The sequence below is a fragment of the Salvia miltiorrhiza genome, chromosome 7, assembly GCF_028751815.1.
Source record: "Salvia miltiorrhiza cultivar Shanhuang (shh) chromosome 7, IMPLAD_Smil_shh, whole genome shotgun sequence".
NCBI lineage: Eukaryota > Viridiplantae > Streptophyta > Magnoliopsida > Lamiales > Lamiaceae > Salvia > Salvia miltiorrhiza.
Window position 1 is genome coordinate 36,690,537 of NC_080393.1, and position 72,089 is coordinate 36,762,625.

Genomic DNA, 72,089 nt, shown 5'->3' on the forward strand with positions numbered 1-72,089 from the left:
CAGATGCAAGTAAACACCAACACACTTCAAAAAACACAAGGAACACCGAGTACACCAACAGAGAACAACAGCAACACCAGAACTCACAAGGAATAGTAGGAACTCTAAATTACCCTTTCTCTTTTGCTATCCAGAGTACTCGCACGAGGAGACCCTTTAAAGGGAATCCAGACGAACTGGACCGTCACAAAAGGGACCTTTCTTGGCTTTGAATACCAAGGGTTAACAAGAAAGGCCACACACAAATTAGGAAGAACACACGGAAGCAACAACAGACCATAATCGCAAGATACCAGAAAAGAAACAGAAAACCAGCACTATAAACCAATCCTAAACTAGGAGCTAGGGTTTCAGCCAATTTACCAGAGCCGAATTTCCCAAGTAGGGGAGAATCCAGACTTACCGAGCTCCTTGCTCGTCGGGAGCGAATAGGCACAACCCAGAGGGCGGTGGGATGGAGGAGGTGCGGTCGGAGGGTGCCCCCGGCTAGGTCATCGTGGCTTCTGATACCACTGTTGGTATCTTCACCTAGCCGGTGGTTCACCACTTATTTCACGAACCGTCCTACCGCCTCCACAAGTGCTCAAGCACTTTAGATCCTCTGAACTTGTTCTTCTTCCCCTTCCTTCTTCTTCTTCCTGTATCTGCAAATCCAAAAGAAAAGAACAAGTAAAAGTGTAAAAGAAAAGGAAACAGAAAAGAGGAATAAAAGAGATTAGAGGTGGGAAAAATGTGTCCTCGGGACACAGGTGGCTCAGATTTTTTCCCACGGTGGCAACACACTCCCGGTAGCTCAAAGACCAAGGCACAAAGGGAAGAGAAAGGGCAGATCAGGGCTCAGATCTGACGAACACAGCCACCAAATTTTAGGAATCCGGTGGTCAGGATTCCGGCGGCTTAGAGATCCTCCGCTTTATCACCAAATAGGAAACCTAAGGTTAGGAATCCAGCGACAATGCTATCAACGGGAGGAAGCTCTCACTTTACGGCCACAACTCCGGCGACCAGAACGGAAACCAGAGAACAGAAGGAATAGCAGAGCCTTCAAAGTTGTGATCGTTCTACCAGAACTTTCCCCAATTGATTGCTTTATAACCAAGACAAGAAGGGTTGGGAAGGTGTAAGGAAACATTGAGAAGGAGGGAGAAGCCATTAATGGTGGTGGAGCTCGAGGGAGAAGAAGATCAGAGGTCGGGAGGACTTAGGGTTTGGAAAGGAATCAAAGATGGAGCGGCGGAGTGAGAAAGGGGATTAGGGTTTGGCTGAAGGGGTTGGGGTATTTAAGGGGAAGGATTGGGCTTCGGGTTTTTTGGGGTTAATGGGCTTAAGAGGTCTGGGCCCGAAAAGAAATAAAGAACATTGGGCCAACATTCCACAATGTCCCCAAGGGGACATCAAAAAGTGGGAACTCCTATTTATGAACAGTGGAATTTAGGGATCAAGCTCCACCGCTCCCCCTCCCTCCCTAAAGTCAAAAAACCAAAAAAACACAACACGTTATTGAAAGGGGTTATTGCCGAAAAATACATGTAGTTTGTCAATTTTTTGGTTTATAACATGACCTTATAATTTGACCAGAAAATACACCAATTTTCAATTTCATCCCAATTATAACATGACTTTATAGTCTGACCAGAAAATACACCAAATTTCAATTTAATCTCAATTATAACATGATCTTATTTAGATTATGTACATCATAGATGTATTAATATTTGTTGTAACTTCATATTAAATTGTTGTGTATAAAATATTGTTAATTGATTGATTTATTTTTATAAAAATTAAGTTTGATGATTAATTATTTTATATTAATTGTTTCACACACACACACACACACACACATATATATATATATATACATATATATATATATATATATATATATGGGAGGGCTACAGTAAAAACACTTTTTAAAATATAAATATAAACGTTTTTTAATGTACGAATTTTATCCAACAGGGTTACGAATTCATCCAACATGGTTACGAATTGTGAAAAATAAATTTTTGCTACCTTGGGGATTCGAACCCAGGACCACGAATTCATCCAAAAGGGTTACGAATCAACCGTAGATCTTGATGATCTAAGGGCTGAAAATCATTTATATTTTATACACTTAAGAGTGTTTTTATTCTAACCCTCCCCTATATATATATATATATATATATTATATATATATATATATATATATATAATATAGTATATTGTGAGATGAAAAGAAAATTAAAAATATTTAATGTTAAATTTTGATATTATTATACTAAATTAATTATAAGGTCATGTTATAATTACAATTAAATTGAAAATTGGTGTATTTTTAGGTCAAGCTACAAAGTCATTTTATAATTGCAATTAAATTGAAAATTTGTGTATTTTTGATCAAATTATAAGGTCATGTTATAAACCAGAAAACTGACAAACTACGTATATTTTTCGGCAATAACCCTGAAACTCCAAAACTTATTGATTTTTTTCTTTTTTTATAAGCAGACGGAACTTATAGAATCGTTTTGTAGTTATTCGAAAATTTTATGATATAAGACGATAAAAGTCAAAGTCAAAGATGATGAAACATGGCGTAATATTCCACTTGTCCAACTATTTTGTTAACTTCCATTTGTAATTGTATTGTGCAAAATTTGTAACACACGTAGACTTAGACTATTAATTAGGACATATGTATGCAAGACTTATTCATAAACAAACTGCCACACGTGAACTTATTGAACAAACCCCTATCCGACATTTGTCACACAACCCCCTAATCACTGTCTCTTTCTTTCTCTAATTTCACCAACTTATTCTTGCTGTCTCTCCTAACCCTATAAATACATCTTTTAATTTCTTTAAATTTCCACACTTACTATTTCGACTTCCCAAATGGTAGCACTCGAGTCCACTCCACCTCTATCCCAACACTATACCAAAGTTGCTCACGGTCGGTCGCACGACCGAAGTTCGCAAAGCGAGGTCGCATGCCATCATGACCTGCCGGTCATAGACCTGGCCGGTCTAATGGACGGCGACGAGGGTGCGAGGGCCAAATGCGCGTCGAAAATCGCGGCGGCTTCTTCGGAATGGGGTTTCTTTCAAGTAGTCAACCATGGGATCAACCCCAAACTCCTAAACCGGATGAGGAGAGAGCAAATCGAGCTCTTCAATGCTCCTTTCTCAAGAAAGTCGAGTTGCGGGATTCTCAACAACTCGTACCGGTGGGGCTCCCCCACGGCCATCGCCCCCGACAACTTCTCGTGGTCGGAGGCGTTCCACATCTCCCTCACCAAGATCTCTGATCAATCTTGCTACGCCGAGTTCTCCTCTCTAAGGTATATATATAGGCTAGGGTTAGTCCAAAGTCGCATTTCACCGAGGGGGTGTTTACTCTGCATGATGGATAAGATGAATAATTGAGTATTTTGTTGGTTATCCTTGACATCATCTAATGATACGCAGCGGAATATACATTCAAGGATTAGATCTAGATTTACAAATGCATCATGTGTAGAGATAGGCACACAACGAAAGGAATAACTTACTCGTTGTGTGGTAAGCGTGCGTCTCGATTCTTGCCGTGAATCCACTACTAAGGTATCCACGTGTATGTCGATTCGATGCAGGAACAATTCCAAGTGCACGATTCAATCTTCGACAGCTAGGAAATCTCCGATTGAAACTATAGTGCTCTCTTAGTGTTTGCAAGCAAAAGCTCTCTTAGTAAGACCAAGAACTCTTACTTATAGGCCAAAAGAATTGGCTTACCATGTAAGCCAAAGAGTTGGCTTCTCTTATAAGCCAAAGAGTTGTCTTACTAAGGAAGCCAATCCTACTCCAATTAATAGGTCCAATAGTCCAACTAATTCCCAATTAATTAAATGTTATTAGAATATATCAAATATATCCTAATCTAGTCCATAATATCTTTCAATCTCCCACTTGGACTAGCATTAGATTAAACACCAATCACTATCCTTGCACCCTTGAGCGAATCAACAATACACATAAAGTGTGACCCTTTAGGCCTCCATTATCGACGATAATCAAATTAAAGTCTACACAAAACTCCTAGACTGCGTTGTGTAGTGAACTCGATATATGAAGAACGTTTACGTAGATTCTGTAAACAAACCTTTATATGAAGTTTATGCAATATCCCTTCATTCACGAACCACTCGATTGAGCCTAGGATCTGCCATGTGTCTATCCCAATAGCTCGATCATTTTATCTCATCTTTATTAAATGACCCTTCCGATCATATTCAATTATTCTAATTGAATATATCTTTGCATTGGCCAATGACTAACGGTCAAATAATATAGAGAATTTGAATTGTTCTCTCGAAATTCAAATCGAGGAATGAATCCTATTCTTGGCTCAACTACCATTTCCATTTGCCTCATGATGTACCCAACACAAGCCGTATCTACCCCTTTAATGGAGTGAGTGCAAGCATTGTACTTGGTCAAAGCACACCACTCAACAAACAAAATGAGTATTGACCTCAAGTCAAAGGACTATTACATACTCCATACACTATTAAATCATAGACACTAGAACAAATGATTTAATAGCAGGGTATACCAATATTCTCCAAAATATCCATGTGTCCATCATGAGAATCAAATTACTCGTACTTGTGAGATCAACTACATTCTCTAAGAATATGATGTAGACCACATGCTAACCTATCGCATGTCATCAATATCCCATTCTTGATGACCATTGGTCAAGGCATTTTTAGAATTACACTCAAACCATTAATGTCTCACATCATTAATAGTAGTGATAATTCAAGTGAACAAATAAAAGAATAAAGTCAAACAATAAAACCAAATATTCTGATAAATGCACTAGCCCATGAAATCATCAAATAACATATATAAATGTGATCAGGTAAGGATGTCTCAATACCAATTGTTTCTAAGACATTCAAACCAAAACTCCCACTAAATCAAAGCCAACTTCCAACATGTCTAACACCCAAGCTCTTAAAATGCTTGTTGTGTTTTGCTATACACAACGGCTTGGTGAAATGATCGGCTAAGTTATCATCAGTGGGTACTCTTTCTAATTTCACATCGCCTCTTTCAATTATTTCTCTGATCAGATGATATCTCCGGGGAATGTGCTTGTTTCTATTCGTGGGTCTTGGTTCCTTTGCTTGCGCAACTGCACCAGTGTTGTCACAATACAACGGTATTTCACAATTGGTACTTGGAATGACACCCAGTTCTTTCACGAATTCTAACAGAGCCACAGCCTCCTTAGCAGCTTCAGATGCAGCAATATACTCGGCTTCGGTGGTGGAGTTGGCAGTAGTGCTTTGTTTGGAACTATTCCAACTAACTGCTCCACCATTGAGGATGAAGACATAGCCAGACTGTGACTTATAGTCATCATGGTCTGTTTGGAAGCTAGCATCAGTATACCCAGTAACTGATAACTCTGGCTGTCCACCATAGACTAAGAAGTATTCTTTAGTCCTTCTAAGGTACTTTAGAATAGTCTTGACAGTTCTCCAATGTACCTCACCGGGATTTTGCTGAAATCTGCCTGTCATGCTAAGCGCATATGCCACATCTGGCCTAGTAGATGTCATGGCATACATTATCGATCCTATAGCAGAAGCATATGGGATCCTTTTCATGTATTCAATCTCTTGGCCACTAGAAGGGCAACCCTTCTTAGACAAGATTATACCATGTCCCATAGGGAGAAATCCTTTCTTAGAATTTTCCATTGAGAAGCGCTTTAGCAATTTGTCTATGTAGGTGGATTGTGATAATCCCAACAATCTATTAGGTCTATCCTGATAGATCTTTATCCCAAGGATATAAGAAGCATCACCCAGGTCCTTCATCATGAAGGAGCTAGCCAACCAATCTTTCACGGATTGCATCATGGAACGATCACTACCCATAATCAAAATGTCATCAACATATATGATAAGGTAGACAATGTTCCCATCTTTGTGTTTACTATAAACACATGGATCCTCTTTTCTTCTGACAAAATCAGACGATTTGATAGCTCTGTCAAAGCAAATATTCCAACTCCTCGAAGCTTGCTTAAGTCCATAAATGGACTTCTTTAGCCTACATATATACCACCGCATTCAGGCCTTTCTTTGGATACAAAACCTTCAGGTTGAGTCATATAGACTTCCTCTTCAAGTTCTCCATTGAGAAACGCGGTTTTGACATCCATTTGCCAAATGTCAAAGTTATAGTATGCAGCTATAGCAAGTAAAATCCTAATGGACTTGATCTTTGCGACTGGTGAAAAGGTTTCATCATAATCAATGCCCTCGCATTGACTATAACCCTTTGCCACCAACCTAGCCTTGTAGGTTCGTACTATGCCATCTGCATCTCTCTTTTTTTTTTGAAGATCCATTTGCAGCCTATGGGATATTTCCCATCTGGCAAATCAACTAGTTCCCAGACTAGATTGAAGTACATTGAGTCCATTTCGAAAATTAAGGCTTCAAGCCACTTCTCCGAGTCGGTGCCCGACACCGCTTCGGTATAGGTCTTAGGTTCATCATCATCCGAATCAACTCCATCATCTTGGTTCTCAACCAATAGATTAAGTCTTTCAGGTGCTCGACGATTCCTACGAGGCCTATGGAGTTGTTCTTGCGTTTGTTCGGGTTGTATATTCTGAATGTGAGCAGGTTCCTCTGTGTTGAACGTTTCAACAGTTTCGGAATTTTCAGGGACATCCTCAAGATTTTCTTGAGGTGGTGGTGACACAACTATTGTATCATCGTATCTTTGATGCATCTCATTGTCTTGAGGTGTCTCTCTAAGAGATGTTCCCTTTCCCAATAGATCATCAAATACTCCCACTGAATTCTTGTCCACACCATTAGACAAGTTTTCATCCTCTATGTTATTTTGCGGTTCTTGAATTTCTTCAAGTTCTATCGTATTGTGACCTTGTTCCCTAGAGACAAAGGTGTCTTCAAGAAACGTCACATTCCGGAAAACAATCACCTTGTGATCACCGGGAACGTAGAAATAATATCCAATTGTTTCCTTAGGATATCCCACAAAATAACATTTCTCACTTTTAGATTCCAACTTATCAGTCATCATTTTCTTAACAAGAGCAGGACATCCCCAGGTCCGCATATGGTTAAGACTTGCCTTTTTGACACACCATAACTCATATGGTGTTTTCTCAACTGATTTAGAAGGAACTCTATTCAGAATATAAACAGCGGTCTGTAAGGCATGACCCAAAAGGAATAAAGGGAGACTTGCAAAACTCATCATGGATCGAACCATATCTAATAAAGTTCGATTCCTCCTTTCGGATACCCCATTCATTTGAGGTGTCCCCGGAGGAGTCCAGTCTGACCGAATTCCATGTGATTTTAAGTAATCAAGAAACTCATGGCTTAAGTATTCTCCTCCTCGATCTGATCGAAGAGCCTTAATACTTTTCCCAAGTTGTTTCTTGACTTCTAACTTAAACTCCTTAAATTTCTCAAAGGCCTCAGATTTGTGCTTCATGAGATACACATATCCATACCTCGAAAAATCATCAGTAAAAGTTATGAAGTACGAATATCCACCTCTTGCTTCTGTTGGGAACGGTCCACACACATCTGTGTGAATCAATTCTAGCAAGTCTTTGGCTCGTAACCCCTTCCCAGAAAAAGGTTTCTTAGTCATCTTACCTTTGAGACAGGATTCACAAGCACCATATGACTCAAGGTTAAATGATTTGAGATAGTCTAACTTTCTCAATCTTGCTATCCTGTTCTCATTGATATGACCAAGTCTACAATGCCAAAGATAGGTAGTATTATTCGCATTACTCAGCTTAGGTCGTTTGTTTTGTACATTGAGAATACTCTTTTCACATTCAAGATAATATAAACCATTCAAAAGAGAGGCACTTCCATAAAACAATCCATTAAAGGAAAACGAGCATCGACTGTTTCCAAAATGGAAGGAAAAACCTTCAATGTCCAACATCGGAATGGAAATAATATTCTTAGAAATAGAAGGAACGAAGTAACAATTACTTAAAACAAGTCTATTTCCCGAAGGAAGATCTAATCTATAAGTCCCCACGCGTTCAGCAGTAACTCTTGCTCCATTTCCCACGCGTAGATCGACTTCCCCGGGCATCACTTTCTTGGTTTCACTTAGGCCCTGCACATTATTGCAAATGTGTGAGCCACAAGCTGTATCTAATACCCAAGATTGTGAATTATCAATAGACATGTTTATCTCAATGACAAACATACCTGAGCTCAAACCCGATGCACCTTGTGCCTTGTATTTCGGGCATTCTCTCTTCCAGTGCCCCTTTTCATGACAGAATATATAAGCACTCATCCTTTGGCAACTTCGGCTTTTTCTGAGCCCCTCCACCTTTAGGCTTCAAACTAGCATCAAATGCCTTCTTCTGCTTTTTCTTCTGCTTGTACTTCCTTTTGGAAGACGTGGCAGTAGAGCTCACCATGAGCACAGATTTGCCTTTAGAGGTGGAAGACTCATAGGTCTTCAACATGTTATGAAGCTCAGGCAGGCTTGCCTTCGTGCCGTTCATATTGAAGTTCACAATGAAGTTTTCAAATGAGGCAGGCAAAGACTGCAGAATCAGATTGATAGAGACAGTAGCGGGTATCATCGTTCCAATCGATGCCAACCTCTCAATCAACTCGATCATCTTCAGTACATGATCAGAAACTTGACCCCCATCATGAAGCTTACATTTAAAGAGATCTCGGAGTATCTCATACTCCATAGTCTGAGCTTCTGAAGCATACAGACTCTTCAAGTGTTTCGGCATATCATAAGGGAACATGTGTTCGTGTTGCCTCTGTAACTCCGTAGTCATAGAGGACAACATCACACATTGTGCCGATGTTGCATCATCGACATGCTTCTTGTGAGCAGCTTCATCAAATGATGGATACTCAGCAGACTGCTTGTCAGGAATGACAGTGATTGGGTTGTCCAAGACATACTCAATCTTCTCTAGCCTTAAGACCAGACGCAAGCAACGGAGCCAATCCGTGAAGTTTGACCCAGTCAACTTGTTTGTTTCTATCAAACATTTTAGTGACAAATTCGACATATTATCTGATCAATAAATAAAGAAAAGCAAATTATGAAGAATAAACTATGATCACATTGTATCACTAATCAAACAATGGGCTATCGTATTGATTAGCTCCCACTAATTTTAACATATCTTACGCCTCCAAACGTAAAACACGAATTTATAATCCATATAAATTTTAGTGGTCCAAGATCCAAGTCAATATTATGCAGCCTCTGCTTTGCTGATGACTACAATAATATTACTTAGTAGGCCTCTAAGCCAATTGCAACAACAATTTTACAACTCTTGGTTGATTAATCCAATTAATCTGCGTCCTTAAATCATTTTGGTCGCTTTGCGTTCCAAAATAATTTAAGCAAGTCATCACCATCACACGGTGCCAACCTATGAATGAGTCTTGGCCTTGTCGATTTAGAGCATACAATTTTATGTAAATACCCTTGGACGAAAAGGTTAGGTACTCAAACAATTATGATGGACGACGCGTTTTGTGCTTTACACAAAGACTTATATTTAATGGGGATTTAGCATGTGATACTAATTGCTTATATTTAATATCCAATATTAAATAGCAAAACAATTACTGGGTGCCGCCTACCCAGGCATATAAAATGCGGACCACACATATTGGGCGCCGCCTGCCCATACATAGCAAAGCGGACTACATATACTCGGCGCCGCCTACCCAAGATAAAGGCGGTCTTTAACTACTATAGTTAAATAATAAGCATAAAATCAAATAACATGCTTATCACATAAAGACATAAAACTCTACGAATAAAAACATTAATCAAATTAATATTTTATTATCTAATTAAATATGGGTTAATCAATTTATATTAATTCTAAATTAATATAAATTTATTTCTATTATTATTAATTCAAAATTAATAACAATAAATTTAAATTTATTAATCCAATTAATAAATTAATTCTGAAATTGGGGTTCAATTATTAATTCTAAATTAATAAAAGATTTTTTTTTAATTATTAAACTTGTTTTAGCCCAACAGGGCCATCTATATATCATAATAAAACATCAATTTTTAACGGTAAAATTTTCGCGCTAATTTTTTTAAGGAATTTAAAAAAACGTGATCTACTTGCGCTTGAGATAATTATGGATCCATAATCCATTAGTCAGTTTTATTGATTAGTGGGTTAATTTATATAGTATTTATCTTCTTCAGAAAACATTACCCATTTTCCAATAAATTTAGTAACTGCAACTCTATGAAAAGTAACCCAGTCGCTTCTCACCACTTTTCCAACAAGCGTCAACCGCTACCATCTTCCCCCTCTCCTCTCGCCTCTATTACTCACTGTTTTTCCAACAAGCGACAACCGCTACCATCTTCTGCCTCGCCTTTCGCCTCCGTTACTCACTGCTTTTCCAACAAGCGACAACCGCTACCATCTTTTCGCCAATCCTTTCGCCTCTGTTACCTTTCATCCACAGTAGGAACGCCATCGTTGTGAGCTCCACTTTTCCATCTATAATTTACCGTTAAAAACTGATGTTTTATATAATATATAGATTTCATCAGGCCAAATCATTGAATCGCGACCTCGCCGGCAAAAAATCCACCACTCCCTCGCCAAGTCAATCGATAGATAAACTACTATCATCCTTTCTTTCTTATTTCTTTTATAATTTCTTTTTCTATTTCACTTTCTTTAAATTTTTAATTAATTTCTTAATTTTGTTAAATACAGGGTTTTGATGTGTTAAATATAGGTGAAGTTTGAAAGTTATACGAAAGTTCATGAATTTTGGTGGAATTTTGAGGTTTTCAATATTCCAATTTTCTTTACATTGTAGATTTTAGATAATTTCTTTGTACCTCAGGTTAATTGATGATTTTTTTAGTGTTAATAGGCAAAAATGCCCTTTTCTTATAAACACTTGTAAAAATGCCCTTTTTCATAAGTGAAAAAGGGCATTTTTACAAGTGTTTATAAGAAAAGGGCATTTTTGCAAATGCCTCATTTTTTTATCTCATGTTAGTTGATGATCTTGAATTTATTTTCAGGTTGAAAGTGTTGATAGAGAATGACAAAATTTTTTGAAGGCATGGACAATTATTGGTTGCTTGAATTGTAAATGTAATTAATATCTAACAAATAGAAATAAATTGTATCTGTATCTCGACATTCATGAAATTATATTGTTCTATCTAGCTTCTTCTGCACTTGGTGGCTATGGGATCCTCCAAGTCTTTGACTCTGTTGGGGAGATGATGATTGAATCTGAATATGGGAGATGGCGAGTGGATGCGTGACTCTTAAGTTTGGAAAAGTCACACTTGATTGCCCAACATTGTGGACTGGTGAAAAGTTTTCATAGGTGACAATGCTAAAGAGTTTCTGGAGCTTTTGCCCAGACATGTTCATCCAGGATCAAGTTGAGACTCATCTTTAGGTAATACGTGGTATGTTTCTTTGTTCTTATAATCTTATTTGATTGTGTAGATAAATGCAATGTGTTTTATTTTGTAGTTGTCTAATGTTAAGTACCTGATTCTCCACTCAATGTGATTAGTGCTCTGTTTTGTTATATTTCAAGTACATAATTTATGTTACAAAATCGAGACCGTGTTCCTTCAAGTATTACATAGTTGAAAATTTAATTCTTCCCATTCCCATGTATACTCGATAACAACACTTTTTGAAACATATACCAACACTCAAATTTCGTTGGCCATTTGGATATTGTTTTTTATTAATAGGGTATATGAATTATTATGTTTTGTTCTTGCTTGTGTCTAAACGAGAAGCAAACTATGAAAATCATGATCTAGAGAAACCTTTACATTTGTATTAGACTTGAAAATGCATGGTGTGATAGAAATAAATGGACAAGCTAAGAGCTTTTCAAAAACTAAAAATACTACTAATAATAAGAATTTTTTTCTTACACATGACAAATTAATTGATGATATCCTTTTCGTAGGAACAAACGGATGTTATTATTTTTGTATTTTCATATGGATTATAGTAATCTAATTGACTTGAGAACTGAAAGTTTTCTTGCTTCATTAATATTTGCATGAAAATATTTAATGTGAAAATTGACTTAAGAAATGATAGGTACATGAAAATATATAAAATAACAATAATTTAATATTTTTTGTTTTAAAGTAAATATTTTTTATGTAAATAATGATATTAAGGAAGTTTTACATAATTTAAAAATAAAAAATTATAAAACATATCGTGGCCCGTGCATCGCACGGGAGGGTGTACTAGTTTATTTTAAAAACACAGGCCCAGCCTCCCTAGGGTAATCAGGCCCAGTCCGGGCCCAAAAACCTTAACAGCTATTGTTTGAAAAGGAGGGATTTGCAGCAGCAGTCGCTGCCCCCTTCTCCTTCCCGTCGCCACGCCTGGAGCCTCGCTGCCGCCTTTTCCCCCGTCAGCCCGCCGCCGCCGCGCGCGAAGCAACGACGCCATCAGACGTCGTGCGTCGACGCCGGAGGTCTCCACGCCGGTCGCGGCTCGAAGCCGCGTCGAAGGGGACGCGTTTTCAGCGGAGGAAGAAGCGGCGCTCTCGCTGGACGGATCCCAGCCGGTCGCGGCTCGAAGGCGCGTTGGAGGTAAGCGGCGACGTCTCCAGACGCCTGCCCGCGTCCTCACCGTTCTTCAGCCATTCCGGCAGGGGCTCGAAGCTCCTTGTCGCCGTTCACCGCCTGGAGGCGTGCAAGACCTCCACCATCAGTCACCCTCCATTTCCGGACTCCAAGCCCGCGATATGAACGCGTTGCAGAGGGACAGCGGCGTCTCTGAATCGAGGCGCGACGCAGACGGCGGCGAGTGGTCGGGCGCGGCGCACCGGCGAGCCCCGACCCACCTGCGCCGCCTCGTCAATCACCCACGCCCTCTGCATCAGCGGTGGCCGATGGTAGCAGAAGTGATCCAGCAAAGAGGGTTCGAATATAGCCCAGCAATATTCACCCGATTTCAGAATATAGTTTCGAAATTCATTAATCCCAAATTTTCAGTTTCAGATTTCAAAAATCACATATTCTTAACCCATAAAAGTCAAAGTCAAAGATGATGAAACATGACGTAATATTCCACTTGTCCAACTATTTTGTTAACTTCCATTTGTAATTGTATTGTGCAAAATTTGTAACACACGTAGACTTAGACTATTAATTAGGACATATGTATGCAAGACTTATTCATAAACAAACTGCCACACGTGAACTTCTTGAACAAACCCCTATCCGACAATTGTCACACAACCCCCTAATCACTGTCTCTTTCTTTCTCTAATTTCACCAACTTATTCTTGCCGTCTCTCCTAACCCTATAAATACATCTTTTAATTTCTTTAAATTTCCACACTTACTATTTCGACTTCCCAAAATGGTAGCACTCGAGTCCACTCCACCTCTATCCCAACACTATACCAAAGTTGCTCACGGTCGGTCGCACGACCGAAGTTCGCAAAGCGAGGTCGCATGCCATCATGACCTGCCGGTCATAGACCTGGCCGGTCTGATGGACGGCGACGAGGGTGCGAGGGCCAAATGCGCGTCGGAAATCGCGGCGGCTTCTTCGGAATGGGGTTTCTTTCAAGTAGTCAACCATGGCATCAACCCCAAACTCCTAAACCGGATGAGGAGAGAGCAAATCGAGCTCTTCAATGCTCCTTTCTCAAGAAAGTCGAGTTGCGGGATTCTCAACAACTCGTACCGGTGGGGCTCCCCCACTGCCACCGCCCCCGACAACTTCTCGTGGTCGGAGGCGTTCCACATCTCCCTCACCAAGATCTCCGACGAATCTTGCTACGCCGAGTTCTCCTCTCTAAGGTATATATATAGGCTAGGGTTAGTCCAAAGTCGCATTTCACCGAGGGGGTGTTTACTCTGCATGATGGATAAGATGAATAATTGAGTATTTTTATTCTCAATGATGAGATTACTCTAAACCCACCTTTTTGATAGGAGAATCAAACAAAATTAACTTAAATGATAAAAATAATAAAGGGTCTTGGGATATCCCAAAGTTTCAATCCAACAAATAAACAAAAGATTAACCTTACTATTTTTATCTATCAAAGTTAATCCTTCAAAGTAAACGCCCCCACGTACGAGATATTAATCGGTCATGTGAATCTTGTGCAGGGAAGTGCTGGTCGGATACGCCGCAGAAATGCAGAAACTGGCCAAACTGCTAGCTGAGGTGCTGATCAAGAATCTAGGGCAAACAATGCAAGATTTTGAGGAGACTATCGAATGCGACGAGAGCACATGTTTTCTTCGATTAAACCGATATCCGGCATGCCCATTACCTGCAGAAATCTCCGGTTTGGTGCCACACACAGATAGTGATTTTCTCACAATATTACATCAAGATGAAGTTGGGGGGCTTCAACTCATCAAAGACTCCAAATGGGTTGCTGTCAAACCCAACAAAGATGCACTCATTGTCAACATTGGTGATCTTTTTCAGGTCATATTTTATTTCTATGTGTTTTTATGTCTCAACCCTAATCTCATATTTTAAAATTTGGGTGGTTTTCAGTTTGCTAATTAAAGAGGTGATCTTGTCGGATTTCATAAAAGTTATAATTAAGTTGTGCAAATGGAAATGAGGTTTCGATTCCCTAAATGATGACAGCGACGTAATTTATTTGATATGTGCATGATTCCATTCTATAATTAATTTCTCAAAGCTACTAAAAAGCAAAGATTTGTCCAAGAATCGTTTAAATATATTGATGATGACATTATATCAATCATATCTTTGTCGCCTACAAAATTATTTTATTAGCATTATTCAATGTCACAAGACAATAAATTGCAAATTGTATATACGCGGCATGGAAGATGCAACTAACATTCTGTCCCTCAATGATCTCATTCATTCCCCACCAATTAATCTTAAATTAAATAATAGTATATATAAGCCTATAAAGGAGTAGCTATAGGTTGCATATTTATTCCTATAGCCTTAAATGAACTGAATTTGTCACTTTGTATGTGTCGATTAGTGTAGTCAAACTCGTTTGTTGACAGTTAGAATCAATACTTAATTTGATTAATTAATTTAATACTCCATGTATTATTAATATTGTATATTAATGTTTGGAATCTTGATAATAAATTTATGGTGCAGGCTTGGAGTAACAATTTGTATAAGAGTGTGGAGCATAAAGTGATGGCTAATCCAAAGATAGAGAGATTCTCAGTGGCCTACTTTCTTTGCCCTTCTTATGACTCTTTGATCAAGACTTACAAACAGCCATCTCTTTATACTAATTTTACCTTTGCAGACTACAGAGCCAAAGTCCAAGAAGATTCTAGATTATTTGGTCGAAAAATTGGCCTATCTAGGTTTCTACGATCATAATTATTCATGTCTTCCAATATTAATTATATATATATATAAGCAAAAGTTTATAACAAATTGTTTAGAAATTAAGGGAATAAGACTAGATCCCCTTTACGCGTTAAGGAATAAATTCTTATTGCACTACATCATGTGACTGATAATTAAATGTAAGAATAGTAGTACTATTGTTTGCAGAGATAATATATATGTTACATATTATTATTATCACAAGTTTGGACATGCAGATATGAGTCATACATTAATGGAATATAAAACCGAGTCTAGCTAGTTTTCAAGAAAAAAAAAAAGAATTTCAAGAAAATTTTATATGTGAAAAAAGTTATGGGCATTTGACTTAAGACTGCCAAACTGCCTACGGGAATTGGCCATGTTCAATTTCGTCGCATTTTTCAAGTCTTTTTATTTTATCTTCTTAAAATATTCTTAGCATGTTAGTTCATACTCATACTATGAGAGAGAGAGAGCAATTATTTTGCGAGTGTTTTTACATTTGGGGCGAGTCAATATTCTTCTAATATAAAGCGATTGCCGTTATTTGGCTAAATTTATTTTAAAGAGTTTATAACTTTCAATAATTTATAAAATGTTTCAAGAATTTATAAGATCTAATTTTTTAAGACTTATAAATTGTTAAAATATTGGGATAATTGAGCTTAAAAGTTAGAGAGATAATTTTTTTAAGAGAAATTAAAGAGAAATATTTTTATAGAGATAAAAAATGGAAGATAAATATACTTAAATGATATATGATGAAAATAATAAATTATAGTTAAAAATATTTATAAAATGATTGTTGCATATAAGATTATAAAAAAAAAATAGGATAGATAAAATTATTTTTTGGGGAACTTATAAGCTCTTGAAGTTTATAAGTTGTTTAAGAACTTACAAACTTATAAATTGTTTTGAAGAGAGCTCAGTCAAACACATGATTTTGTGATTCCAGCTAGTAGCATCGAGTGAGTCAACTACCGTTAACTAAGTGATCCTTGATCACCTTGTAATACCATGTTCTCTTCTCACTGTGGATTCGGTCTGCATCAGACATTATCACGTTCACGCAACGTTTTGCTTAATTTTATTCATAACCTATATTTTATTTATTATAATCTGCTATTTAAAATAAAGTTGGTCTTGGATATAATCGATTGTACCGGATAATCGGGTTGCATTTTGACCCCATCCTAATCCGAACCGTGTAAATGACATTATTCAATTATACAAATAACATTGTTTGTAATTGACACTATTTGGTTATACAAATGACACTGCGTATAAATGACACTATAACATTGTAAATGTCACTGTGTATAATTGACATTATTCGATTATACAAATGACACTAACCGTGTAAATATCACTATTCGGTTATAAAAATGACACTGAGTATAATTGGCGTTATATAGTTATACAAATGACATTATAACATTTTAAAATGTCATAGTGTCATTTGTATAACCGATTAAAATGTCATTTACAATGTTATATCGTCATTTATACACAGTGTTATTTATATAACCGAATAATGTCAACTATACACAGTGTCATTTGTATAACTAAATATTATCAATTATATGCAGCGTCATTTGTATAACCAAATAGTGTCATTTATACGGTTTGGGTCAGGGTGCAACCCGGTTGTACGGTAAAACCGATTGTACCCAAGTTTTAATTTTGTGTTTAAAATAATACTCTATCTATTCATAAAAAATAGTTATTTTTTACCATTTTGAAATGTCCATAAAAATTACTTCATTTTCATTTTTAGAAACTATATACTCCCTCCGTCCACCAAAAATATGCCACATCCATTTTTAGTAGTAGGGTCCACACCATTTCACTCACATTTAAAGTGGGACCCTTACTCCACTACCAACTTCACTCACATTTTATTAAAACCCGTGCCAAAAGTAAAGTGACATATTTTTTGTGGACGGAGGGAGTATCACGTAGTGAGCCATATTCTCCACTCACAAAATAATCAATTATCATTAGAATAATTATATTCATAGCCACCATTTTACTCACCGTAGCCCCATATTTAAAATAATAATAATAATAATAATAATAATAATAATAATAATAATAATAATAATAATAATAATAATAATAATAACAATAATAAATTATTATAAATTTACTATTTTACCCTGTAACCAATAGCCCCAAATTAAATATCTTTATCCATAGCCTCAAACAATATAATTTTTATTTCTTCATAATTCATTTTTAGAATCGTGAAAATTCTGGTGCACGTTTACTTCACATTCGGTTTGCAGAAGAGTTAGACTTGATTCACTTCAAGGTGCCTTCACCATGAAAGTCAATTTACATTCAACTAGGGATGACAACGGGCCGGATCTGGACCGGATCTCATCAATACCAGATTCAGACCCATTTTTATCTATCAGATCCAGATCCGTGGATCTAAAAAATTTGGATTCAGATCCAGATCCATCAGATCCACGGATCCGCAGGTTCAGATCCATGGATCGACTATTTTTAAATTAAATTAAAAAAAATTCATAAAATCAACAACATCTAATTTTCATAATGAAAAATATTGCACAATTCATGCAATACAAAGTCTCCACATAGGAAATCAAGTCATCAAAAATTCAAAATAAACAAATTTCAATGCATGAGTTTACGAGAACAAGTATTTCAAAATCCAAATTACATTTCCTAAGAATAAAAGTCTATCATCCATAGCACAGCTACTTTCAACATCATCGACATTCTAAAAAAATAAAGAAAAAAAATATTTAGAGCAAAATAAACTCATTTCGATAATAGAAGTTTAAAAATTTGAGAAATTTATATATTTTCTCAAATGCACATTAACAGTCAAATTAATGTCTTGTATAGATATCGAATGAGATTCTAGGGAATACTAGGGCACATATGTATGACAGCTAGTTAGTGGATAAGAATTTTAGGGGGTGTATTCGTTCAGGATTTTTATAGATTTCTGCAGACTTTTAAAATCCGAGTGTATTAGTTCAAGACTTTTAAAAGTCTTTTAAAATCTGGGTGTATTAGTTCAAGACTTTTAAAAGTCTAGTGAAAATCTGGAGTGTATTCGTTAATCTACGGACTTTTAAGTTGGAATGACTTTCATAGATTTCGTTCAAAAAATAGGCATCAACAAATCCGAACAAACACCACGAGAATTCACAAATCTGCCAAAATCACGCGCTCGCTGGGTTCCAGTGCCCGCGGCAAAGAAGCCAGCGGCCGCTAGACCCAGCGCTGGAGCCTGACGAAGCCAGCGGTCGCTGGCATGCAGCGCGTGCCGCGATCGGACAAGCCAGCGGTCGCTGGCATGCAGCGCTCGCTGGGCTCCGCCCGCGGACAAGCCAGCACTCGCTGGTGTTGCGCGATCGCTGGGCTCCCTTGCCCCGGACAAGCCAACGCTCGCTGGGCCCTAGCGGTCGCTGGGCCCAGCTAATTCTTTATAAATAATAGTCTCAGCCGTCAGTTTTCTTCTTCACACAAAATTTGAACCAGACTCGAAAAAAATAGAATTTTAGGGTTCTGCATTAACTATTAGCAATGTATTCTCTCATAAATCTTGTATCTTTATATTATTTTGGTATTCAATTTTTCTATTGCATAAACCTTGTATCTTTATAATTTGTTAGCAGCTATATTTTGTTTTTCTATTGCATGTGAGTTGATTACAGTTTTTGTTATTTTTATTTATACTTTCTTTTATTCATTGTTATAGTACTATATACGTATATATATTTTGTGTCTAGTAATATTATCATGGGAGATTCTCAACAACAAGACACGAAAAAGAGGGCAATCTATGAACCGTGGACTAAGGAACAAAGCGATGTATTGTTAGAAATTTTGGTTGAGTCTGCAAAACGGGGATGGCGTGATAATAGTGGTATATTTAGCAAAGCTACTGTTGAAGAAAGAATACTACCTGTTCTTAATCAAAGACTTCAGTGTAATAAGACTTATAACCACTACCTAAGCCGTATCAAATGGTTTAAGACCCGTTGGACTGCTTATTCAACACTCATGAAGTTTAACTCTGGTTTTGGCTATGACAACAACGCTAAAAAGTTCACGGCCCCGGATGAAGTTTGGGATGCATACTATCAGGTAAACTTGTTAGGAATTATACTTTTAAAACAATGTTATTTAAATAATTTAGTTAATTAATAAATATATTCTTTATTATATTAGGCTCACCCAAAAGATGCATACTTGCGCCATGGGAATTGTCCGGATTATGAAGACTTGGAAATTGCTGTTGGAAACGGTGTGGCGGTAGGGAAAAACTCAATTGGATTGGGTAGTGCTACTAATGCTAGGACATTAGGAGCTGATGAAAATAGAGTTCCGCACATAGAGGAGTTGAATTATGATGCTGAAACTGAGGCGTTTGTAGGACTTACTCAAGACGATCCGCCATCATCTAGTTCCAAATCACCTTTGGTATTTCCTGAAGTGTCTGTGGAATCCACTCAGAGAGGAGCTCCCGCCAAAAGAAGTAGAGGCCAATTTGAGATAAATGCTGGTCACACTGAAAATAGTTCGCATCAGGAATTCATGGCAGAAATTAAAAAAAAAAAACACTACCACAATTGATGGAGTTCAAAGCCTCTTGGTGAAACGAGATACATATCTAGAGAAGAAAGAAAGGGAAAAAACTTATACAACTTGGGATGCTATCAAAGAAATCCTAGATTTGACTAAAGACGTTCGCAACAAAGCATTTGACTTGCTTGATACCAAGTCCAAAAAAGATGAATTTTTGAGAATGACTGTTGATGAACGTAAAAGTTGGATAACTTACAAGATTAGAGATTAGGGAATAGTGATGTTTTTTTTTATACCATCTTTATATGAGTATATTGTTTTGTTGGTTTTTTGTTTTAAGACTTTATTTTCTTCATTAATGAATAAGTATTTTTTTTTTTTGCATTTTTAGTCAATTGCTTTTATTATTATTTCAATTATTATTTCATTGTTTATATTGCAGCATGAATTATGAAGATAAAATTGAAGATGAAATTAAAGATGAAATGGAAGATGAACTTGATGATGAAATTGACACAGAAATGGAGCTTGAATTTTGTGATCAAGTTAGGCTTTTGATGGAGGCAACTAAGGCAATTATCATTTTATTGGGAAATATTATGGCGATGCCTCCGACCATTGACAACTCTTTGATGCGATGACCAAAAACTAGGGAAGGATTCCATTTTGTAAGTAATATGCTCGATGGAGATCCAAACAGTTTTCGTGTCACGATCGAGCCTAATTAAGGATAATTAAGTCGGGAAAATCGTGACTAAGGGAGGGAGATTAGAAGCGGGGTAGAAAGGGGAATAATCAAACAAGTAAGGATAGTATTTAATCGTTGTTAGCAAAAGAAATATTTATAATATAACGAAGGTTTAGTCATATTGACTCAAATAAACTAGTAAGTTCGGATAATTCCGACTTAGCCAAAATAACGTAATACTTCCGAGTACGCAGCGGAATAAGGTTCTGATTACATGTATGAAGACATGTATCCCCAGAGTTCATTAATACATAAGGATAAGACAAAAGACTCCGCTCGTCACTTCATCACCACCACCAGCTGCTCAACCTGCACATTTAGAAATATATGCAGGGCTGAGTACAAAAGTACTCAGTGGGCACGTATGCCTAAGTATAAAAATACATGCTTCAAAACTGTAAATTGTCATGCCATCATAAACAGTACAACAAGGGAGTTTTTCGCTAAAAAGGCCCAAGCTTACTAAATTCATTTGTGATTCTTAAAGTTCGACTGATCAGTCTAAGTTTCTCTTATAATCTATCATATCTGAAGCTGTGTGCCGGAGAGGTGGCCACCTCTCACGGACACTTGATCGGCCAACCCGCTCGATGACTCACGGTCACTGGTGTACACTAGCCCTGGCAGGATAGCTATCAATTGCTCAGGACCCGAGTTCGATTACATAACTTGGCAAAGCCACATCAGATAGATATCATACTGAAATTGAAACATTTTATGGCAAGACAATACTTGAAATAACTTTCAGTTCAAGGATTTTGCAATGAAATAACTGTTCAACTGTAATTTGAAACTCATTTGATATATATGAAAGTAATGCCCACCTGATAGCAACTCTTGCCGTGGTATAGCGGCTCTTAATCTAGTTATTGCTCTCGCTGCTTGACCTTTATTGCGAGAAATTAAATAAGATATTTGCTCGAGCAGAATTCTCAAATAATGAGAATGCGAAATTAAATATGCATGACTCTCTTATGCATGATTTATTAATCTGGGATAATAGTCGAAGAATTCTACTATAAACCCCAACTATCGAATTGATTAAGCAAAATAACTAACTGAAGTTGGTTTCGTACGATCGGATAAATAACTATGACTAACCTGTTCGTCTTAGGGTGTTCTCACTTACATGATGATTAAAAGATCTCGCTCTATTTAATCGATTAAAAGAAAAATAGCCCAATCGGCTCATTCGCTTAGTAATCTCGTAAGAGTTAATCGTAATTGGGCAGCTGCGTCTAATTAGCCGAGCTGAACAAGTATGAATTGAAGTGATAATATAAGTCAAATAATTAAAAGGCTCAACATAATACAGCCTAATAATTAGTTAGGAGTGCTCGGGTTAAAGTAATGCAATTGGGCTAAAATAATAATGAAGAGGTCCAAGTAATATGATAATTATCTTGGGCCCAAATGATTAAGCAAGTAAGTAGTTGGGCTCAATTAAATAAATAGTACAGGGTCCAACTACATAAAATTCCAGCTCATAGTTTTATATCTTAGCCCAAGAATAGAATGATTTATTTTAGGCTTGAAATTAAATAAAAATCAGCCCAACTGACATGATACAGCAGCCCAAATAAATGAATAATCAAAGGCCCAGATAAATAAAATCAGAGGCCCAATCAGTATTTAAAATCGGCCCAATTTGAATTAAAAAGGGGAACCCAATTCTCAACTCTCTCACTCTCGGTTATCTCTCTCCCTCTCAAACCAGTCGCGCCTCCCTCTCTCTTCCCTCCTCTCGCTCAGCCTCCAGCCGGCTCCGGCGCCTTCTCATCGCCGGCACGAGCTCCTGCTGCTGTCTCTGAGAGATTTAGGGGAGGCCATCCAAATATTATTATTAAATTAAATATAAAATAATAAATAATATATATTAAAATAAATAGGTCCCGGGTCGAATCTAGGTCGGATTCGGATCTAAAATTTTAAGATCCAGATCCAGATCCGTTTTAAAAATTGAGATCCAGATCCATAATCCACAGATCTGGACCGGGTTCAGAATCCATTGTTATCCCTACATTCAACCATTCACCAAGTAAGAATACAATTATTTTTTAATTACTTTGGGTATCACACAAATTATAAAGCTTTATTTCCATTAGTTTCAGAATGTCCTCGCCTTTTTCATCAACAATCAATACAGAGAAGACCCACTAATCAATCTATTGCAATCAGATAGATAGAAGGATGGATTCATGAAATATAAATTCGGCACAAAAAGCAAAGTTATTAAAAAAACCGCAAATTTTAGGTTGTGACGAAGTAATGCAAAGAAGAGGCTTCAACTCTGTGAAATTGGTTGAAAATCCATTGATATACGTGCAAATGGGCGACGACTTTTTTTCATGGTGAAAGCACCTTGAAGTGAATACCTTAATTATGTCGGCGTGGTAGTGCTTAATCACCATTTCTCTGCACCAGAATTTAAGTATTTAACACCGCGCTTAATCACGTTTCTCTGCACCAGAATTTTAAGTATTTAATTTGGGGTTATGGATTATAGGGTAAAACAGTAAATCTATAATTATTTATTGTTATTATTTTAAATAGGGGCTATATATACTGAGTAAAACGAGGCTATGAATATAATTACCCTTATTATTATGATCACTATTTTTTAAGTGAGACTTTTTCTCCACTCACAGTAAAATAACCATTTTTATTAAAACTTGTGCTGTCCCTTACTATGATTTGTTTTTTTTTTGTGGACCGAGGTATTAATAGAACGAATAGTAAATTAAATATTTTACCTTTATAACCTCCAAAATTAAATACCTCACAAATAATTTAAAATAATTTTATGAGGGATGCTATTTTGTCATAATATGGGTGGCCATAATAGCTTTAAACTCAATATATTTAAATATTTTGTTTAAAATATTAAAAAAAAAAACACAATGTTGCTAATTTTATTATTTAGTACACATTGTAATTTTATTTTATTTTTGCAATTTTTAAATTTTTATATTTTTTAAAAATAAAAAATTATAAAAAAAATAGCTACAACGTGTAAAAAATAAAAATAATTAAGCTATTTTATTTTTATTTTTTGAGCCGAAATACTATTTTTATTTTAAACGCAAAAAATTAAATACATTAGGTTTATAAGTTTTTGCCATACTATGGCTAGCAAATAACTTTTCCCTAATTTTATATATAATCAAATATTACTTACTATAACCTCTTATTTTAAAATGAAAATATCAATAAATGTATATATTATTTGGCCTATACATATTTCGCATTGCACTCTTGAGCTCAACTTGAAAACCTTGACATGAAGAAGATATTAATGAAAAAATATTTTGAATCGATAAATTGAAAAGTTATTAGAAGTGGAACAAATTAATCTCCATTAAGGGAAGAAATAAATTATGATTGTTCTTCACAGGGTTACAAATTGAAGTACATTGAAGTATTGAACAAATTAACAAGTCTGTAAAAGTGGGAAGCTGGACATTGAATGAGATCTTGTTTGTTCCAAGTCATCGAAACCCATGATTTAATTAGAATGGAAATCGAATTGATTACATGTAAATGCTATGAACACCAATCTATACTATATTAAAGGCAACTCCCAACTTGAAATCAATTTCAAAATTGAGTGGCAATTTTGTAGTTATAATAAAATTGAGTGGCAATTTTCTTTTTATTTCTTTTTTCTTTATTTTTTTTGTTTTATTTCTTACTGATATTTTAAAATTCAACTAATTATAAAATATTTAATATGCGTATGAAATTAAAGATCAATAAGAGCTTTAATTTGATATATTTATAAAAATATTTAATTTGAAATGTAAAAGTTATTTTTATTTAAAGATTAATTTTTTTAAAAATTCTATCTCCCCTCTCCTCTCTCCTCTCTCATCTTCGTTTGAATAAATCTAGTTTTTTTAGCTTATTACTTTCGCCTTTTCATATCTATTTTTAATGTTGTGAATTTTTCTAAATTTTTTTATGTTTTCAATATTCAGCTTAAATATATTCCATTAAAACAATTTTTTATTATATTTATGCATATGATAACTGAATTGATATCAATTTTATATTAGTATATAAATACAAAAATATTTTATGTGCATTGCACGAAATGCAAATGCTAGTTATCTCTCACACAAGAAAATGTGGAGGCCACATAAATGGAGGAGTAGGATCTCTATTCACACAATTTGTTGGCTTTCATTGTCGGAGAGTTGATTTGTAGAACCGGAGATACAAGTTTTACGATGCAAAATTGCTCAAATCAGCGTCGAGGCTGTGCATCTTTCAATTTTTAGGAGGCTCTATACATTTTCTTATAATTTTCTACACATGACCCCTTTTAAAATAAGGGTGAAATAATAAATTTATTAGTATTTTAATTCTTTTTTTTAATATAAAGACTATAATAAGTAAAATAGGGACTATAAATAGAATTACCCTTACAATAATTTCCTTTGTAATTATCAAAGGATTCATAAGGAAAACATGAGTTTCACTCAAAAGAAAAAGTTTAACAAATTTGCACGGACCCTCCTATGCCCAATATAAGACGACAAATTATACAGTCCAAGTCCGAGAAAGCTGGCCCATACCCCGGAAAACGCAAAATCTTGCATGCGACGGGTCAAACCCGTTTTGACCCGACCCGTGTCCAGGGGCGGAGCCAGGGGGGGGGGGGGCAGTGGGGTCACTAGACCCCCCTGGAATTTTGAAAATTTCGCAGGGGTATTTTGGTAATTTTACATATATTAATAAAAATTAAAATAAATATATATTTTATATTAATTTTTTAAAAAAAATCTCTGTTTCATTCCAGCCCTAGCGTGTTTCTTCTTCTTTTTTTTTGAGCGCACCCTACTGAAAAGCTCGGCTGCTCCCACCTTGGCTCCGCCCCTGTTCCGCTGGCTTCGATTTTCACCGGCAACCTGTCTCTCTACCGCCGTCGACATCGCCGCGCCGCGTCGCTCACTATCTTCCACAAAGGTAAGTTCGGTAACTAATTAATTTGGTTGAAGAAAAGCTCAAATGCATCTTTAATTTGGTTTAATCATATTCGACCTCCTCCTGAATTTGAATCATATTTGGAACTTGGTGACTTTGTTGTTTGATTAATTAAATGGGCCGAAGCCGCCGAATAGAATGAGAATGGCTGAATTTGAATGGTAGTTTGATTTGGGGGTAGTAGTGCAGTAGTGTTTATTATTAAGCTTTAATTTGAATAACCTCCTAATTTAGTAATGATAGTGCGCTAGTGCTTTGATTTGAATGGCGAATTTTGTTTAAGTTTCATATGTAGCAGACTAGCAGTAGTTGGGGACCTTGGGATTAAATGCTTGTTTTTCTTAGGATGTCAGATTGAATGTTTTTTAGTGTTAAGAATTCAGTTCCTATTTTCAATTATTTCTTTTAATTGATTGAAATATATGCTTTATATTGACAGGACGTAGTAAAAATGAAACGGTATTTTCATCACATACCTTCAACAAGTGTAGATGGTTCATCTTCAACGGTTAATGGTCCTACTACACATGTTGAGCCTGGAGCAACATCAGCACAAGTGAATATTGAAGTTGATCTTCAACCTGAACCATCTTCAAAAGTGGTTGATTTATTAAATCTGCCAAGTGATCCGGGACTACGACCTAACATAATGAGCTATCCTCCAAACATGATCGAGCAGGTGCGTAGAGCTTACTTATTAAAAGGTCCATGTCAACCGCGTAATCATGATTTTCCACAGAAGATAGAGGCCAATAGAAAGCGAAAATTTGTTTCAGCTTGGTTTGATGAATTCAAGATGTGGTTGGAATATAGTATTGCAAAAGATGCTGCTTTTTGCTTATATTGTTATTTGTTTTCATCGGGTAATAGCGAAAAAGGACATGATGCTTTTATATCTGGAGGGTTTAGTACTTGGCGCAAGAAAGATAGATTGAGAGATCATGTTGGAGAGGTTAATAGTGATCATAATAAATGTAGATTGGCATGTCAAGATTTGATGAATCAAGCCCAACATATTGAGGTGACACTTTCTAGAGTATCTAAACAGTCACAGATTGATTATCGCTCTAGATTAGATAGCATCAATAAAGTGTCTCCGCTATCTCCTTATGCAAGGAATGGCTTTTCGAGGACATGATGAGTCAGAAGAATCTTTGAACCAAGGCAATTTTATGGAGCTTTTGAAACTTTTGGCTTCTTGTAGCAAAGAGATATCTAATGTTGTATTGAAGAATGCTCCTGAAAATTTGAAACTTACATCACCTGACATTCAGAAAGATATCATAAATGCAATTGCAGTTGAGACTACTAGAGCTATCATTGATGATATTGGTAATGATTTTTTTGCCATATTAGTTGATGAATGTCGGGATGTGTCTGTCAAAGAGCAAATGGGTATTGTTCTACGCTATGTGAATAAAAAATGATGTGTCATTGAACGATTTATTGGTCTAGTGCATGTTAGTGACACAATTGCTACCTCACTTGAGAAGGGAATTGATTCCTTATTTTCTACTTATGGGTTGAGCATTTCTAGTTTGAGAGGTCAAGGATATGATGGTGCAAGCAACATGAGAGGTGAATTCAGTGGATTGAAAACTTTGATACTTAAGAGGAATCCTAATGCCTATTATGTTCATTGTTTTGCTCATCAGCTTCAACTAACAATTGTTGCTGTTGCCAAAAAGCATATCATTGTTGGGTCTTTCTTTAATACTATCTCGCCTTTATGCAATGTGGTTGGAGGTTCATGTAAGCGCAGGGATATGCTTCGAGAGAGCCAAAGAGAGAAGATTATGGAAGGCATTGCAAGTGATGAAATTAAGACCGAAAGAGGGTTGAATCAAGAAATGGGGATGAAACGACCCGGGGACACTCGTTGGAGTTCTCATTACGGTACTCTCATCAACTTGATTCACTTATTTACTTCAGTTGTTGATGTTCTTGAGTATGTTGGGGCAAATGGTACCGATGATTCACAAAAATCTGAAGCTATGGATTTGTTAGATGTTATTAGTCGATTTGAGTTTGTCTTTGTGTTACATCTGATGAAGAAAATTTTAGGAATTACACATGATCTATCTCAAGTGCTACAAAGGAAAGAACAAGATATTGTGAATGCAATGAGACTTGTTAATGTAGCAAAAACTCGCTTGCAAGCAATGAGAGATAAAGAATGGGAGATGATGTTAACTGACATTTCTAAGTTTTGTAGTAAAAATAAGATAGAAATGATTGATATGGAAGATGAATATGCACCTCGAGGAAGAGGAAGACGTAGAGTTGAGAAAATGACAAATCTCCACCATTATCGAGTTGAGCTTTTTTATACTGTGATTGACATGCAGGCTTTAGAGTTAAATCAACGTTTTGATGAAGTCAACACAGAATTGATTTTATGCATGTCATGTTTGGATCCTAGAGACTCATTTGCTGGATTTGATATTGAAAAGCTAGTTCGACTTGCAAAGTTTTATCCGTCTGAATTTTCTGAAGTTGCTTTGTATGAACTTGAAAGTCAGCTTGAGAACTTTATTGTCGATGTGCGCATGGATGAAAAGTTCTTAGAACTATCAGGGATTGGAGATCTTGCTGAGAAGATGGTTTCTACAAGGAAACATGACATTTTTCCATTGGTGTATTTGAAAAGTATCATTGACTCGTTGGTGTGCAGCTTGCGGGGGCTGTTCTGGATCTGGGAAGGGGATCGGTTAGATGCGGTGATCAGTGTCTTGAGCACGATATGCAGCCTGTTGGGTCGATGATAGGTAGGGCGTTGGCGTTAGTAACATTTACAAACACATGCTTTTCGATGTAAGGTACTAAGCAATCGTTCAAAAGATTGTCTCCCATACGATTGCGAAGAACACTCTTGATGATCTTCATTGCTGAAAAGGGTCTTTCAACTGTAGCAGTAGCAACTGGTAAAGTCAATGATTATTAAATAGCGATTTTATTAAAAAAGAACCTAAAAAGAAACCCTTGAAAGCACAGAAAGCATACTAAGGGCCGGGCCTCATTAAAACCTTGCTAAAGAAAACCCAATGGGAAAAACCTTAGCAAGGAAAAAGAGTACCCATCTACGAAGAAACAAGAAAAAAGAGACAGCCAAAAAGGCAACGAAAGGTGAAACAACTTCAGGAACTCCGGCCTAACCATTGCCCCTAAGAAGTTTCGGACCCTTTCGCCGCCCCACAAACAGCCAAACCCAACCCAAACACAAACTAACCAGCCGAGAAAAGACGGCAAACTAAGACGGGCTAAACAACCCATCACCAACGAGTTTCGCGGAGGCGTTGGCAGTTTTGGAGGTTGCTCTCTCGGGTGGTGCTGGTTGGGGCAGCTCACGGTCTGTTGTCAAGCTCTGGGTGCGCTCGGGCTTGGGGCCGTGGAATGCGTTCTCGTTTGGTTGCAAGGCGTTGGGTTTTGCTGGGTGTCGCCCTTCGGCCTTGAGTTTTTTTGTCACCAACTGGACCGTCATTGTGGAGTTGGTGATGGGTTGTTTAGCCCGTCTTAGTTTGCCGTCTTTTCTCGACTGGTTAGTTTGTGTTTGGGTTGGGTTTGGCTGTTTGTGGGGCGGCGAAAGGGTCCGAAACTTCTTAAGGGCAATGGTTAGGCCGGAGTTCCTGAAGTTGTTTCACCTTTCGTTGTCTTTTTGGCTGTCTCTTTTTTCTTGTTTCTTCGTAGACGGGTACTCTTTTTCCTTGCTAAGGTTTTTCCCATTGGGTTTTCTTTAGCAAGGTTTTAATGAGGCCCGACCCTTAGTCTGCTTTCTGTGCTTTCAAGGGTTTCTTTTTAGGTTCTTTTTTAATAAAATCGCTATTTAATAATAATTGACTTTACCAGTTGCTACTGCTACAGTTGAAAGAGCATTTTCAGCGATGAAGATCATCAAGAGTGTTCTTCGCAATCGTATGGGAGACAATCTTTTGAACGATTGCTTAGTACCTTACATCGAAAAGGATGTGTTTGTAAATGTTACTAATGAAGCTATTATGCAGAGGTTTCAGAACATGAAAAACAGGAGAGAAATGTTATGATTTCTGAAAACAATTGTTTATTTTGTTTATTTGACTTGTTATGTAATTTAAATGACATTATAGTTGTGTTAATGATTATTATTTATTTTTAATTTTTTTATTATTTATTTATTTATTTTATTTAAAAAATTTTGGACCCCCCTGAACTCAAAGTCTGGCTCCGCCCCTGCCCATGTCAATATGTTATATAAAATGTTTAAACAAATAAATACCAAAGTGAGCCTTTGGTGCAATGGCCATAGCATGCCATTTCTCCTTATTGGTGGGGTTTTCGAAACCCATTAGTAGCAATTGCCATTTTTTGGTTTTCTTTTCCTATTTTCATTATGTTCTTTTTGTATTTTGTTTCTTTTTGCGGTTTTGTTTACTTTTTTTTTTTTTATATGTTTTTTTTCATGTTTTCTTGATTATTTTTTTGTTTTTTCTTTGAATTTTTTTTATATATTTTTTGTTTTGCTTTTTAGCATTTCTTTTTACTGTTTTTCTTTTGCATATTTTTTATATATTTTTTTGGTTTTTTTTTTCTTTTCAGTATTTTCTTTATTTTTCGTTTGTTTTTTTATTTACTGTTTTTCTTTTGCGTTTTTATATATTCTCGTGAAAAATGTAATGCTTTTAAAATTATATATCTCCATAACATTAATTACTTTTTCTGACGACAATAATTACTTGAACAAATAACTAAAAGTATAGATTCTCGTGAGTAAAAATAGTAATTATCGTGAACAAATGTTTAAAAATTATTATATTTGTTTATTATATTTGTTACTTTTATTTATTGGAACTTGTACTTTTAATTATTTGGTTAAGTAATTATTTTAGTAAGAAAAAAAATATTGATTGATAAAAAAAACATTAATTATTATTATGAAGAAATGTAATGTTTTTGAAGCATTACATTTCTTCACGATAATGTTTATTTTTATTCATAAAAACTGTTACTTTTAGTTATAATGTATGAAAATAGTCATTTATCTGATATTCTAAACTCAGTCAATCAAGTGTTTAGGGTTTAAAGTTTAGTGTTTAGGGTTTAGAAAATATAATACTTTATATTAAATGAAATTAAGTCCTTATATTAATATGAATATACATTTGTGCTAACAAATGTATATCTTATACTGATTGAAAGTATATATTTGTATTATAAAATTGATTTTTTTTAATTAAATTTCAATTTTTTTAGTATTTTGCACTTTTTAATTAATAATATGAAAAGTAATACTTATTTTCAATGAAAGTAAACATTATGTCTAGAAAATGTAATATTTATAATGTATGAAAATAGTCATTTATTTGATATTCTAAACTCAATCAATCGAGTGTTTAGGGTTTAGTGTTTAATGTTTAGGATTTAGTAAATATCATACTTTATATTAAATGAAATTACTTAAATCCTTATATTAATATGAATATATATTTGTGCTAACAAATGTATATCTTATACTGATTGAAAGTAGATATTTGTATTATGAAAAGTAATTAAAATTTTGTTTTGTTAAATTAAATTTAAAAAGTATTTTGCACTTTTTAATTTATAATATGAAAAGTAATACTTATTTTCAATGAAAGTAAATATTATGACTAGAAAATGTAATTATTTAGAGAAAGAAATGTAATATTTCTAAAATATTATATTTCTTCATATGGATTATTACTTTTCATCATAATAAAAATTACTTTGAAATAACTTGAAATACATAACATTTTAAAAAACGTTGAACTAAATAAAATATATAGAAAAAATGTAAAAAAACATTATAATAAAACCTAAAAACAAAATTAAAATAAACAAAAAAAAATTGAAACAATAAAAAACTAATAAAATCCAGAAAGATAAAATTAATAACATTGTAGAGAAAAGAAGAAAAAAAATTGAAACATAAATAAAAGAGCAAAAAAAAAAAGCAGCTATTTAAAAAAAAATTGAAATGAGAAACCGAAAAAGCACAAAAAGCAACAGAACAAATACAACAAAAAATCGTGGCTAATGGGGATCAAACCCACATACCATTAGAGATAGGGGGTGAAAGCTGAACCAATTGCGCAGATCAATACTTACGTTTTTGTGTGTTAAATTTATTATAACTAGTATACGGTTCGGGTTCCCATGCGACCGCCGCACAGGAGACCAGTCCCCCAGAAAAAGGTACTTTTAAGTAGGGCTGTCAAACCTAGTGGGCCGGGCCCGGCCGAACCCGACGGGCCTAGGCAATTTTTTGGGCCGAGTCGGGCCAGCCCAAAATTTTAGCGGGCCTCTAATATTGAAGCCCAGCCCAACCCAGCACGGGCCGTCGGGCGGGCCGGACCAAAATGGGCCAAATTCTTATAAGTAAAATTTTAACTTATTATATTTTCAATAATCGCGTATTCACAATTCCATCTTGAATATTGATAAATGATAAGCAAGTTTAAAAAACATTCATATTTAAAACAAAATGCTTTTGAAAAGCAAAAGGTGAATCATCATTCATCATCTATTCACATTTAAATCAGTAAGTTTTGCTTTTCTTGTTCATCTTTATTCTTTACGTTGATAGCTAAATTATAAATTATTTTAATATTAAGTACTATAATATTAAATGACTAAGTGAGGATTTAAATCCTAATTTCAATTTGCAATCATACGGCTTGGACAAACTTTTTTTGGACTTGGACTCTTGGAGGAATAATGATTAATGAATTTAAAATAGCTTATAACTGACGGGCCAATTTAGGCCCGAAAGCGCAGCAGGCTTTTCAGCCCACGGGCCGCGTGGGTCGGGCCTCGGAGGCCCGATTTTTTTTGGGCCTTGAAAATCCTAGTCCAGCCCGGCCAAAACTACGGGCGGGCCGGGTCAATTTCGCCCTATTTTGACAGCTCTACTCTTAAGTGACCCGGTACATAGCACTTACGTGACCCAAAAATATCATATAGTGTTAGAAACCTCTACTTTTTACACCACCTTTTGTTAGATCTGATTAAATCTACCTAGACCGGAAAGATGTGTCAAGATAGAAAAAATATATATATACTACATTCGTCCACAAAAGAACTTCCAGGAACAAAGTGCCATATATTTTAAATGTATTGAGAGTATATAAAATATTGTTGAGTGCATTGAGAATGGTAAAAATATGTTTTAATTAGTACTGTGAATGGTGAAAAGTAAGAGTAAATGAAATATTTATAAATATATATATATATATATATATATATATATATATATATATATATAGGGGAAGGCTAAAATAAAAACGCTTCTTAAAATATAAATTAGGAATCATTTTCAGCCCTTAGATCATCAAGATCTACGGTTGATTCATCACCTTGTTGAATAAATTCATGGTCCTGAGTTCGAATCCCAAAGGTAGCAAAAAATTATTTTTCGCAATTCATACCTTTATACAGTTTATTCACGTGTGTTATACATAAAATTCATGCATTTTTGTTGGTTCGTAATTCTTAAAATAAGGGTGGTTTATTAAATAACCGCCCCCTATATATATATATAGGGGAGAGATCTATGGAGAATTATATTTTTCGAGAGAATGAAGAATAACGAATAAATCTATAAATTTTACGAACAAATCAACATAACTAATTAACAGATTGTATTCAGTAAATACAGTAAAAATAGTGAAAATCTCACCCCTATCAGGATTCGAACCCAGACCAAAAATCTTATTCATACGATACATTGATTTATTCATCGAAACTATAGACTTATTCGAACACATTCTCTATTCTCAAAATATTTAGCATTCTCCATGGATCTTCTCCCTATATATATATATATATATATATATATATATATATAGGGGCGCGCTCCAGTGAGACCCCATATTTTTCGTGAAACACTAGGACAATGAATAAGACATATAATACTAATGAACAAAACGTATATCTAATTAACAAGATGTATATACTGATGAAAAATAAAATTTAAAAAATTCGTAATGAATAAGACATATATACTGATGAACATGGCCGTATATACTGATGAACAATGCAGTATATACTGATGAATAACAAAATTTAAAATATTCTGCTCCCTCCAGGATTCGAACCCTGCGAAAAAAAATCACCCTCCAAATACAATATCAGCCATAGGATTAATAAAATAAACGCATCGGATCATGCCCTAGATCTCACTAAAATTAGGGGGTCTCATTGGAGCGGCCCCCTATATATATATATATATATAGGGGGCGGTTATTCAATAAACCACCCTTATTACCAGCAAAAATGCATGAATTTTATGTATAACACGCATGAATAAACTGTATAAAGGCATGAATTGCGAAAAATAATTTTTTGCTACCTTTGGGATTCGAACTCAGGACCATGAATTTATCCAACAAGGTGATGAATCAACCGTAGATCTTAATGATCTAAGGGCTGAAAATGGTTCCTAATTTATATTTTAAGAAGCGTTCTTATTTTAGCCTTACCCTATATATATATATATATATATATATATATATATATAGGGGAGGGCTACAGTAAAAACACTTCTTAAAATATAAATATAAACATTTTTTAATGTACGAATTTTATCCAACATGGTTACGAATTGTGAAAAATAAATTTTTGCTACCTTTGGGATTCGAACCCAGGATCACGAATTCATCCAAAAGGGTTACGAATCAACCGTAGATCTTGATGATCTAAGGGCTGAAAATCATTTATATTTTATACACTTAAGAGTGTTTTTATTCTAGCCATCCCCTATATATATATATATATATATATATATATATATAGGGGGATGAGCTAAAATAAAAATTAATTTAAAAATATAAAATAAGAATCATTTTTAGCCATTAAATCATGAAGATCTATGTTGGATTCATGATTATTGAACGAATTCATGGTCCTGAATTTAAATTTCATAGGTAGCAACAAAAATTAGTTTTCGAAATTCACACATTAACTTAGAATATTCTCATATATGCATATAATTGAACGCAAATACATATATTCTCATACATATTTATATCCAACATTATGCATATATATTTTTACCTTTATGCATATTTGTATTTAATTATATGCATAACTATGGCGGCAGTGAGCACCAGCGAGAGGCACCAAATGGTCGCATACTGATATTTTCTCATGCATATTTCTATCCAACGTTATGCATATTTGTGTTTATGTTTATGTTTATTTATGTTCAGTTATATGCATAATTTTGACGACGACCTTAGGGAAAAAAATAAATTTTTGATAAAAAATAATTAAAAGATTTTTTTTAATTTTTTTAAAATTTTATTCATATTTTACCCTTGCGTGTATTTTCTTTGTAAGTCCTTGAAAAACATTTGCCACGTATCACACTCTTAGTGCGCTATATACACACATAATGTGGTCCATATTTTAAATCTATATATCATAATAAGGGGCTATATATGTGTGTGTGTGTGTGTTTATATAGTATGATATGCAATTGACACATTTCAGTCGAAATTGAGTTTAAGATGTTGCTTCAATTTAAAAGACAAAATTAAAAGTCAAAATGCAAACGACTTAGTAAATTGTATCAGATGGAACAAGTATTATGATGGAAAATGAATCTAGTTCGTTTAGAAAACCGAATTGATAATCAGAAAATCAACAAATTGAGCCGTCAAGGATCAATATCTTTCAAGTTCATCAAAACATACCTATGTTAGTGTCAAACGGGATTACATAGCCGACCCGGCCCGATACCCGTCGGGTATCGGTACCGATACCGTAGACAACGGAACGGTCGGAATCGGGGTCAGATGACAATTGGGTCGGTATCCCGTCGGTACGTACCGATACCCCAAAAATTAATATTTTATATTTTATAATTTTTATTATTAATTTATAACTAGTAATAATTTAACTTAAATCCCTAAATTCTAAACTGACTCTACTGTCAATTGTGTGGAATCGTGAACACAGAATCCTATTTTGTTTTAATTCTTTTTTGATTTTTAATCTTTATTTCGAGACATAACTAATGAAATAATTTTCCTTCAAAACATATTGAATCTCTTATTTAAATTTATTATCAAATGGCTACTAACCGCCGTCAATAAATAGAGTAATGATATCGTGACTACATCCTTTTGGTGTTAATGGAAAACATCTACTTCAGGGGTGGATCTGCACCTTAATTTTTTTTTTATATAATTTCAGCAACCCACCTCCGGCATCAACTTAACCGCCTCCCGTACTCATCGGCTCCAACTTACACTTTGTCAGCTCGCACGCGCTCAATCTCTTGATCGTCGACTGCTTACCGCCGACATGCAGCAGCATCACCAACTCCAGATGTGGACCTGGATCGAATCCTGCTTGGTCCAAATCCATATCCGTATTTTTTTTTACTTAGGTCAGGATCCGGTCCAAATCCATTAGGTCCAAAAAAACAAGATTCATATCCAGATCCATTAGATTCACAGGGTCTTGAGTCCTGACCCGGATCCATTCTTTTTTCTCTTTTAAAATAAATTTACAAATATTAAATTAACCAAAAATAAAATCATAATTATTATCTCGAGTTTTAATAATTATTCAAAAATAAATAAATAAAATTTAAATATATATTATATAGATAAATATATACACAATTGATATCATAAGATAAGCCTAAAAGGTTAAGGTGTTTGAGGAGATGCTGTTGTGCGGGGCGGTGAAGAAGCTGGTGGCGTTGCTGCATGTAACAAGGCGCAAGTCAGAATCGATGAGTACGGGGGCGGTTAAGTTGATGCTGGAGGTGGGTTGCTGAAATTATAAAAAAAATAAAAAAAATTAAGGTGCAGATCCACCCCTGAAGTAGAGGGTGCAATTAAACCCAAACGTTAAGGACACTTAACGGCGTTAGGTCAGAGGGGGGAATTTGCACCATTTTCTCGGAGTTCAGGGGTTTAGTTGCACACACAGTGAGTAAGAGGGGTTATACGCTATAGGGGCTACTACTTCGGAGGCCAATCTGCACATTTTCCCTAAAAAATATATAAATATAGTTAAAGAGTCAAGTATAAGCAATATAAAGAACAAAGCTCAATCATGACATTATAATTATCTTTATATCGGAGACATGAATCAAATTTCTCTTTATGTTTATTGTTATTATTATTATTATTATTTTGAATATTTGATGCAGCGCTGACTTGACAGGGCTTACTTTATCAATCGAGAGTTATCTTGGCAACTTAATCCTGCTCTCGCCTTGGCAGCTCAACTCTGTCTTGACCTTGATATTTCAGCTATGTCAAGTGACAACTCTGACAACTCAGCTTCAAGACGCAAATCAGTGTAACAGGGCTTGGGCCTAATTACTTGAGTTAATGGGCCCAAGTGCCAGGTTTACTTTGATGCTTATAAATAAGACATTCATTATTTAATTTAAGGATTCTTTTTAGACACTCTCTCAATGTTATAAATGTTATCCTTTACCACATATAGTGAAAACTCCAACAATCTCTCGTGGATGTAGATCATTGCGATCAAACCACGTAAATTCTTGTGTTATTTCTGGTTTTTATTTATTTTGCTCTTGAGATTAATTCCACGCTTAACTCATACTTCCTTCGTCCCATTACAAATGTCTCACTTTTCATAATGGGATGTTTCATTACAAATGTCTCATCCTTTTTTTGGCAATATATTCTCTCTATGTAACTATATCTAATATTTAAATAATTTTCATCAACCCATTTTATCTACTCTCTACACATTTTTTAATCTATGTGGGAATACTATTTTTTTCTTTCGAGAATAATTAATTAAAATACACTTGTGAGATGTAATTATGAGGATATTTAAAAATATAGATTGTAATATTACTATATGATCTAAAATTAAATAACAAATGGGAACACATATATCATTAAAGCTTGTTTGTAAAGCGGGCTGGAAATTAAAGTAGTAATAAGGATTACCTCTCATTTTAAAGGGTGATATAATAATCCAGGTTTCTATCCTAAGATTAGCAATACCTTAGAGATATTATAATATTAAGATATATTCTTAATTTCTGATACTTAATAATAAATCATCTTTAACAATAATAAAAATTTTGATGCATAGCGAGTTGAACACTTGAGCCAGAAAAAAAAAAATACCCCCTTCGTCCCCAAATAACTTTTTAGGAGGGAGGGCCACGAGTTTTAAGACAAAGTTGTTAAGTGTATTGGAAGTTGTAAAAAAATGTTATAATTAATATTGAAAGTGGTGAAAATATATTATAGTTAGTGTTGGGAGTGGTGAAAAGTTTAAAAGTAAGAATAAATGAGGTATTATTAGTGTTGGGATAATGTCTTTAAATAGATATGAAATTATTTGGGAATGGCCAAAAATGAAAGATATGAAGTTATTAGGGGGATAGAGGTAGTAGTAGAATTTACTTTCTAAGTCAATTAGAATTTTTGTATGGACCTTGCTATTTGGATCAATTTGATCCGGATCAAATCCAAAAAATAATTAATGTTCAACATAAAAAGACATATTTACCCTTTATGTATTTTTCATTTTAATATTAATGAAATATGTATATATATTATTGGGAACATTATTTTCAATAAATACTTTTGTGTTTTCAATGAGAAGTTTGACTAATTTATAGTAATATATTTTGTAAACCAACATGAATGTATTTAATTACTCAATCATGCATTTGTAAATATCATGCTTTGATATTTACGTTTTTTATTTTTTTTTGTTAAAATGTTTTACTTTTATTTTCCTGAAGTGTTTCTTTACTTTTATTTTTGTTATGTATGCTTTTCTTTTTTGTAAACACACCCTTTATTTAAATAAAAAATACTATTACAAAAACAAAAATATGAAACAAATTAAACATAAGAACATAGATATCAAAGCAAAATTAATATATTTTGTAAACCAACATGAATGTATTTAATTACTCAATCATGAATTTGTAAATATCATGCTTTGATATTTACGTTTTTTTTTTTTGTTAAAATATTTTACTTTTATTTTCCTGAAGTGTTTCTTTACATTTATTTTTGTTATGTATGCTTTTCTTTTTTGTAAACACACCCTTTATTTAAATAAAAAATATTACAAAAACAAAAATATGAAACAAATTAAACATAAAAACATAGATATCAAAGTAAGTATACTAAAGTTGTATTAATACGTATGTACTTTAGATGCATTAAGCAATGCCAATGTACACTAAAGGAGATCGATAGATGCATAACAATCATTAACACCACCATTTGTTAAATCTCTAATACATATACTTACTAAATATTTTATTTACATTTACTGAACATGTGTGATCATTTAATACAAAAATATGATATTATTTCATTTAAAGTCTATTTTAATAATATATATTACCAATATAAATTTTCATAATATTATAAACTCTGGTTGGACAATTTATTTACATTTATCCGTATGACTAACAAATATAAAATATTAAAAAGATAAAAAAAATTAACTAATAATTTAATTTACGCAATATGAAATTTTTTCATAATATTATAAACTTAGGCAATATGTTACTATTTATGTAATTGGTTGAGCTTTCATATATATATGATATGATTTATTTACAAATACATACATATATATATATAGGGGAGGGCTACAGTAAAAACACTTCTTAAAATATAAATATAAACATTTTTTAATGTACGAATTTTATCCAACAGGGTTACGAATTCATCCAACATGGTTACGAATTATGAAAAATATATTTTTGCTACCTTTGGGATTCGAACCCAGGACCACGAATTCATCCAAAAGGGTTACGAATCAACCGTAGATCTTGATGATCTAAGGACTGAAAATCATTTATATTTTATACACTTAAGAGTGTTTTTATTCTAGCCCTCCCCTATATATATATATATATATATATATATATATATATATATATATATATAGGGCGGGCTAAAATAAGTACACTTCTTAAAATATAAAATAAGAATCATTTTCAGCCCTTAGATCATCAAGATCTACGGTTGATTCAACATCCTGTTGGATGAATTCATGATCCTGAGTTCGAATCCCAAAAGTAGCAAAAAATTATTTTTCGCAATTCATACCTTTATACAGCGAATTGATATGTGTTCTACATAAAATTCTAACTCAGAATCCCAAAAGTAGCAAAAATTTATTTTTCGCAATTCATACCTTTATACAGCGAATTGATATGTGTTCTACATAAAATTCATACTTTATTTGTAGTTGTTATTTTTTTATTTTAAGAGGTGCTCTCACGATAGCCCTCCTATATGTATATATATATATATACACATATATATATATATGTATATGTATATCACATACTTAATAAATTAGAATAATTTGTACAAGTAATTATTTTTAGTATGAAAAAAAAAATTGTGTGAGATTGAGCCTATTGTAATCTCCAATGAAATCATGAATAAATTACGAAGAATTTGAGTTTACTAATTTTAATGTGTGTGAGATTGAACCTATCGTAGATCTTGATGATCTAACGGGTGAAAATAGTTTATATTTTATATTCTAAAAACATTGTAAAAGTTTTTTATCTCCTAAAATTATGAATTAATTATAATATATACATAAAATATTTTATATATACCCTTCAAAAAGTACAAATTAAGTAACTATTTTAGTATGACAAAAAAATTGTGTGAGATTGAGCCTATTGTAATCTCCAATGAAATCATGAATAAATTACGAAGAATTTGAGATTGAGCCTATCGTAGATCTTGATGATCTAACGGGTGAAAATAGTTTATATTTTATATTCTAAAAAAATTACATTAAAATTAGTAAACTCAAATTCTTCGTAATTTATTCATGATTTTATTGGATATTACAATAGGCTCAATCTCACACAATTTTTTTTTCATACTAAAAATAATTACTTGTACAAAATATTCTAATTTTATTAAGTATGTGATATACATATACATATATACAATCCTAAATTAGAATATATATTATATTACATTTTATGACTTTTTATATTTTGGGTTGTGTTTCGAATAATTAGGATCTCATGGAAAATACTAAAATCAAGATGATGTTGAAAAATACACAATACTTGATAAATAATAATAATAATAATAATAATAATAATAATAATAATAATAATAATAATAATAATAATAATAATAATAATAATAATAATAATAATAATAATATTTAAATTTTTAAATTGAAACACTTTTTATAGTGATTGGGGGTGTTTAAATAAAAAAATGTTACAAAAACAAAAAAGTCAGATAAAACATAAAAACATATTAAAAAACAAGTTCTTTATATATACCAAACTAATTATTTTCTTAAATAAACAAAAATCCTACGAATTATGAAATGTTTAATTTTTTATAAAAAAAATTATGAAATCCTACGAATTACAAAATCCTACGAATTACAAAAATCCTACGAATTATGAAATGTTTAATTTTATGTATCCTTTATATGTTCAATGTATTGATTTAAGTACATATGTTCATGAACTTAATTTATGGCCTAGAAAATTGAAAAGACATTCAATTTATATTCACAATATATTAAATTTAGTATTTTAAAATAATAAACTTTTATAAGGGGCATTTAAGGTAAAACACATTTTCAGTCATTTTTTTTTGGACTTTTATACCCCTACTGATCCGGATCAAATTGATCCGTATAGATTTATCCTTTTTGTATTTCATGAACAAGATTAATTGTTAGTTTTGGTTTTCATAAACCTTGGTTATGTGTGATTTTTGTGTGAACGTGTGCTCATATGTTGAATTGAGTGGAGCCCATTTTTGGGAAGGGAGTGGGCTGATTTTTTTGCTAGGATTTAAGCCCAATTTTTCAGTCAAGTTAATTTTAATTGGGAGCCAAGTTTGCAACCATTATTAAAAATAAAGCCCAAGTGAGACCATGTATTGGAAAAATGAGAACCATCATGGAGGAGTGCATTGGAGGCTCTCCATACATTGGTGGAATTCCCCCTCATCTCTCTCTCTTCACTCCACAAGTAAGAAAAGAAGAGAGCAAAAAAAAAAACACTCTCTACCTCTCCCTCATTCGAAACACATACACACACACCTTCCACTCCTCTTCCTCCACACCACCTCAAGAGCATCATCTTGAGGCTTCAACCAAGCCAAGGCAGCGGGTGGAAGGAGCTAGAGTAAGGAGTTTGGGTGTAAAGTTCAGAATGAAGAGTTACCAACGAGCACTATAAAATTCAACGTAAACAATGGCGAAAATTTTCGTAACTAAAAACATTAATTCTATAGCTAAAACTTTTTAACAACGAATTGAAAACGGACGTTGTCCATTTGGAAAATGGTTTCGCTAAAAATCTAGCGATGGAACACATATCCATCGTTTCGGTTAGCTACAAACTTGCAACATAAATCTCCTTCGTTGTCGTTGAAATTGTCATCCGACGAACAACAATGTAATTAGCTATAGATATTTCCATCGCTAACTGGCTACGAAGTAATCCGTAGCTAGTCCATCGGTAGATGAATCCAGCAACCAGAGTTTTTTTTCCAACGATTTAGCTATGGCTATGAAAAAATCTAAAGCTAATCTGTCACTAAATTGTTGGAATTTTGTATTTTTTATTTTAATTTATGTTTACCCAATTACGACAACATGTTACATATTTGATATCCACTAGAACTAGCAACAATCGATATTATTTTCAATATATCTAATACACATACTCATTACCCCATCAACTATATAATAAAATAGTTAATATCAATGTCATAAACCAAAAATAGTTTAGAAATCACATATCTAACAAGTATTTCAAAACCAAAACAGCCTTGATGGACAGGAAAAATAACTTCTTCTCCGGGCCGCTGCCCCCATTCTCTTCCTTCTTTAGTTTCCCACTCGTTTCTATTTTTTAATTTTGTTGCAAATGAAAAATTGATTGGTAGAGAGTGATTTTTGCATACCAACACGAAGGACGAAATGAGGCTAAAGCAACAGCCTAACACAGTCTGCCTATCCAACATTTGCCTTAAATGGTTTAAGACATTTGCTGCAATCAGGTACGCTAACTAAGTGCAAATCAGACTTGTTACGATCATTTTTTGCTAAAGTCTTGGACCATGCTCTTTTACTATAACAAACCCTCCATTTTTAAGCAGCCTAAGTGTGCAGTACTTGTAGGTTTTCGCATCTGTTTAGAAAGCTTTGAAGACCAAGACCTTTTTGCCAATGTTGCTTTGATCACTTGAATTTCTTTATTTCATTAGTATTGAAATGAAACATTTTGCTTTGCTTATCAACTTAAATCATAATTTGATGATATAAATTGAAAAGGGACAAACACAATTCATGACTGAACTTTGAAATTATTTAACTTGTCTACGTACCCTTCTAAAAGGGATCAAGTCAAAACATAGCTCACAAGATCAACATGTGTTTGAAATGGGGAGCCGTGCACAATTTATACTCATGCGGGCCAGGACTAACATACAGATTAGGCTCATGCGTCATGGAGTTGTCTTCATTTGGTTCATTTCTTTGATTTTTTTCCTTGGTTTTCTTCATTTTTTTATATTTCTCAGTTTTTAGATTTAGAACTTTATAGCTTTCATATATTAGATTTATTTTCTACAAGACTTCAAGATTCATGTTGTTCATTCACGATTCTTTTCAGCTTTTATTTATTTAAGTCTTTTCAATTGATTTCTTTTTAATTATATTTTTACCTTCGTTTATTATGTCTAGCTAGTTCTTTTTTCTTTTTTCTTTTTTTCTGATTCAAGGGTTTGCATGTAATTGATTGAATTTATACGATTGATTTATTGATACTATAATGCCTTCCAATTTCTGATTTACAATTCCTTGTGCTTATTTCTTGTGGATTATCTGACTAATAATTTACATGTTTAGCTATTCGGTTTAAGACTTAACGAAGATAATCGTCTAGTCGATTCAGGAATGTGTGATATGATTTTAACCTTGAGACCTAGCAGAGATATGTGGATCATAGGGAGCTATTCTTATATATTTTTGGGAGTTCATAGATTTTCTTGAGACGTAGTGGATATAGAGAATGTACTAATCAACTATCATAAACTACTCTAGCGAGAGTGTGTTAGTATTATTTTTGTGGTGTCTTATAGACTGGTAATTTGAATTAATAGGTTAATTTTGTAGATTTGATTAATGTAATTACATTCCCTAGAATCAGTCTTTTATATCTTAGATTTTTATTTGATTTTATTTTCTGGATTTATTTGCATTTGCTGAGTCTAGTCTTAGTTTTTATCATCCAAAAGCATTAGTCCTGGACGAGCAACTTGAGTCGTCTTCATCATAGGAGTCGGTACACAACCATCCCCTCTGTTGGTGCCACTTTCATTATCAAAATAATGATGAATGCATCTCTCGAGACCATTATACGTCGTTATCCCTCGTAACAATCTACTTCAGCTGGATTTTCTTCCTAGAGCCATTTCCTCGATGTTTGTTAGGCCATTCATTGATGCATTTACCAAATACATCGTGGCTCTGGGATTTAAAGATAGTAGGAAGATGAATCTGCTATTGCAGCCACTGCGATGTTCTTCCACTTATTCAAGATTTCAGCGGTGATGACAACTTTATGAAAGGAAAAAAAGTGATATGAATAGCGATGAGTCGTTAGCTATGGAGACGAGGTAGTGGCTGGAGACATGCCTCATCGAATTTCGGAGGCATGCAACGACGAAACTTTTGAAGGATGAGGGCAGAGAATGTGGTGGTGATTGTTTGAGTGCGAAGACTTCCAGATAAAAAAAGTGGTTGCATTTGAACGATGGTCCTCACTGATTTCATAACGGCAACATAGGCGAATAGAGGCGCCGAGGACGATAAGGCAAGCCAGCGAAGGCGGCGGCCGGCATAGTCGTGCAACTGTGGTGTCTGCTACTTAGCGCTTTGCATCACTTGGATGGAGATCTGTGGCGGCGACTGGCGGTGGGTTGGCAAGAGACGAAAGTTGGAGTTGACATCGGCATCGCAGGCGAGGCGGAGGAATGGGGTGGACATTAGTTTAGGGATGAAGGATTTTGGGGAATTGTTTAGCTTTATTTTTTTGGATTGGACATTGAATTTGGTTTGATTTAATTTGAACTTGGCTTGATTCGTATTTATTTGCAGAAAGAACGCATTTGGATGATGGAGAACGCCCTTGAAGATTCGAAAAACGTCTTTGAATACTTAAGAATGCTTTGAAGATTTGAAGAGTACTACTTGAATTAATGCTTGGGGAGAAAGAGAATTCCCTCTATGTCTCCAACTTTTGCCCCCTTAATTGTGTTTTCCTCGTCACCCTCTATTTATAGATGTAGCTTGAGAGCATTTGGTGGGCTTCGGTCATTTTGATGGGCTTATGTATCCACTTAAGAACATGTGGCATTAAAGGTCAAGGTGATACGATTTTGATAAAGTATTTTATCAACACCTAATCTAATTCACAAAGTTTACCTAGTGTTTGAACGTGAAAGTTGAGAGAAAATAGTTGAATTGCTGGGAACAAGAGTGAAATTGCTGTAGTATTGAAGTTGAGAGAGCCTGTGTTACAGAGTGTGGGTGCACGAGTATTTATAGATTACATGCTAGGGGTAAAATAGTAACTTCATCTCTAAAAACATGCTCTTCGTGTGGTTGAGGGCATAGTGGTAAATTTGCTCACAGGCGGGTGATTTCTCTGCTCTGGTGCATGGGCAAATCGCCCTTCTATTCTTTAGTGACTCTTCTGGCGAGAGCCATTCCTCTGGTGAGAGCCATTTCTCTAATGGTGGTCATCCCTCTGGCGAGAACCATTTCTCTGGTGGTGGTCATCCCTCTGGCGAGAACCATTTCTCTGGTGGTGGTCATTCCTCTGGCGAGAACCATTCCTCTGCGAGGTCCGTTCCTCTGACTCTGGTGATTCCCTTGTCCGCATTTATTCCCCTACTTCGCATATATTACTCCTAATAAGCTACTCCCCCCTCTGGTCTGACTAGTTCGTTCTGGAGTGGGATAACTAGTCAGAGTGTTCGCCCGCGTGGCTGACGTCACTCGCATTAAATGCCCGCCCTTGTGCAGTGTATTTTTCCGTATCTCGAGGTTACTTTTTCAGACCTCCCGTCTTTTCGTGTTCTCGTAGAAATTCTCAACCGTCGATTGTTTCTCTGGTGCCACGTGTCGTTCATCCCGCTACTTGGTAGTTGCCCGCGTATGTTATATTTAGGCGGTTCAAAACTTTCCACTATTCATCTTCTTCATTTTTCTCTCCAAACCCTTTCGACTGCTCTCCCGATTTCCGGCTCTCCTTCGTCTCCAACTCCGGCGTATATTTTGCGACCTTCCCTCTCCAGACCTTCCCGTCGACTTTAAAGAGCGTTTGACTTAGGTAAATCGCATATCTCCTTCCCCTAGTACTTTTATTCGGTGTAGAGTGTTTTAAATCTGTTGGTGCTCTGATTGAGCGTGAAAACCCTAAATTTTTCCGACCATGGCTTCTTCCTCCGGCGCCCATCCTGCTTTTTCCCCCTCTCCTTCTCCCTCTCCTCCGGCCTCTCCGCCTTCTTCTCTTCATTCCCAAAACCCTCCGGACCTTCCGATTCCGTCCAACCCTCCCGATCCCCAGGATCCCCCGGCCTCGTCCGAGTCTCTCCCTACTCCTCCCAAAATGCCAAAGACCGTTCCCGCATCTCGGTTAGGTATCGCGGATATGCATAGAATGTTTGATAGGTGTAGACGTCCTGAGGGCCTGAGGTTTGAGCCCCAATCCAAATCTCTAGAGCCCTTTCGTAAGATGAACATGAATAAGGTGGCTATTTGGCGAGCCTAGATAGATGCCGGTTTAAGGCTTCCCCCTCCTTCGCTCCTAGTGGAGGTTTGTAACCACTTCCGCATTCCCTTTTACCAAGTAACTCCCTCCACCATTCGGAGGTTATATTGTTTTCATATTTTGTGCAAAGCCCATGGTGTCGAAGACACCAAGAGATTATTTGTTCAAACCCAATCCTTAAGAATGCAGGGCAGCCCTTTGTATAGTTTTGTTGCCCGCAAGAAGTACCCTGCCACATTCCTCAACTCCTTAAATTCTTATGACAAGGGTTTCCTGCCCTACTACTGCTATGTAGTAACTGCCACTGGCACTTGGCGCCAGTATGGTGCCCAGGAGCTGAAATGGCACAGTTCCCGTACCGAATACCAGCCTGCCTCTCAAGGAACCCCCTTTGATTATGACCTGGGGGTAATAGGCTTCCTCAACACCCTTAATAGGGACGAGCCTTTCCCCTGTAAAGAGCTGGTTGAGGATAATTCAGCCTTAGCGGCCAATGACCTATTTCTCCTGTTTCCACGCACATCTATAGGTAAAATTAAGTGTTAGCAAATATGTGTAAATTATCACTACCTTGATTCCTCTGATATGACTTTGTTTGTTTGCAGGGATATCGTGGAGATAAAAGTGCCGGGACACGCTCTTATCCGGCCGTCCCTCTGGTGCCGGGGGGCAAAGCTCAGGAGGCACTGGCTCCAGAGCGGATGCACCAGCGCAACCCGCTGGCTCCGGGGTAGACACCTCCCGAACGGTGTCAGATGCTGCTGAGGCGGCCACCCCTGTTCAGCGCTTCCCCCATGGCAAGGGGAAGGATATGGAGGTCCTGGGGCTATTAAGCCCGGACAGCCAGAGGACCGGCGGTTCGGGCTTTGGCTCTGGCCAAGTGGAGGGTGGATCCACCATCTTCGAGGGCGTCATCCCCGTGGTGGACATCTCCGAAGATGCCGCTGCTCCCGAAGAAGTCCAAGATATCCCCACTCCCGCCTTCGCCAAGAAGAAGAGAAAATGCGCCTTGCTTGCCCTCGCAGAGAAGAGGCGTAAGGAAAGCCAGCAGAAGGGCAGCAGGCTGGTGGAGGAAGAACCAGCAGGTGAAGCGGAGGCCACCTCCGTGGATGCTGAAGGGGACAAAGCTTTGGCCCTACCTGCAAGGGCATCGAAAGCCTCTGGCTCCAAGCCGGTCTCGTCCATGCAGGGGTGAGACTTCGTTTGCAAGTTGCTTGGCCAGATCCATCCTAAGGATCGGGAAGCGACCAAGAAGATGAAACGGGCGAGACTGGCCAGCAGCATCGGCCAAATGTGGATTCAGGTACCCTGTATTTTTTACCTTGGTAATTTTGTTGGCTATCTTTTAATTTCTCTGCTCTGGTATTTTCCTCTGTTTCCCTGTAGATGGAGTCCCAGGTTGGCGAGGCGATCCAGTGCATCGATGACTACGATGCACTGGAGAAAGATTTGGAGAAGGAGCGGGCGGCTCAGGCGAATCGCGACAAAGAGGTCACAGGCATGGTGGAGCGTTACAGCAAAGCCGAAGCCGACGTGGCTACATTACAAGCCCAAGTCGCCCAGCTGGAGGTGGAGAAGGCCTCTCTTGCCTCTGCGCGGAGCATGGATGATCCGGAGGATGCATCCAACTTTCGCGGCTTACGATTAAATGCGCGGAGCATGGATGATCCGGGGGATGCATCCAACTTTTGCGACTTGCGATTAAATAGTAACCTTCTGCGCGGAGCATGGATGATCCGGAGGATGCATCCAACTTTCGCGACTCACGATTAAATAGTAACCCTCTGCGCGGAGCATGGATGATCCGGAGGATGCATCCAACTTTTGCGGCTTACGATTAAATAGTAACCCTCTGCGCGGAGCATGGATGATCCGGGGGATGCATCCAACTTTCGCGGCTTACGATTAATAGAACACCCTGCACGGAGCATAGACAGTCAGAGGGACCCTCCTAACTTTCGTGGCTTACGGTTAAATCGAACCCTCTGCGCGGAGCATGGATGATCCGGGGGATGCATCCAACTTTCGCGGCTTACGATTGAAGTGACTCCTCTGCTCTTCCCTTGATGTCTGTTTTTCCCTTGACTTGCTAAGTAGCAATTGTGAATTGCAATTGTGAGTTGTGGGTATATACCCTACTCCCCCCTCTGGTGACATGTGCAATGCTCTGCATGAACATGTTAAATAAAATATGTAACCGAAAAAAAAATAACCTTAAAGTAAACGAGTCAACACCAGGGAATTCCCTAGAACCACGTACCCGATTTTATTGATATCATGGCCCCGAACCTCGTTAAAACCCCTGTGGGGAAAAAGAGTATTCGGTCTACAATGTGTTATTTCATCGAACACTATTACACATAGAACTTTTTCAGAGTATTGATATTCCATGGTCTTGGGAGAGCTCTGCCGTTTGGGTCCGACAATGTGTATGCTCCGCCACCCAGGACCTCGGCGATGATGAAGGGCCCTTCCCAATTACGTTCGAACTTGCCCATTGGTTTCAATGCATCGGCCCTCTTGAGGACTAGGTCGCCTTTAGATAGTTTTCGTGCTCTGACCCTCTTGTCGTATCCCGCTTTGATGATGCTTTTGTATTTCCCTGCTCTGACTTGGGCTTCATCCCTCTGCGCTTCCACAAGATCGAGTTCTGCTCTGCGGAGTTCCGAGTTTTGCTCTGTGTTGTAAGTTGTAATTCGATATGACTCCAGCCTTGCTTCCGCTGGTACCACCGCATTGGATCCATATTACAAGCTGAAAGGCGCCTCCCCAGTTGCTGTTTTCGGGCTAGTACGATAGGCCCAGAGTACGGTGTCCAGCTCCTCAACCCATTTCCCTCTGCTCTGGTTCAGCTATTTCTTGATCCCTTCGCAAATTGATCTGTTCGCCAACTCCACTTGCTCATTTTCTTGCGGGTGAGCCACTGACACGAAATGTTGTGTTATGTTCATGCGATCACAAAAATCAGCGATCCTCTGCCCTGTGAATTGGGTTCCATTGTCTGATACGATGATTCTGGGGACTCCGTATCGGCAGCATATATTTCGTCAGATGAACCGCTCCACTGTCACCTCGTCGATCTTTGCCACGGCCTCAGCTTCCACCCACTTCGAGAAGTAGTCCACCGCCACAATGAGAAAGCATTTGCCCCCTGGTGCAGTGGGCAATTTCCCAACGATGTCTATGCCCCATTTATCAAATGGGCACGTAGCATACATTATTCTCATGGTTTCCCCCGGAACATTGATTTTTCCCGCATGCCTCTGACAAGCTTCGCATTTGCGAACGAACTCTCTGGCATCCTTAGTGATGGTCGGCCAGTAGAACCCTGCCCGGATGATTTTTCGTATGAGATCCCTGAATCCCGTGTGCCCACCACAGCAACCTGCATGAATTTCTTGCAGAGCAAAGTTAGCTTCCTCAGGAGATAGACAATTTAGTAAAGAATGGGTGAAAGAGCGTTTGTAGAGTTGATCATTGATTAAACAATAATTCTCGTATCGAGCCCTCTGATTGGGTTCCTTGTTCAGCCGTTCCCCTGTCTTAAGAAAGTGTATGATTGGGGCCCGGCATCATCCAGAATTTTCACTGCAAAAACCTGAGACGTTCCCATTTCTCTGGTATCGCAGAGCAGCGCGATCTCTTCACTCCAAGTCTGTTCCACTGCGCTGGCGACCCGCGCCAATAGGTCTGCTTTAGTGTTCTCCTCCCGGGAAATCTGTTCGATTTTGAATTCAATGAATTTTTTCTTTATTTCGTTAATCTTATTATGATATGCCCTCATCCGATCTTCTTTAATATTGTATCCCCCCGAGAATTGTTGAGCTACCAATTGTTAATCAGTTCTGATGATGGCGCATTCAGCCCGCAGCTCTGACAAAATGTGCGCTGCTCTTACCACAACCTCGTACTCGGTCTCATTGTTGGATATTTTGCAAGTAAACTTTATAGCAAATTGGTACACTTCTGAGCTTGGGGAGACGACATACACCCCGATCCTACATCCCTCTTTCGTGACAGATCCATCCACAAAGGCTATCCAAAATTCTTGTACAGGACGGCGAGTAGTTTCCTGAATGAAGTTCGCAAGGGCTTGTGCCTTGATGGCCATCCTTGGCTCGTATTCCACGTCATATTCCCCCAATTCCACAGCCCACTTCACCATTCGCCCTGACAAATCCGGTCGCCCCAACACTTGTCTGAAAGGTAAAGCAGTTCGCACCACTACCCGATGTGATAAAAAGTAGGGCCTCAACTTTCGAGCCGTGACCATGATTGCCAGAGCAGCCTTTTCAATTTCCGAGTAGTTTAACTCGGGGCCCTGAATCACCCGGCTGACGAAGTAAATTGGCCTCTGATGATTCTCCTCCTCTCTGATAAGTACGAAGCTGACTGATTCTTCTCCCACTGCTATGTATAGATATAATATTTCCCCCGGAATTGGCTTGGTTAGAGTTGGGAGCTCCGCCAAGTAAGCCTTGAGATCATCAAAGGCTGTCGGCATTCCGCTGTCCATTGAAATTTGGTCCCCTTCCTCAGAATCTTAAAAAACGGCAAGCTCCGCTCTGCTGATCGTGAGATGAACCTGCTTAGAGCAGTGATACGTCCGTTCAGAGTTTGTACCTCCTTGATCCCTCTGGGTGGTGTCATATCCATAATGGCTTTGACCTTATCTGTGTTGACTTCGATTCCCGCAGGGGTGACTTTATATCCCAGGAATTTTCCAGTGGTGACCCCAAAGGTGCATTTCGCTGGGTTGAACATAAGCCGGTGGTTCCTAATGACCGTGAAGACTTCCTCCAAATCAGAGACATGATCCTCTGTTCTGACACTGCGCACCAGCATATCATCGACATACACCGATATGTTCTTTGCAAGTTGTTCCTTGAATATTTTCTCCATCATCCTCTGATATGTGGCCCCCGCATTTTTCAACCCAAATGGCATGCTCCTCCAGCCGAACACTCCGCAGCAGACGGCGAAGGCCGTTTTAGCAATGTCCCCTCTGTGCATTTTAACTTGGTGGTAGCCTTGATACGCATCCATCATTGACAGTAGGCACAGCCTGAGGTGGAGTCCACAAGCTGATCAATCCTCGGCAAAGGATAATGGTCATTCGGGCAGGCGGCATTCAGATCTTTGTAATCCACACATATGCACCAAGTATTTGTCTTCTTTGCCACCATTACGGCGTTCGAAATCCACTCTGGGTATTGTACTTCCTCGATATGACCCGCGTCCAGTAGCCCCTGGACTTGTTCTCTAATTGCAGCGTCTTTCTCGGCTCCAAAGTGTCTTGTTCTCTGCTTCACTGGTTTGACGTTGGGATTCACATTGAGGCGATGTTCTGCCAACCCTCTGTCAATACCCTTCAAATCGGCTGTGCTGAAAGCAAATATATCCGCGTTCCTCCGGAGGTAATTGATTAACTCCTCTCTGATCCGTTCATTCATGGATGACCCAATCTTTGTCTGGAAACCATCTTTCCCTGGGAATAATTCGATCATATGGCACACGTCGCCGGTGGATATTAAGGATGATTTCTCTGAATCTTCCCGAGTGTTTGATAACTCTGCTAACTCCCACCGCTCCTCTGCTGGAGCCGTAACATCACTCGTCTTCCTCTTTTTTCTGGAATCTGGCCCCTCTGTTATCCTTTCTCTCTTCTATCCTGAGGAATGCGTGAGCATCCGCACGTGGCATTCCTTTGACATTTTCTGATCACCCCATACCTCTCCTACTCTTCCTCCTCCAATGGGGAATTTCATCTTTAAGTGGAACATTGGAATAACTGCTCTGAATGCCATCAGAGCAGGGCGCCCGAATATCACATTATAAGAAGGTTTTGGCATATCGACCACTAGGAATCGTATCATCCTAGTTTTGCAAGCATCCGCCCTGCCGAGGGTGACCGGTAGCTCCACGAATCCCAGCGGCATGACGATTTCTCCCCCAAATCCAAACAGATGGGCGTTCGTGGGTTCAATATTAGCGTCAATCCCCATATTTTGTAAACATTCCAAGTATAAGATATTCACCGCACTCCCCGAATCTACAAACATGTGATGTACAAAGTAAGATGCTATATCGGCTGTGAAGACTAACACGTCATCGTGGGGGTACATGAGCGTTCGCAGATCTTCTGCCCCGAAGCTGATGGCCGGCTCCTCTGTCACACCTGTGATCTCTATTACTTGTTTGGGATAATATCCCGACCTTACCGCCCACACGATTTGTTTCTTGGCCCGATTGGAAGTTGGCATCCCATTCTCGCCAAAAATCATATGTACTTCTCTTCTGGGCGGAGGAGGAAGTGCCGGACCCTGCACGGCTCTTCTATGTTGATCGCGGTTTTCCTCCGGACGTCGATCCCGATCATTCTCCCGAGCTTGTCTTTGATCATTCCCCTGATCCGGCCTCTGGCCCTGGTCTTCGTTCCCTCTAACTATAAACTGATCTAGATTACCCTAGCGCACTAAAAACTCCAGTTGGTGTTTGAGATGCCCATAATGTTTTGTATAATGCCCGTAAGAATTGTGGTATTCACATAGTTTGTTATTAGGCCCCGGTTGCAGTTGTCCATCCCTGTAAGTTCCTGGTGCCCTGAAGAATGGCAGATTCTTAATCATATGAAAGATCTCCTCCTGTGGTCTATTCAAGGGGGTGTATTCGTCAAAATGATTGACTTCATTTACAGTGCGCTGCTGGCGCGATGGCACTTCTGTTTGAGGTGGAAGGACCCTCGGGGGAAACCCTCTGAAAGGTGTTCGGTCCTGACTCTTGTTGTTCTGCTCCGGTGCAGCTTCTGCCCTTTTAGCCTTATGTCTGTCATTCTCGGCTTTTCGCGCCATCCTGGCGTCCTCCAGTTGCATGTACCCTGGTAGCCTTGCCATGATATCATCGAAATCCCGTGCTGGCCTGATTTGTAATTCATCGAAGAAGAGCCCTGGCTTTAGTCCTCTGACATATGCACAGTTCTTTATCTGCGACTCCGCCTCTGGCACCTCCAGAGCAGCAAGATTAAACCTAGCGGTGTACTCCCATAATGTTTCATTTTGATCTTGTTTGATGTCCATCAGGGAAAGGGCTTACCTCCCAACCCTTCGCGAACTTGCGAACTGATGTAGAAAACGTGTCTAAAGATCTTCAAAAGAATGAATGGAATTCGGGGCTAACGTTCCAAACCACAACTGGGCAGGTTGACTCAACCTAGAACATCTCTAGTTTGACTTGCAATAGAACAAGGACATCCTAGCGATGGTAAGTTGACCCAGTGTCATCTCTCAAGGAAGATCTTTAAGGGCAATTAATTATGTCACACAAAAGCAGTAAACTAGGGATTGAAAGCTGTAAAATTATCTAAAGCTGGAAAAATAAACTTAACTAGAAACTTAAACTAAAGAATTATCTAGGCATGAAAAAGAATTATTAACTAATGCTTGTAATTTAAACTTAAATAAAACTTAATCTTAAAATTATCTAGGCGTGAAACTATTAAACCCTAGGCAAGAATTAAACCAACTTAAAGTAAAGAATTAACTAGACGAATTGAATTTAAATAACTTTAATTAAAACTTCTAATCTAATCTAACTAGGCAGAAATGAAATTGCATAATTTAAAGGAAAGCATCATAAAAACACATAAACTAAATTGCATAATTAAAAAGGCAGAATTCAAATTGCAGAATTTAAAGAAAGCAAGTAAAAACAAATAAATAAACTTGATTAAAGAAATACCGTAAATTCGTCTCGAGAAGTAATCTGTCACGTAATTACAACTATAAACGAAGAACTAATCTAAAATATGAATTAAAAGAATTATACTAAACTAACTAAGAACAGGAATTCGAAACTAAGACTAAGAAAAGCAATAAACCTAAGTTCTAGCTAACTTGGCGGAAACTAAAGATTAGGGCAAAGGGTTTATCTAACTACAGGCCTAGAGGCAGAAGGATTTATTTTACAATGAATAACTAAGCCCTATTTATAGACTTCAAATCCCTCTTGATCACCATGGAAGTTGCCATGCAAAGTAGAACTCTAAAGGCAACAAAATCGGGTAAAATAAGGCAACTTCCAGCTAAACGCGCGCTCTGAAAAACTCGGCTCTGGAATGGCATGACAGAGCTGGAAAGTCAGCTCTGGCGAGAGTAACTCAGAAAAGTCCAGAGCTGAAAAGTCAGCTCTGGCATAGTTGACTCTGAAAAGTCCAGAGCTGAAAAGTCAGCTCTGGAGTGTTTACTCTGGAATTTTAGCGATGGAGCGTTGACTCTGGCAGTTGACTCTGGCGTACAGAGCTGAAAGGTCAGCTCAGGTGGTTGACTCTGGTTCTTACCTCTGCTCTGCTCTGGAGATGTCTGCTCTGCTCTGGATGTTGGCTCTGCTCTGGCGAGCGGGCCTTCAGCTCTGGCGCGGGCTTTTAGCTCTGGCGCGGGCTTTTAGCTCTGGCGCTGGCTTTCAGCTCTGGCCAGCTCTGCTCTGCACACCAAAACACCTAAAAAACGCCAATTTCATCCATAATTGCAACCTTCCATCTATAAAATCTAAATCTCCTGCAAAGCATAAAATAAACCATAAAACGCACCAATTTCCAGAAGATTAACTTAAAATATGCGCATTCAAACCCCAAAATTTAGCACAATTAAGCATAAATCACAGGTCCAGTCAAAGTGGTAGAGAATATTCGGCATTTGATGCCTTCCGTATACATGTGCAGTGTAACCAGTCCCTCAAATCGGTTAAGGTGTACCTCCGGATCAGTGGTACCGTCATAATCCAGTGAAATAGGCTTGTAACTTCTTGGCAGAATTTCCGCCAGGATGTCAACGGAGAATGGGCTCCGGCTGGTAACGGTATTAACGTTGATTGGAAGCTTGGCCAAAAACTTATCTTCAATGGCTTCCTCATCCTGCAAATTATTAAGAAAATCTTGTATAATTATGTCATCTTTCGGGCATGGTGCACATTAGTTTCTCCTTCGCAAAATTTTGGTGCGTGCTGTTCAGAGTTGAGCACGTCAGCGCTAGGCGGTAAAATTTCTGCTCAGCGCTGGCGGAATGGGCATAGCTAGAGTAGTCAGCGCTGGCGGAATGGGCATAGCTGGAGTAGTCAGCGCTGGCGGAACGGGCATAGCTGGAGTAGTCAGCGCTGGCGAAATAGGCATAGCTGGAGTAGTCAGCGCTGGCGGAATGGGCAGAGCTGGAGTAGTCAGCGCTGGCGGAATGGGCAGAGCTGGCGAAAGACAGTTAGCTATGAAAATTTCTACTTCTTCCTCATGGTCAGCAATCTCCACAAGAGAACAGATATGCATTGAAGAACTAGAAATAACAGGCTTTTTTATTAAAAACAGAGAATGTTACCGATCTACCAGACCCGGCCATGCTCAACGTTCCCGAACCCACATCAATGCGCGTCTGAGTAGTAGCCATAAACGGCCGACCAAGTAGAACAAATTGCCCATTCTTTCCTATAATACCTTGCCCTGCCTCGAGCACCACGAAATCGGCTAGCACCGTGATTCCTCTCACCATGACTTCAACATCTTTTAAAAGACCACGAATGTTACAATTTGCTCCATTAGCTAGTTGAAGTCTTGTTTTCGTGCTTTTAAGCTCCTCTTCCTTCCTGTCCAATTTCTGAAAAATAGTATACGGCATCAAATTGACTGCCGCACCCAAGTTTAACATGCCCGTGAATTCTCCAGCTCGACCCAAACCAATACCAATAATCAAACTCCTTGGATCTTCTTTCTTTGGCAATGGTTGGGTTGGATCAACAATTGATGGTGGCAGAGGCGGGCTGGGCTTCGGTGGTTGATATGGCGTACTTGATTTGTGAAGTTTCTGCTCTGGCCTTATCAACTCTGGCGCTCTCCTCTGCTCTGTCATCTTTCTCCTCTGCTCTGGCTGTCGAGTCAGAGCTGACTCTCTCTTCTGCTCTGGCTGCCAAGCCAGAGCTGGCTCTCTCCTCTACTTTGGCTGTCGAGTCAGAGCTGACTCTCTCCACTGCTCTGGCTGCCAAGCCAGAGCTGGCAGCCTAGTCTGCTCTGGCATCCTCGCCAGAGCTAGCACTTGATGAGTTTGGCTCTGCTGCTGCTGTAGCTGGTCCAACGCGCCCGACAGTTGCCCTACGGTGGTCTCAAGGCGTTTAATAGTGGCAGCCTGAGACTCCATGCTCTGCTTGCTAACCTCCATAAATGCCTGTAACGTATCCTCCAGAGATTGTTTTTGCGTTGGAATTTGCTGTGCACTCTGGAATTGATTGCGCTGAAAATTCCCTTGGTGCTGACCTCTCCATCCACCATTACTTTGATTATAATTTATGCTCTGCGCAGGGACAGGTGCAGCTTCCGTATGGCTCATCTTGAGCTGATGTACTTCGCGCATGATTGAGGCCAATTGTTTCTGCATCTCAAACTGGTTCGTCACAGCGCTGGCCTCAACTCTCTTTCCACGCACCGACTTTTGTTGAGAGCTCTCCGCTAATATTTTGAATATCTCCTTCAGCTCTGCTGCAGTCTTCCGAGCTATGTTACCTCCTGCAGTGCTGTCCACCATGAATTGGGCAGTTTGCACTAACCCATCATAAAAGTATTGCATTAACATCACGTTCGTCAGTTGATGTTGCGGGCATTGACGGAGTAGTTCTTGAAATCTTTCCCAAGCTTCGTGTAAAGGCTCGTCTGGTCCTTGGATGAAATCTACGATCTGCGCTCTGAGCTCCTGTGTCTTGTGGCTGGGATAGTACTTTAGCATGAATTTCTCACAAGCTTCTCCCCAAGTGGTGATAGAGTTGGGCGGCAGACTTAGCATCCATGTTCTCGCCCGATCTTTGAGTGCATAGGGGAAGCACTTGAGCTTAAGTTGGTCCTCCATGAGACTCGGCAAGGGAATGGTTTGAACTTGTGTGCAAAAATCATGGATGAATTGTAAACGCACCGGGTGGAAAGAAAAGTAAAAACAAAACGTAAAGTAAAGAAAGAAATTAAAAATAGAAAAGAAAGTGACACAACTAAACGCCTAAAACCTTCCCCGGCAACGACGCCAAAATTTGACTAGACCTAGAACACCTCTAGTTTGACTTGCAATAGAACAAGGACATCCTAGCGATGGTAAGTTGACCCAATGTCATCTCTCAAGGAAGATCTTTAACGGCAATTAATTATGTCACACAAAAGCATGTAAACTAGGGATTGAAAGCTGTAAAATTATCTAAAGCTGGAAAAATAAACTTAACTAGAAACTTAAACTAAAGAATTATCTAGGCATGAAAAAGAATTATTAACTAATGCTTGTAATTTAAACTTAAATAAAACTTAATCTTAAAATTATCTAGGCGTGAAACTATTAAACCCTAGGCAAGAATTAAACCAACTTAAAGTAAAGAATTAACTAGAGAAATTGAATTTAAATAACTTTAACTAAACTTCTAATCTAATCTAACTAGGCAGAAACGAAATTGCATAATTTAAAGGAAAGCATCATAAAAATGCATAAACTAAATTGCATAATTAAAAAGGCAGAATTCAAATTGCAGAATTTAAAGAAAGCAAGTAAAAACAAATAAATAAACTTGATTAAAGAAATACCGTAAATTCGTCTCGAGAAGTAATCTATCACGTAATTACAACTCTGAACGAAGAAGTAATCTAAAACATGAATTAAAAGAATTATACTAAACTAACTAAGAACAGGAATTCGAAACTAAGACTAAGAAAAGCAATAAACCTAAGCTCTAGCTAACTTGGCGGAAACTAAAGATTAGGGCAAAGGGTTTATCTAACTACACGCCTGGAGGCAGAAGGATTTATTTTACAATGAATAACTAAGCCCTATTTATAGACTTCAAATCCCTCTTGATCACCATGGAAGTTGCCATGCAAAGTAGAACTCTAAAGGTAACAAAATCGTGTAAAATAAGGCAACTTCCAGCTGAACGCGCGCTCTGAAAAACTCGGCTCTGGAATGGCATGACAGAGCTGGAAGGTCAGCTCTGGCGAGAGTAACTCAGAAAAGTCCAGAGCTGAAAAGTCAGCTCTGGCATAGTTGACTCTGAAAAGTCCAGAGCTGAAAAGTCAGCTCTGGAGTGTTTACTCTGGAATTTTAGCGATGGAGCGTTGACTCTGGCAGTTAACTCTGGCGTACAGAGCTGAAAGGTCAGCTCAGGTGGTTGACTATGGTCCTTAGCTCTGCTCTGCTCTGGAGATGTCTGCTCTGCTCTGGATGTTGGCTCTGCTCTGGCGAGCGGGCCTTCAGCTCTGGCGCGGGCTTTTAGCTCTGGCGCTGGCTTTCAGCTCTGGCCAGCTCTGCTCTGCACACCAAAACACCTAAAAAACGCCAATTTCATCCACAATTGCAATCTTCCATCTATAAAATCTAAATCTCCTGCAAAGCATAAAATAAACCATAAAACGCACCAATTTCCAGAAGATTAACTTAAAATATGCGCATTCAAACCCCAAAATTTAGCACAATTAAGCATAAATCAACCCCCCCAAACTTAGCCTTTTGCTTGTCCTCAAGCAAAATCAATATGAATCATAGGAAGAGATTGATTTCAACAATGCTAATTTCCATCCAAACATTCACAAAGTCAATTCAAAATTTTACCAACAACACACATCTCTCTATCATGCAAGTAACTCAAAGTTTAAGAGGCAACAAAACAGTAATGTAAGCAATTCGATCAGACCCAATTCTCCGCTAGAAGTGAATTCCCTAATGTGATCGCCTTTACAATCAATATCACCCTTTTTTCACACTTTGTGTGCTTAAGATTTCGACAGTTGAGCCATAATTCATAAAATAAAAACCATTTGGATATAATCCAAAGTCTTTTTACGTGGTTTTCCATGCTCATAGTTAGACTAGAGGAGTAGAGACTCAGAGCTTGTCACAATTCAGAACAGGCCAGATGTTTCAGAGCTGGCAAAATTAGAGCTGATTTTCAGCGTTTTTCACAGATAAGATACGATCGTAGGCAATCACAATGACAACACTCCTTCTAGCATCTACCGGAGAAATCACGTTTTACTTACTTACAATCGTGTTGCAACAAAACTCATAATTCATTGCACAAACAAGAAACATATATCAAGAGTAAAACAAGAATAACCACCATTCATTCATAAACCCGAAATTCACATCGAAAACAATCTCTTCTTCCACAAATTCATAAAAATTCGCACGATTCAAAGACCAAAAACTAAGCATAGAAAGACTAATCTCGCCCAATTGAAAATATAAGCACAACAAAACACCGCCAAAATTTGACTCAACCTAGAACACCTCTAGTTTGACTTGCAATAGAACAAGGACATCCTAGTGATGGTAAGTTGACCCAGTGTCATCTCTCAAGGAAGATCTTTAAGGACAATTAATTATGTCACACAAAAGCAGTAAACTAGGGATTGAAAGCTGTAAAATTATCTAAAGCTAGAAAAATAAACTTAACTAGAAACTTAAACTAAAGAATTATCTAGGCATGAAAAGGAATTATTAACTAATGCTTGTAATTTAAACTTAAATAAAACTTAATCTTAAAATTATCTAGGCGTGAAACTATTAAACCCTAGGCAAGAATTAAACCAACTTAAAGTAAAGAATTAACTAGAGCAATTGAATTTAAATAACTTTAACTAAACTTCTAATCTAATCTAACTAGGCAGAAACGAAATTGCATAATTTAAAGGAAAGCATCATAAAAACGCATAAACTAAATTGCATAATTAAAAAGGCAGAATTCAAATTGCAGAATTTAAAGAAAGCAAGTAAAAACAAATAAATAAACTTGATTAAAGAAATATCGTAAATTCATCTCGAGAAGTAATCTATCACGTAATTACAACTCTAAACGAAGAAGTAATCTAAAACATGAATTAAAAGAATTATACTAAACTAACTAAGAACAGGAATTCGAAACTAAGACTAAGAAAAGCAATAAACCTAAGCTCTAGCTAACTTGGCGGAAACTAAAGATTAGGGCAAAGGGTTTATCTAACTACACGCCTGGAGGCAGAAGGATTTATTTTACAATGAATAACTAAGCCCTATTTATAGACTTCAAATCCCTCTTGATCACCATGGAAGTTGCCATGCAAAGTAGAACTCTAAAGGCAACAAAATCGTGTAAAATAAGGCAACTTCCAGAGCTGAAAGGTCAGCTCTGGCATAGTTGACTCTGAAAAGTCCAGAGCTGAAAAGTCAGCTCTGGAGTGTTTACTCTGGAATTTTAGCGATGGAGCGTTGACTCTGTCAGTTGACTCTGGCGTACAGAGCTGAAAGGTCAGCTCAGGTGGTTGACTCTGGTCCTTAGCTCTGCTCTGCTCTGGAGATGTCTGCTCTGCTCTGGATGTTGGCTCTGCTCTGGCGAGCGGGCCTTCAGCTCTGGCGCGGGCTTTTAGCTCTAGCGCGGGCTTTAAGCTCTGGCGCTGGCTTGAAGCTCTGGCTAGCTCTGCTCTGCACACCAAAACACCTAAAAAACGCCAATTTCATCCACAATTGCAATCTTCCATCTATAAAATCTAAATCTCCTGCAAAGCATAAAATAAACCATAAAACGCACCAATTTCCAGAAGATTAACTTAAAATATGCGCATTCAAACCCTAAAATTTAGCACAATTAAGCATAAATCACAGGTCCAGTCAAAGTGGTAGAGAATATTCGGCATTTGATGCCTTCCGTATACATGTGCAGTGTAACCAGTCCCTCAAATCGGTTAAGGTGTACCTCCGGATCAGTGGTACCGTCATAATCTAGTGAAATAGGCTTGTAACTTCTTGGCAGAGTGTCCGCCAGGATGTCAACGGAGAATGGGCTCCGGCTGGTAGTGGTATGAGCTTTTGATGTCCTAGCCCGTTTATCATCCTTATACCTCCCGTGCTCCATTTTTTCCTTTGGCAAGTCATGAGCATGATGGCGCTTGTGGACCCTATGTTCCTATTTACCAGAGGAATACTCCTGCTCATGTCCCTCTGACCTTCTAGTCTCATGTGACCTCTCTGACCGATGCGATTTCTCTGATCGATACGGTTTCTCTGCCCTGTGAGATCTCTCTGTCCTCTGCACTCTTTCGACCCTCTAGGATTTCTCTCTCAAAGTATCATCCAGATCCTTCAGCTGGTTCTTCAGTTGCGACACCTGGTTTTTTAGTTTCGCGTTCTCCCTTGGTCTCTCCTCCTCAAACATGGGAGTGATGGAGCGACTGTCAGACTCGTCTACCCCCTTCTTCCTGATAATGCTACTTAGCATGACGCGGCTCCCCTCTGGCCTCCTTTCCAGTTCCTTCTCAGCAGGGAACCTCTATTTTTCCTTAGGTAGCGCGGCTTGTTTGTTAGCGAGTTGGTCATTCACCTCCGGAGCAGCGGGAGGCGGAATTTCAGTGCCCTGTTGGTTGAGCATTCCCAACAGAGGAGTCGTGGCTGGGACTATCGATAGCAGCGGAGTCCCTAGTGCCTAGCGGACAGCAGCATAATTAAGCAGAGCCATCATCTGTTCAATTAACACGAAGTTCAGCGGACCGCCACCAGACGTGGGGACCAGACCCTGCAGTTCTGATTCAGTGGCCACCAGAGCAGATCTCTGGGGAGTGATGTTCTAACCCGTTAGCGAGGTAGCGGAAGTGTTAAGAAAACCCGGCGGTGTAGTGAAGACAGTGCTAGCTGGCAAACTGTTGAGCAGCGAGGTGGGTATCTCAGTGCGGGCGCCAAAGCTGAGCCCGACATTATCGAAATCCTTCTCGAGAGTGCGGCGAGCCTCAGAAGAATCCATAGTACCTACATGTGAGAAATGTGAGCAAAAATCTCAATAAAAACAAATCGAACCACCCTTTGGCAGAGGAAGCCGCAATATAAGATATTCCGAACACTAGCGCGAAGGCCCTTATGAGATCCCTTTCGAAATACCCCCGCGTACTAGGAAATAAACCCAGGACACGGATTCAAACATAGATAGAGAGTAGCGGAGATTTCCTCCCAGATCCGGATTCAAAGTTGGTAGAGAGGACATATTACCCGATAAAGCAACCATGAAAACCCAAAAACACAAAAAACAGAGCACCAATCACAGGATTGTCAGTGAAACATGTTAGATTCATCAGAAAAACAGAGATCATGTAAGAAAATACGACAATCGCACGCAATGATAATGACAATATGGAACACAACCATAGATTAATACCCAACTTTCGATCTCACCCATTTTCCCAGCATGCACATGCGAGAAAAATAATAAAACTACGAATCTTATGAATTTATAGACAGATCGGAGCGAGAAACAGATTTATCGGTCTAGATTCACTTGGGTATTCAAAACAACGGATCAATTTGGGCCTGCGCACGCAAATCCGGCCGTAATTACAGATCTGCATGCGCAGGTGGTCGGGACTCACGCCTTAACTCATTTTTCCCACAGACGGCGCCAGCTGATAAAGTATTTTATCAGCACCTAATCTAATTCACGAAGTTTACCTAGTGTTTGAACGTGAAAGTTGAGAGAAAATAGTTGAATTGCTGGGAACAAGAGTGAAATTGTTGTAGTATTGAAGTTGAGAGAGCCTGTGTTATAGAGTGTGGGTGCACAAGTATTTATAGATTACATGCTAGGGGTAAAATAGTAACTTCATCTCTAAAAACATGCTCTTCGCGTGGTTGAGGGCATAGTGGTAAATTTGCTCACAGGCGGGTGATTTCTCTGCTCTGGCGCATGGGCAAATCGCCCTTCTGTTCTTTAGTGACTCTTCTGGCGAGAGCCATTCCTCTGGGGAGAGCCATTTCTCTGATGGTGGCTATCCCTCTGGCGAGAACCATTTCTCTGGTGGTGGTCATCCCTCTGGCGAGAAACATTTCTCTGGTGGTGGTGATTCCTCTGGCGAGGTCCGTTCCTCTGACTCTGGTGATTCCCTTGTCCGCGTTTATTCCTCTGCTTCGCATATATTACTCCTCATCAGATTTGATTGACTCTTTCTTGTCTAAGTATCACATACATGTGTCTTGTTCTCATTGACCAATAAATTTCATGTTTTCAAATATTCATTATATATCTATTGATTTTAAAATTATATTTAATTTAAGGGAAAATGTGCAAATTGGCCCCCGAAGTAGTAGCCCCTATAGCGTATAACCCCTCTTACTCACTGTGTGTGCAACTAAACCCCTGAACTCCGAGAAAAGGGTGCAAATTCCCCCCTCTGACTAACGGCTGTTAACGACGTTAGGTCAAAGGGGGGAATTTGCACCCTTTTCTCGGAGTTCAGGGGTTTAGTTGCACACACAGTGACTAAGGGGGGTTTTACGCTATAGGGGCTGATCTGCACCTTTTCCCTTTTTTAATTAAGGGTTAAGGTGCAGATAAGCCCCTGAAGTGTGAGCCCTTAGAGCGATTTACTCCATTTACTAACTGTGTGTGCAACTTACCCCCTAAACTACCAAAAATCACACATTTAACCCCTTCTTGACTAATACCGTTAGTTAGTAATTTTTTCTTTTGTTTTTTTAATTCTAATTGTGGGGCCCACCTTCCTTTCTTCTTCTTCTTCTTCTACGCTTCTTCCTCCTCCTCTGCCCTCCTATCCACCGCCTCCCTCCCCCACTCCTCTAGGAAAATCGCTGCCGCCATCCTGCTACGGCACCCTGTTATTTAGAGCTCCTCTGTTATATAAAAATGTGTTTATTCTAGCACATTTTGGTAGGGGTGAGCTCCTCGGATATCCATTTTCGGCCGTCGAAATAAGTGGAATTAGGGCCTCCACAGTTGCAGAAAATCGCGTCTCTTGGGGCATAGTTAGATTGATTTTGTGATTGCACACTGACAAAATAGACCAACAAGAAAATACTCAATAATCGCACACATTGGTGGGGATTACTCATGTTGTTCCTCATGGGAAATACACTAAGTGTGAAGCTAATTCAACAAAATCAATTAAATTATATTTAAGTAAAATGTGCTTATAATTTCATCATCTATCGTACGGCAAATAAAAAGAGAGAGAGGAGAGAAAGTTAAACGGGCATTACGACAAATGCAAAATGTTAATTAGATCAGCAGCATCAACATGCAAGAAACTGAGACCAAGTTGCTGAGAAGAGACTTAAGTATTACTACAATGTAACTACTTCTTCCACTGATTCCGCCGCCGTAGCAGGATGGCGGCGGCGATTTTCCTGGAGGAGTGGGGGTGGGAGGCGGTGGATAGGAGGGCAGAGGAGGAGGAAGAAGCGTAGAAGAAGAAGAAGAAGAAGAAGAAGAAGAAAGGAAGGTGGGCCCCACAATTAGAATTAAAAAAAAACAAAAGAAAAAATTACTAACTAACGTTGACTAACGGTGTTAGTCAAGAAGGGGTTAAATGTGCGATTTTTGGTAGTTTAGGGGGTAAATTGCACACACAGTTAGTAAAGGGAGTAAATCGCTCTAAGGGCTCACACTTCAGGGGCTTATCTGCACCTTAACCCTTTAATTAACTCTCATCTCTCTCACTCAGCCCTCTTTCTCTCTCGGCCACTGCACCGCCGCTAACGGTGGTTGAATCACCAAGTTGTTGGATCATCTTTTATCAGCAACACAAACGATTAATCCAATTCCAATCAAATCGACATTATATAGAAATAGCGAAAATAAGGAGGTTATGATCGTTACATTGTGAGAGGCGTCAAATTTGGCGATGGCGCCGCCGCCTTGCCAAACATCACAAACTCACGAAGCTTCGAGGCGGCTGGCTTGCTTCTACGGCGTGATTTGGGGGCGACCTTCGCGCTGCCTTTTGTTGAAGCAAAGCACAGAGGACGACCGCAAGTTTGAGAGATTGCAGCCGGTGGTGATGGAGAGCGTGCGCGGCGCTCTTCGTTCGAAATTCGAGCGGTGGAGGCAGGCCGGTGCTAAGGTTCAATCCTTCATCCTCTTCAGAGGAGAATCGAACAGGAGGCGGCTCTCCGGCCGGGTGCGGCTGCACTGGAGCCATGGATTGGCTGCTTGCCGGCCTTTTAGCAGCGGTGGCGGCAATTTCGCCGTATTTGAGAGAAAGAGGCGACTCCTCATCGAGAAAAGCTAGGGCTCGCGATCTGTCACAGATTGAGATAGAGAGCATGCGGTGGGTGTCGTTGGCGGTAGGCGGCCGGTTTGCCGGATATCGCGGCGGTGATTTCGGATGGAAGGGAGGAATTAGGAATCGCCCTTGACGTTGAGCGTGTGCAGCCAAGAGAGCTCCGGGGTTTAGGGCCCAGGAGAGAGAAAAAAGGGCGGCGCCCTCGGCCAGCCTCGCCGGAGCTTGAATCAGCGGCGGCGGCGATCAGATTTTGGAGGAGGAGGGCTCCATGTTTTTTTGTGCGTAACTTTTTGAGAGAAAAGAGAGATGAGAGATAATTTAAAAAAAGGGGGGGGAATGTGCAGATTGGCCCCCGAAGTAGTAGCCCCTGTAGCGTATAACCCCCCTTAGTCACTGTGTGTGCAACTAAACCCCTGAACTCCGAGAAAAGGGTGCAAATTCCCCCCCTCTGACTACTAACGGCATGCCGTTAGTCAGAGGGGGGGAATTTGCACCCTTTTCTCGGAGTTCAGGGGTTTAGTTGCACACACAGTGACTAAGGGGGGTTATACGCTACAGGGGCTACTACTTCGGGGTCCAATCTGCACCTTTTCCCTTAATTTAATTCTAAAATAAAATAGAAAATATAGTTAGAATATTTAATCCTTTAATTACACATGAAATCTCTACTTTTCTATAGGGTAGTCAACATGTATATTATTACAAGCTCGATGATCAAAGTTAGTCCAAGATAATTAAGATTCTATGACAAAATATCTAAAACTAATGCGTGTGTGTGTTGCCGTTTGCTCGATATTAGTGAAAATTAGCCCAAGATATACAACAAACCAATTTCTCAACGACAACAAAAAAAAGATATACGAAGACAAAGTAAATATCAATAATAAATAATAAAAGTATTTGGCTAATGATTCCAAAGTCATATGTTTATGATTGAATATATAGAGTGGACAAAAGAAAAGGCAGATAATTTGTCCGTCTTAGTATTAGTTTAAAGTGAAATGGACCATACAAGAAAATGGGGACACAAACAACCAAAGATATTTAGCCAAAACTAACTATATTCTAAATGAGGACAAATTTTTCTATTGGACAATTCTACTATCACTTTTCTTCTTTAGTCTTTTTGAAATATCAGTTCTTTTTTTTTTTTTTTTTTTTTGATAAGGAAAGTAAATATTATAGAACGATAAGGACACCAGTAGTACCAAGAAGATTACAAAATCATCGGGGATTCATCATTCGACATCCACCTATGAAACCCAACTCCATCATTAACAAAACCAAAAATTCTTGAAATATCAGTTCTATAATGAACGTTGTGGAATACTAAGTGTTTTTATTCAAAATCAAAGAATATTATACATAAATTTTGAAAATAAAATAATGAGGCAGTCTTGTGTGCACCCGGGTGCAAAATGACACTAACACTTGCACTAAATGACACTAATACTAACACTAACTTGAAATGACACTAACACTATTTTATTTTATAAATGACACTATCACGTTATATAAATAATATTGTCGCGAAATGACCCTAACACTATATTGAAATGACACTAACATTGAATGACACTATCATGTTATCAAAATGGCACTGTACACTCGGGTGCACCGTGCACTCGGGTGCGCGGGAGAATTTGTGTAAAATAATTAAAGAGGTAAAAGAGAATAAATGAGGTTTCCTCATGTCCAAAATTTAAAATATGATGTAGCTCAAAACTTTAATCTGAAAAAGTTTGTTAGGAAAAGAAAAAGGAGTTTATTATGGAAAAGAAACTCTAATGATTGAAAGGATTTAGCTTTTGAGAAATTAAGCAATTACTCTCCCGTCCACGAAAGAACTTCCTATCTTTTTTTTTTTTGGGACGTCCACAAAAAAACATTCTACATATTTTTGGACTATAACCCACCACTTATAATTATTTACTTTTCACTTTTTCACAACTCTCAATATTAATTATAATACATTTTTCTCACTCTCAATATATTCAACAACTTTTTCTCTACTTTTAATACACTCAACAATCATTTTCTTAAAACACGTGTCACTCCCTCCTAGAAAGTTCTTTCATGAACGGATATAGTATTTTTTATTCTTGACTGGTCTTTCTTAGCAAGTCGAATACTTGCGACATCTTTATCACATCTAAGAGTGATTGCAGCGTTTTAAAGGAAGTGAGAAATCTATAAAATTTTGCTTGCGAAATTCACAAGAATTATAAGATTTTCTTAAAAAATAAAGATATGCAAAAGTAAAATTTAATAGAATTCCCATTTCTTAGAACACGTGAAATCGTACATAAAAGCGATAGATGTTACGCATTTATTCAATATATATGACCTGGCTTTACTTTTGACAGCTTCGCGGAATCTTGTTAATTCGATGCCCTTCGACCAAAATAAATTTAATAATTCCACTCCTTTGATTGGTTAGCTTTTGATTATAGAATAAGTGGGTGTGATATGACCCTTGTTCAAATCATGGTTGTTGTACGGCTAAAAGATCATTATTGATTGATTAGATATGTAAAATAGTTACATTTACGTTTTAATTAGAAACATGTTTTTATTGCAAAATATGTCTTTTGTTTTTACGTTATAGATGAGAGGTTTTTGACGAAGTAATTCAAGGTTAGTTTTTAATGAAATATCATCAAATCTTATTTGAAAAGGGTGTTGAGCTTCATATAAAATAACTAGGGCATGTGGGTGGTTCTCGAATGTTATGTGTTGATATTGTTTATAATTACTTTTTCTTTTTTAGAATTACAAGAGATAAATATTATATAATCAAATAAGTAACACGCATGTATAGATATAACCTTTATACCACAGGAAAAATATTCGCATGTAGATTGAATTGAACCTAAAATCTTTTAAAAAATAGTCTTTGAATGCTTTAATTTTGAACCTAAAATCTTTTAAAAAATAGTCTTTGAATGCTTTAATTTTGCCATTGTTTATAGTGAGTTTTAATCTTAATTATGATTGTAATCCTTGGAGATATTCGGATGGTTTGCTAATTTATTAATATGCTAACTACTTTTGAAATATCATCACAGACACGTATCACAAATTCAGAATACATTAGTTTTAGACGACCGACCTAATTAATGAAATTAACCAAAATTCAAAGATCAAACTCATCGAAATTGTTGAATTCCACCACAAATAAATAAATAAATACATTTGTTTAGGCCCTACCTAGCCTACTAATCTTGAAACAATTATTGAAACCCAGCCAAATTTGTGTAAACCATTTAATTAGTGACGTCGAAGCTAGTTGAAATCATGTAATCAATTTAATTTTTTTCAAAAAAATCGATTTAACTTGATTGCATAGAAAAGTATAACCACATCAGCAGAAGGAAAGAAGAAGACGAATGTGAAGGTGGGCCCAATCTGAGATGGAGATAGAGACGCATTATTGCTTGAAATGAACTTAACTCCATTGTATCTCTCAGTATTCTGAAACCTTGTTTTGTAATCATATTGCATTGTTTGAAGTTATATAGTCAGCATCGCAGTTTGCAGTGTTAGTGTGTGTGTGTGTTGTTAAGCACTAAGCAGTATTGCTACTCTCAGGCTCAGCTATGGAGGCATCATCACTTCCGCCATGCTCGATTACCTTCTTGCTGCTGCTGCTGCTAACCATAACTGTTACCGTTAATGCTGATAGCTTAAGCCGACGCGCTCTGCTGGCTAACGGCCTCGCCGCTACTCCGCCTATGGGGTAACCCCTCTCTCTCTCTCTCTCTCCCTCATAAATAGGGTTTTTTCATTTGGGTTAATCTTCTTGTTATGCGCAGCTACTCTGTTTCTTACTTGCCTGAAGTTTTTCTCTGTTTTCTTCAACCTTATCCTAATAGTGTTTGGATTTTTTTTCTATTTGTTGGAATGTTACATCAATAAGCATTACTTGCACTTTTTTAATTAATTAATTAATTAATTGATCTGTTTCAGGTGGAATAGTTGGAACCATTTCAACTGTTTTATTGATGAGAAGATGATTAAAGAAACTGGTTTGCAATTCTTTCATTTTGTTGTTTCATTGTTCTCACAGTAAGGGAATGCAATTTTTTAGTGAGGTTTCTTTGTTTATCAGCTGATGCTCTTATCTCAACTGGCCTTGCGAATCTCGGATATAAATTCGTTAACATTGGTAGGTTTTAATGTTCAGAGTTCCAAATTCTCACACCTCATTGCCTTTACTGCTCAATTATCTGATTGAGAAACTTTCTGTAACCCTGTCTTCAGATGATTGCTGGGCTGAAATCTCTCGGGACGATAAGGTTCACAAACTTTTGCAGTGTTTTCTACTGTTTATAGCTAATATTGATGACAATGGCTGTCTGTGGCTTTCTTGTTTACTTAGTGGGAATTGTATTTCAGGGTAATCTAGTGCCTAAGAATTCCACATTTCCTTCTGGTCTCAAGGCTTTGGCTGACTACGTCCATAGCAAGGGACTTAAGTTGGGAATATACTCCGATGCTGGGTAATTTTGATTCTTGAAATGATGTGTATGTGTGTGTTTGTATGAATATATATGCATCTGATGCAAATGCATAATATTCTCCTGCAGCTATTTCACTTGTAGCAATAAAATGCCTGGTTCACTTGGGCATGAGGAGCAAGACGCCAAAACCTTTGCTTCATGGGTAAACAATACGATTTTGGTTGTTTCTGGTGGCAATTTCTATGTCACGTGATACTAGTGTTCTCTTATAATTAGCCTAAAAATGAGTAGACTATTGGAACGTTGAGTTCTTTGAGCTTCCTTGTCTGCAGGGCATAGATTATCTCAAGTATGATAACTGTAACAACGATGGATCAAAGCCACTAGTCAGGTAAGCAAAAGCACATTTCAAACACCACTGTTATCTTTCACATGATTTTGCTTCCTTGCTGAGCGTTGGTTCTCCTTGTTTAGATATCCTGTCATGACAAGAGCTCTCATGAATGCTGGCCGCCCTATTTTTTTCTCGCTATGTGAATGGTATCTTTCTTGTATCTCTACAATTTTAATGCCTACCATAACAGTTCTGCTTCCTTGCAAACTTTATGATTCTCCTATCACTGAACTAGGGGAGATATGCACCCGGCCTTGTGGGGTGCTAGCGTGGGAAACAGTTGGAGAACCACAAACGACATTGCTGATAATTGGGACAGGTATGATTGTCTCTTTACTGTTGTAGTGTTGTTTTGCATCTCTGAGATTGTTCTTCGCGTATTCTGGTTCTGTTACAGCATGATCTCTCGAGCAGACCAGAACGAGGTCTATGCAGATTATGCCAGACCGGGTGGCTGGAATGGTTAGTACACTACAGCCCACATTCTAACCTTACACACAACCTACAGAGTATAGACCTAATTTGAGAAAAACCTAGAAAATTGATGTCTGTTTGAAAATGGCTTTGTTGTCTACAGACCCTGACATGCTTGAGATTGGCAATGGAGGAATGACCAAAGATGAGTATATAGTCCATTTCAGTTTATGGGCAGTTTCCAAGGTATTTTTTCTCAACCAAAGATAATTTTTCTTTGTGGCTATATTTGTACCGATGTTTCATGCTTGCCCTATCATTCCTAGGCTCCACTTCTTATTGGTTGTGATGTGAGAAATGTGAGTAAAGAAACAATGGAAATCATATCAAATAAGGAGGTGATCGACGTTAACCAAGGTAACCAAAAACCACCGAACCTTAGTTCCCAATCCTCAGTTGGCCTAGTTTGTTAAGAGTTGTGGTGCCATTGTTTGCAGATAAGCTAGGTGTTCAAGGGAAGAAGGTCAGAATGGAGGGAGATCTAGAGGTACATTCTTGTTTACATACAGTAGTAATGAGCGACATCTTTGGAAAGTCATAAAACAGAATAGTAATGGTGGTGTTGGGCTTTGTTCCATAGGTGTGGGCAGGGGCTCTTTCTGGGTACAGAGTAGCGGTGGTGCTGCTGAACCGGGGGGCAGTGCGTAGGGTGATGACTGCTCGTTGGGACGACATCGGCATCCCTCCGAGCAGCACTGTGATTGCAAGAGACCTCTGGCAGCACAAGACATTGAAGCAAAGATTTGTGGATATATTGACAGCAACAGTGGATTCTCATGCATGCAAGATGTACATACTCAAGCCCATTTCTTGAGGGATAATATGCCATTTTGTGTGTAAGAGTTGCTTTTAATAAGGGCTTCCCACAAACATTTTTATCAAACAAATAACTAGTATTATTTCGGCGTGTTTATGTGGGATCATTATCATTTACTCAAATGGATGTTCACTTACAACAAAGAATTAAGTTAAATATGATTTCTACAAACTATAAATGAGGTTGTGCTTGTATCGACTTTCAGGCTGCCAAAGTTATTTCAACTTAGTGCATTGATCAAAGAGTAAATCCCAAATCGAACAATGAACATCATCAAATCTCATGCTATGACATCCATTAGTAGATAAAAGAATCAGGAGAAGCTGAATATCAAACTACATCACA

The 72,089-nt window shown here is 37.6% G+C and overlaps 6 protein-coding genes across 7 annotated transcripts; 5 read left to right on the top strand and 1 right to left on the bottom strand.

Annotated features, from left to right (window-relative positions):
• The first annotated feature begins 2,883 nt into the window (after positions 1-2,883).
• Positions 2,884-3,414, top strand: LOC130994177 (gibberellin 2-beta-dioxygenase 6-like). The gene has a single exon (XM_057919209.1). The coding sequence runs from the start codon at positions 2,884-2,886 to the stop codon at positions 3,412-3,414; it is 531 nt and encodes a 176-aa protein (XP_057775192.1).
• A 4,915-nt stretch (positions 3,415-8,329) lies between these two features.
• LOC130994178 (uncharacterized) lies at positions 8,330-9,100 on the bottom strand. Its single transcript, XM_057919211.1, has one exon. The coding sequence runs from the start codon at positions 9,098-9,100 to the stop codon at positions 8,330-8,332; it is 771 nt and encodes a 256-aa protein (XP_057775194.1).
• Positions 9,101-12,132: 3,032 nt separating this feature from the next.
• Positions 12,133-15,555, top strand: LOC130996252 (gibberellin 2-beta-dioxygenase 8-like). Its single transcript, XM_057921759.1, has 3 exons — positions 12,133-13,905; positions 14,221-14,548; positions 15,215-15,555. The coding sequence occupies exons 1-3, from the start codon at positions 13,460-13,462 to the stop codon at positions 15,446-15,448; spliced, it is 1,008 nt and encodes a 335-aa protein (XP_057777742.1). The 5' UTR covers positions 12,133-13,459; the 3' UTR covers positions 15,449-15,555.
• Positions 15,556-19,222: 3,667 nt separating this feature from the next.
• LOC130994179 (uncharacterized protein At2g29880-like) lies at positions 19,223-20,652 on the top strand. Its single transcript, XM_057919212.1, has 3 exons — positions 19,223-19,570; positions 19,655-19,920; positions 20,454-20,652. Exons 1-3 carry the CDS (start codon positions 19,223-19,225, stop codon positions 20,650-20,652), a joined length of 813 nt encoding a protein of 270 aa, XP_057775195.1.
• A 5,544-nt stretch (positions 20,653-26,196) lies between these two features.
• On the top strand, positions 26,197-29,785 carry LOC130994180 (uncharacterized). The gene is made up of 6 exons (XM_057919213.1): positions 26,197-26,424; positions 26,822-27,140; positions 27,201-28,348; positions 28,420-28,513; positions 28,565-28,669; positions 29,592-29,785. Exons 1-6 carry the CDS (start codon positions 26,197-26,199, stop codon positions 29,783-29,785), a joined length of 2,088 nt encoding a protein of 695 aa, XP_057775196.1.
• Positions 29,786-68,728: 38,943 nt separating this feature from the next.
• LOC130992996 (alpha-galactosidase 1-like) lies at positions 68,729-71,866 on the top strand. 2 transcript variants are annotated; one of them, XM_057917718.1, is made up of 15 exons: positions 68,729-68,993; positions 69,188-69,335; positions 69,566-69,624; positions 69,708-69,764; positions 69,860-69,894; positions 69,995-70,098; positions 70,186-70,261; positions 70,392-70,450; positions 70,534-70,599; positions 70,689-70,772; positions 70,851-70,915; positions 71,031-71,113; positions 71,194-71,284; positions 71,365-71,414; positions 71,508-71,866. In XM_057917718.1, the coding sequence occupies exons 2-15, from the start codon at positions 69,196-69,198 to the stop codon at positions 71,739-71,741; spliced, it is 1,203 nt and encodes a 400-aa protein (XP_057773701.1). In that variant the 5' UTR covers positions 68,729-68,993; positions 69,188-69,195; the 3' UTR covers positions 71,742-71,866. The 2 variants fall into 2 exon arrangements, with proteins under 2 accessions (XP_057773701.1, XP_057773700.1); XM_057917717.1 differs by having other exon boundaries at positions 68,875-69,055.
• The last annotated feature ends 223 nt before the right edge of the window (positions 71,867-72,089 follow it).

Coding starts and splice junctions, on each gene's coding strand:
- LOC130994178 (XM_057919211.1), bottom strand. CDS start 9,100: ATGTCGAATTTGTCACTAAAATGTTTGATAGAAACAAACAAGTTGACT.
- LOC130996252 (XM_057921759.1), top strand. CDS start 13,460: ATGGTAGCACTCGAGTCCACTCCACCTCTATCCCAACACTATACCAAA. Junction 13,906..14,220: donor GCCGAGTTCTCCTCTCTAAG/GTATATATATAG, acceptor AATCTTGTGCAG/GGAAGTGCTGGTCGGATACG. Junction 14,549..15,214: donor ACATTGGTGATCTTTTTCAG/GTCATATTTTAT, acceptor TTTATGGTGCAG/GCTTGGAGTAACAATTTGTA.
- LOC130994180 (XM_057919213.1), top strand. CDS start 26,197: ATGAAACGGTATTTTCATCACATACCTTCAACAAGTGTAGATGGTTCA. Junction 26,425..26,821: donor CTCCAAACATGATCGAGCAG/GTGCGTAGAGCT, acceptor GCTCTAGATTAG/ATAGCATCAATAAAGTGTCT. Junction 28,514..28,564: donor GCCTGTTGGGTCGATGATAG/GTAGGGCGTTGG, acceptor TTTCGATGTAAG/GTACTAAGCAATCGTTCAAA.
- LOC130992996 (XM_057917718.1), top strand. CDS start 69,196: ATGGAGGCATCATCACTTCCGCCATGCTCGATTACCTTCTTGCTGCTG. Junction 70,099..70,185: donor GGAATATACTCCGATGCTGG/GTAATTTTGATT, acceptor ATTCTCCTGCAG/CTATTTCACTTGTAGCAATA. Junction 70,916..71,030: donor CAGACCGGGTGGCTGGAATG/GTTAGTACACTA, acceptor TGTTGTCTACAG/ACCCTGACATGCTTGAGATT.
- LOC130994177 (XM_057919209.1), top strand. CDS start 2,884: ATGGTAGCACTCGAGTCCACTCCACCTCTATCCCAACACTATACCAAA.
- LOC130994179 (XM_057919212.1), top strand. CDS start 19,223: ATGGGAGATTCTCAACAACAAGACACGAAAAAGAGGGCAATCTATGAA. Junction 19,571..19,654: donor TTTGGGATGCATACTATCAG/GTAAACTTGTTA, acceptor TTATTATATTAG/GCTCACCCAAAAGATGCATA. Junction 19,921..20,453: donor CCTTTGGTATTTCCTGAAGT/GTCTGTGGAATC, acceptor TTTATATTGCAG/CATGAATTATGAAGATAAAA.